This window comes from Oncorhynchus keta, chromosome 36, assembly GCF_023373465.1.
Source record: "Oncorhynchus keta strain PuntledgeMale-10-30-2019 chromosome 36, Oket_V2, whole genome shotgun sequence".
Lineage (NCBI taxonomy): Eukaryota > Metazoa > Chordata > Actinopteri > Salmoniformes > Salmonidae > Oncorhynchus > Oncorhynchus keta.
In genome coordinates this window covers 2,801,363-2,873,451 of record NC_068456.1, presented here as the reverse complement: position 1 = coordinate 2,873,451, position 72,089 = coordinate 2,801,363, and the positions used below count along the sequence as shown (strand labels likewise).

Below are 72,089 nucleotides of genomic sequence, written 5' to 3'. Positions count from 1 at the left end.
AAATGTGATACATCATGAAAATATCGATGTTTTTCAACAACACACATCTAGTATACGTATCAAGAAATATATTGATTGGCTCCACTGCTTTTTCTTACAGATGCTGATAGATGTTTTGAATCTGTATCGAGAGTTATTATTGCATCTATGAAGTATATAATGACTGCCCTGACATCCTATAATTGTGATCTCTGTATGTGTGTGTGTGCACGCATGTGTGTGTATAGGCAATACATGCATGTGGTTTGTATAACTGTGGTGAGGGAGTGAGATGGTCTTAATCTTCTCTTGAAAACCCAACACTGAAGAGGAAAACTTCAGCTATATATAATCAGCGGATAACTCAATTTTACAGTTGAAGTCTGAAGTTTATATACACTTATGTAGGAGTCATTAAAACTTGTTTTCAACCACTCCAATATTTTTGTTAACAAACTATAATTTTGGCAACTTGGTTAGGAAATGTACTTTGTGCATGACACAAGTAATTTTCCCAACATTTGTTAACAGACAGATTATTTCACTTCTAATTCACTGTATCACAGTTCCAGTGGGTCAGATGTTTACAGTACACTAAAGTGGTTGTGGCTTTAAACAGCTTGGAAAATTCCAGAAAATGATATCATCGTTTTAGCAGATTCTGATCATTGACATCATTTGAGTCAATTGGAGGTGTACCTCTGGATGTATTTCAAGGCCTACCTTCAATCTCAGTGCCTCGTTGCTTAACATCATGGGAAATCAAAAGAAATCAGCCAAGACCTCAGAAAAAAGAATTGTAGACCTCCACAAGTCTGATTCATCCTTGGGAGCAATTTCCAAATGCCTGAAGGTACCACATTCATCTGTACAAACAATAGTAGGCAAGTATAAACACCATGGGACCACACAGAGATCATATCGCTCAGGAAGGAGATGTGTTCTGTTTCCTAGAAATGAAGGTACTTTGGTGGGGAAAGTGAAAATCCATCCCAGAACAACAGCAAAGGACCTTGTGAAGATGCTGGAGGAAACAGGTACAAAATTATCTATATGCACAGTAAAAGGAGTCCTATATCGACATAACATGAAAGGCCTTCAGCTAGGAAGAAGCCACTGTTCCAAAACTGCCATAAAAAAAGCCAGACTAAGGTTTGCAACTGCACATGGGGACAAAGATCGTACTTTTTGGAGAAATGTCCTCTGGTCTGATGAAACAAAAATAGACCATTTTGGCCATAATGACCATCATTATGTTTGGAGGAAAAAGGGGGACGCTTGCAAGCTGAAGAACACCATCCCAACTGTGAAGCACTGGGGGTGGCAGCATCATGTTGTGGGGGTGCTTTGCGGCTGGAGGGACGCAAGTATAAACACCATGGGACCATGCAGCCGTCATGTTTCTACTTCACAAAATAGACTGCACCATGAGGGAGGAAAATTCTATGGATATATTGAAGCAACATCTCAAGACATCAGTCAGGAAGTTAAAGCCTGGTCGCAAATGGGTCTTCCAAATGGACAATGCACCCCAAGTGGACCCCAAGCATACTTCCAAATTTGTGGCAAACTGGCTTAAGGACAACAAAGTCAAGGTATTGGATTGGCCATCACAAAGCTCTGACCTCAATCCTGTAGAAATGTGTGGGCAGAACTGAAAAAACTGTGTGTGAGCAAGGAGGCCTACAAACCTGACTCAGTTACACCAGCTCTGTGAGGAGGAATGGGCATGAATTCACCCAACTTATTGTGAGAAGCTTGTTGAAGGCTACCTGAAACGTTTGACCCAAGTGAAACCATTTAAAGGCAATGCTACCAAAGAAATAAAAGCTGAAATAAATCATTCTCTACTATTATTCTGACATTTCACATTCTTAAAATAAAGTGGGGATCCTAACTGACCTAAGACAGGGAATTGTTACTCGGATTAAATGTCTGGAATTGTGAAAACTGAGTTTAACTGTATTTGGCTAAGGTGTATGTCAACTTCCGACTTCAACTGTATGTAAATAAGGTATTTCTGTGTTTTGCTTTTAATACATTTACACAACATAAGTTTGCTTTGTCATTATGGGGTATCGTCTGTAGATTGATGAGGAAAAACATGTATTTAATCAATTTTAGAATAAGGCTGCAATGTAACATGTGGAAAAAGTCAAGGGGAGAACAAAAGTATTGGAACAAATTCCCTAACTAAAGCAGTCAAAAGTTAAGTATTTGGTCCCATATTCATCAAGCTTGTAACTATACACATTTTTTGGATGCATTTGCTGTTATGTTTGGTTGTGTTTCTGATGATTTTGTACCCAATAGAAATTAATGGTAAATAACATGGTTTTAGTTTTGGAGTCACTGTTATTGTAAATAACAATATAATAGGTTTCTAAACACTTGCACATTAATGTGGATGCTAGCCTGATTACGGATAATCCTGAATGAATAATGATGAGTGATAAAAGTTACAGACTCACAAATATCATACACCCCCCAAAATTCTAACCTTCCCCTGTTATTGTGAGAGGTTAGAATGTCTTGGGGGTATGATATTTGTGCTTCTATTAACATTTAAAGTGACTCCGAAATGACGCAATACATTATTTACCATTTATTCTAAAATCTAAAGTGCTGGAGTACAGAGCCAAAACAACAAAAAATGTCCCTATCCCAATCATTTTGGAGCTAATACTTTTGGAGCTCATACTTTTGGAGCTCATACTTTTGGAGCTCATACTTTTGGAGCTCATACTTTTGGCGCCTCAGAAACAAAGTTTCCACACACACACAGTAGTTTAATTTTAAGAACATGTCTACAGTATAGCATCCTTCCTTTCTATAGACTATTGGCATTCTCTCTCTTGGATCTGGTCAGGTGTCTGCTAGCTGGTGCTTCTATGTTGCCCTTACCGATAATTGTAGACTAGAGTAGACCCTCTGGGATAAGGACTGTGTGGGGAGTCTCTCCAATGGGAAACACATGGACATACCTTAATGTCATTCTAATGGGTTACAGTGGCATACAGTGCGTTATCCTTTGATGTTGGACAGGTCATTAACCGAGTGGTGATGTATAGACCTGTGTGTGTGTGTGTGTGTGTGTGTGTGTGTGTGTGTGTGTGTGTGTGTGTGTGTGTGTGTGTGTGTGTGTGTGTGTGTGTGTGTGTGTGTGTGTGTGTGTGTGTGTGTGTGTGTGCGCGCAGGCATGCCTGTGTGTCCTGGTGAGTATGTATCATACCCCATCTGATCGCTGTGGTCCTAATCTAGCTCCCTCACAAAGAACACAAATGAACGCAAGCTGTCAGTGATCACTTCCCCATTTCCCAGAACAGAAATATAAATAGCTTTTCATCCCTCCGATCCTTCCTTCCCTCCTGTTACAGTTCATTCGCCTGAGAGGAGCAATCCCTAACTTCTGTATTTTATCCATTGTGTCTTTTCCTCTTCTGTTTCATGTTTTTTTACAAATCACATCTGTTCATGAATGTGTCTCTTTCATTTATTTGATTCCAACAAGAAAACCCTAAACCCAAAGTTAATATATATGTGTGTATACATATATGTTACTCCAGCATAGAGTCTGCTGAGTGTATATAGCTCAATGGCTGCCAGCTTTTTTTTCCCTTTCAAAAGCTTTCACTTTGACCAAGATTCGCTGACGACTAAACAACACTCGAACCCCACTAACAGCGACTCCAGCAGCACGCAGACACCGGCCTCGGGGATGACCCGGAGGACGGGACGCAGGGCGATCCGGGTGGAGACGGTGAAACTCCTGTAGCGATGAAGGATCTAGGATGTCCTCCACTGGTACCCAGCATCTCTCCTCCGGGCCGTACGGTGAAACTCCTGTGGAGCCAGATGAAGGATCTAGGATGTCCTCCACTGGTACCCAGCATCTCTCCTCCGGGCAGGTGAAGGGGCATGTTTCGGGTCGACCAGACCTTCCGGTGCATACACCGGGGCCTCACTGCGGTGGCGGTTGGCACTCACCTTTTGCCTCCTGACGGCCCGTTGTAGCTGCACATGCGCAGCGTTCCATGTCTCCTCTGAGTGCCGAAACCATTCATCCACCGCAGGAGCCTCGATCTGGCTCTGATGCCATTGTGCCAGGACCGGCTGATAACCCAGCACATACTGAAACGGTGATAGGTTGGTAGAGGAGTGGCGGAGGGAGTTCTGGGCCACTCCCCTGGTCAGTCCTGGCAATAGGACCGCAGAAACCTACCCACATCCTGGTTGACTCTTTCCACCTGTCCGTTACTCTCGGGGTGAAAACCTGAGGTAAGGCTGACCGAGACCCCCAGGCGTTCCATAAATGCCCTCCAGACTCTAGACGTGAATTGGGGACACCGATCAGAAACTATATCCTCAGGCATCCCGTAGTGCCGGAATACGTGAGTGAACAGGGCCTCCGCAGTTTGTAGAGCTGTAGGGAGACCGGGCAAAGGAAGAAGGCGGCAGGACTTAGAAAACCGATCCACAACTACCAGGATCGTGGTGTTACCCCGCGATGGGAAAAGATCCACCACGAAATCCGCAGATGTTAATGCGAGTGTAGCGAAATGCTTGTGCTTCTAGTTCCGACAATGCAGTAATAACCAACAAGTAATCTAGCTAACAATTCCAAAACTACTACCTTATAGACACAAGTGTAAGGGGATAAGAATATGTACATAAAGATATATGAGTGAGTGATGGTACAGAGCGGCATAGGCAAGATACAGTAGATGGTATTGAGTGCAGTATATACATATGAGATGAGTATGTAAACAAAGTGGCATAGTTAAAGTGGCTAGTGATACATGTATTACATAAAGATGGAGTAGATGATATAGAGTACAGTATATACATATACATATGAGATGAATAATGTATGGTATGTAAACATTATATTAGGTAGCATTGTTTAAAGTGGCTAGTGATATATTTTACATCATTTCCCATCAATTCCCATTATTAAAGTGGCTGGAGTTAAGTCAGTGTGTTGGCAGCACACTGACTCAATGTTAAACAGCCACCACTAACAGTCTGATGGACTTGAGATAGAAGCTGTTTTTCAGTCTCTCTCCCAGCTTTGATGTACCTGTACTGACCTCGCCTTCTGGATGATAGTGGGGTGAACAGGCAGTGGCTCGGGTGGTTGTTGTCCTTGATGATCTTTATGGCCTTCCTGTGACATCGGGTGGTGTAGGTGTCCTGGAGGGCAGGTAGTTTGCCCCCGGTGATGCGTTGTGCAGACCTCACTACCCTCTGGAGAGCCTTACGGTTGTGGGCGGAGCGGTTGTCGTACCAGGCGGTGATACAGCCCGACAGGATGCTCTCGATTGTGCATATGTAGAAGTTTGTGAGTGCTTTTGGTGACAAGCCGAATTTCTTCAGCCTCCTGAGGTTGAAGAGGCGCTGCTGCGCCTTCTTCACGATGCTGTCTGTGTGGGTGGACCAATTCAGTTTGTCTGTGATGTGTACGCCGAGGAACTTAAAACTTACTACCCTCTCCACTACTGTCCCATCAATGTGGATAGGGGGGTGTTCCCTCTGCTGTTTCCTGAAGTCCACAATCATCTCCTTAGTTTTGTTGACGTTGAGTGTGAGGTTATTTTCCTGACACCACACTCCGAGGGCCCTCACATCCTCCCTGTAGGCCGTCTCGTCGTTGTTGGTAATCAAGCCTACCACTGTTGTGTCGTCCACCAACTTGATGATTGAGTTGGAGGCGTGTGTGGCCACGCAGTCGTGGGTGAACAGGGAGTACAAGAGAGGGCTCAGAACGCACCCTTGTGGGGCCCCAGTGTTGAGGATCAGCGGGGTGGAAATGTTGTTGCCTACCCTCACCACCTGGGGGCGGCCCGTCAGGAAGTCCAGGACCCAGTTGCACAGGGCGGGGTCGAGACCCAGGGTCTCGAGCTTGATGACGAGCTTGGAGGGCACTATGGTGTTAAATGCCGAGCTGTAGTCGATGAACAGCATTCTCACATAGGTATTCCTCTTGTCCAGATGGGTTAGGGCAGTGTGCAGTGTGGTTGAGATTGCATCGTCTGTGGACCTATTTGGGCGGTAAGCAAATTGGAGTGGGTCTAGGGTGTCAGGTAGGGTGGAGGAGAATATGGTCCTTGACTAGTCTCTCAAAGCACTTCATGATGACGGAAGTGAGTGCTACGGGGCGGTAGTCGGTTAGCTCAATTACCTTTGCTTTCTTGGGAACAGGAACAATGGTGGCCCTCTTGAAGCATGTGGGAACAACAGACTGGGATAGGGATTGATTGAATATGTCCGTAAACACACCAGCCAGCTGGTCTGCGCATGCTCTGAGGGCGAGGCTGGGGATGCCGTCTGGACCTGCAGCCTTGCGAGGGTTGACATGTTTAAATGTTTTCCTCACGTCGGCTGCAGTGAAGGAGAGTCCGCATGTTTTAGTTGCGGGCCGTGTCAGTGGCACTGTATTGTCCTCAAAGCGGGGAAAAAAGTTATGTAGTCTGCCTGGGAGCAAGACATCCTGGGCTGGTTTTCTTTTTGCAATCCGTGATTGACTGTAGACCCTGCCACATACCTCTTGTGTCTGAGCCGTTGAATTGAGATTCTACTCTGTCTCTATACTGACGCTTAGCTTGTTTGATTGCCTTGCGGAGGGAATAGTTACACTGTTTGTATTCGGTCATGTTTCCGGTCACCTTGCCCTGATTAAAAGCAGTGGTTCGGGCTTTCAGTTTCACGCGAATGCTGCCATCAATCCACGGTTTCTGGTTTGGGAATGTTTTAATCGTTGCTATGGGAACGACATCTTCAACGCACGTTCTAATGAACTCGCTCACCGAATCAGCGTATTCGTCAATGTTGTTGTCTGACGCAATACGAAACATATCCCAGTCCACGTGATGGAAGCAGTCTTGGAGTGTGGAATCAGTTTGGTCGGACCAGCGTTGAACAGACCTCAGCGCGGGAGCTTCTTGTTTTAGTTTCTGTCTGTAGGCAGGGATCAACAAAATGGAGTCGTGGTCAGCTTTTCCCGAAAGGAGGGCGGGGCAGGGCCTTATATGCATCGCGGAAGTTGGAATAGCAATGATCCAAGGTTTTTCCCGCCCTGGTTGCGCAATCGATATGCTGATAAAATTTAGGGAGTCTTGTTTTCAGATTAGCCTTGTTAAAATCCCCAGCTACAATGAATGCAGCCTCCGGATAAATGGATTCCAGTTTGCAAAGAGTCAAATGAAGTTCGTTCAGAGCCATCGATGTGTCTGCTTGGGGGGGAATATATACGGCTGTGATTATAATCGAAGAGAATTCCCTTGGAAGATAATGCGGTCGACATTTGATTGTGAGGAATTCTAAATCAGGTGAACAGAAGGACTTGAGTACCTGTATGTTGTTATGATCACACCACGTCACGTTAACCATGAAGCATACGCCCCCGCCCCTCTTCTTACCAGAAAGATGTTTGTTTCTGTCGGCGCGATGCGTGGAGAAACACGCTGGCTGCACCGATTCCGATAGCGTCTCTCCAGTGAGCCATGTTTCCGTGAAGCAAAGAACGTTACAGTCTCTGATGTCCCTCTGGAATGCTACCCTTGCTCGGATTTCATCAACCTTGTTGTCAATAGACTGGACATTGGCGAGAAGAATGCTAGGGAGTGGTGCACGATGTGCCCGTCTCCGGAGTCTGACCAGAAGACCGCTCCGTTTCCCCCTTTTACGAAGTCGTTTTTTTGGGTCGCCGGCTGGGATCCATTCCGTTGTCCTGGGTGAAAGGCAGTACACAGGATCCGCTTCGCGAAAGTCATATTCTTGGTCGTACTGATGGTGAGTTGACGCTGCTCTTATGTTCAGTAGTTCTTCTTGACTGTATGTAATGAAACCTAAGATGACCTGGGGTACTAATGTAAGAAATAACATGTAAAAAAACAAAAAACTAAATAGTTTCCTAGGAACGCGAAGCGAGGCGGCCATCCTTGTCGGCGCCGGAAGTGCATCTGGGGCAATGACCACCACCTGGTCCAGGTTGAGAGTAGTGTCCCTGCAGGCTAGCTCCCTACGAACGTCCTCTCGTAAACTACACCTGTAGTGGTCGATCAGGGCCTGCTCATTCCATCCCGCACCAGCTGCCAGAGTTCTAGGTCTTTCTTTTCTTCACTTGACCATATTACTGGACAGTAATTAAGATGGGACAAGATCAGAGCCTGATCAACTAGTACAGTTGATCTTTGTGTCAAAAATGCAGATTTAAAAATAACAGACATACCTTTCCTGATCTTCACACCAACTTTGTCAATATAACTTGACCATGATAACTGACCATCTAATTTTACTCCTAGGAATTTAGCTCCTTCAACTTGTTCAGTGGTCACACCCTTAATGCACAACTGCAGTTGAGGTTTAGGTCTAAGAGAATGCTTTGAACCAAATACAATGCTTTTGGTTTTAGATGTGTTTATTGTTAATGACCTATTCTGACTGACTGTAACTCCTTGCTAAGAGTCTCAGTGAGCTCACTGCTATAGGTGTTAAGTGTGAAATCATCAGCGTACATAGTCATAGTCATAAAAATAAAGGAGAGTAACGGCCCAAGGCAACCACCCTGAGGGATACCGCACTGTACATACACTACATGACCAAAAGCATGTGGATACCTACTCGTCAAACATCTGATTCCAAAATCATGGGCATTAATATGGAGTTGGTCCCCCTTTTACTGCTGTAACAGCCCCCACTCTTCTGGGAAGGCTTTACACTAGATGTTGGAACATTTCTGCAAGGACTTGCTTCCATTCAGCCACGAGCATTAGTGACGTCGGGCACTGATATTGGGTGATTAAGGCCTGGCTCGCAGTTGGCGTTCCAAAGGTGTTTGATGGGGTTGAGGTCAGGGCTCTGTGCAGGCCAGCCAAGTTCTTTCACCCCAATCTTGACAAACCATTTCTGCATAGACCTAGCTATGCGCATGGGGACATTGTCATGCTGAAACAGGAAAGGGCCCAAACCGGTGCCACAATCGTTTAGAATGTCATTGTATGCTGTGGCGTTAAGGTTCACCTTCACTGGAACTAAGGGGCCTAGTACTAACCATGAATAACAGCCCCAGACCATTATTCATCCTCCACCAAACTTTACCGTTGGCACTAAGCACTGTCATCACTCTAGAGAATGCATTTACACTGCTCCAGAGTCCTATGGCGGCGAGCTTTACACCACTCCAGCCGACACTTGCATTGCGCATGGTGATCTAATGTGTGCTGCTACTCGGCCATGGAAACCCATTTCATGAAGCTCTCGACTAACAGTTATTGTGCTGAAGTTGCTTCCAGAGGCAGTTTGGAACTCGGTAGTGAGTGTTGCAATCGAGGACTAATTATTTTTACATGCTATGCGCTTCAGCCCTCAGCCGTCACGTTCTGTGAGCTTGTCCGACCTACCACTTTGCGACTGAGCGAGTTTCAGACTGATCCATTGAAGAATTACATCACAACACAATATTTTGTATCAAGTCTGCCAGGTGTCCTACACAAGTTTGCCCAAATGTGCCGAATTGGTTAGTTGATAGATTTTCATGCACAACTATAGAGAACATACAAAATGCAATGGTAATAAAAAATGTAAGTTTACTCACTCCCAGAAATGTCATACATGATGGATCATTAGCTTCTCTTTAAGAAAACACACTAAACTTCACATCTAGATGGCCGGGTGGGGTGGGTGTGGAGCCAGAGACAGAGGTGGGGTCAAACTGTAGAACCGAGATCCTACGTTTTAATATAAAAATAGATTTTATCAAGCAAAACTACGCTGCATTTTATCTCTGGGACCCTCAGGATGACAAATCAGAGCAAGTTTACTGAATCTAAGTACATTATTTACCTTCATAGGTGAATGTATCAAACCAGATTAAAATAATTTAAGATTTCTGCCCATTTAAGACATGTCTATGTCTCGGGAAAGTTGGCTGTTGTTTACGTCATTCTAGGCACATTATCGCATATTGAGCAACAACTGTCTCAATTTAGGGACACCGATCCTGTAGAAGTTAACTTTTTAAGGCTAGGGGGCAGTATTCGGAAGTTTGGATGACTGAGGTGCCCAAAGTAAACTGCCTGTTACTCAGGCCCAGAAGCTAGGATATGCATGGTAACATTGGATAGAAAACACTCTATAGTTTCTGAAACTGTTAAAATAATGTCTGTGAGTATAACATAACTGATTTGGCAGGCGAAACCCAGAGGACAATCCATCCAGGATTTTTTATTTTGAGGTCATTGGACTTTTCAATGCTTTTCTATGGGAAAGTCTAATAATTAGGATGCAGATTGTAGTTCCTGTGGCTTCCACTAGATGTCAACAGTCTTTATAAATAGTTTCATGCTTGTTTTTTGAAAAATAAAGAACTATTCGTATTCTTTCGACGTATCCCTCAGAAGGACTCTAGTCCTTTGGCTCACGTGAATGAGTGCGCGCTCTGTAACGGTTTTGACTTGAGGTTATTATTTATAGGGGTGCCAGGTAGGTTGTGCCTACCAGAGAAAACATTGGTTTCTCCTTTTAGTTTGGGTGGGAATGAGTCCCATCTGGTCCGTCAAGTCTACACCAATACAAAGGACTTATGTAAAAGTCAGGATGGAAATAAACTTTTCATAAACCCTTAAAACATTGGAAAGAACTTCAAAAACAACTATATTCTGTTGCGTGGGTTGTATTAGCAACAACAATGATTACACACACACATATAATAATATCACAATGAGTTCTGGTTCCTCCAGAAATGTCCTGTACCTCGGGCCTAAAAAGAGTCCAGCCCGGTAAAGGAGTTCAGTGAACTCAAGTGACTTTTGTCACGCAATGTTTGTCCGTTCATTCAGTGTAGCTAAACCCAGTATTAAACATACAATCAATATAACAATAATTTTACCACAGAACTTTAAAGCGTATCAACTCTTACTAAGTCCTCAACTACAACTAACTACATAAATCATCACAGTATACCTCACATCAAAACAAATGAAATACCGTATACAAAAAGGTTGTAGTCAGTCGGTCAGTCAGACAATCCAATCCGCCAATAGATCTCCAGCGGAGAAAGGCCACGGAGAGGTGTAGTCCACGGACGCAAAGAGTGGATCCGATCCTGGGTAAACTCTCTTAGTCTACAAAACACACGTTTAAAGGCAACAAAACAAACGGAATAGAGAAGCTTCGGGAACTGAGGATTGAACACATCCGCAGTCACGTTTCCATCACAACCCCCCTTTTGCGCAGCTGATGCTGGCTATTTAATTGGGAATTAAAGGGAAAGCGCCCTATTGGAAGGAGCTGCACTGAGATGGTTGAGAAAAATTCAGGGCCGTCACAGCTCCTCATTCTTTTTCTCCGGTATTGAACACAGTTTATTCAATCTTAAATGTTATTGTTTATTTACATATTAGGGTACCTGAGGATTGATGAGGAATGTTGTTTGACTTGTTTGGACGAAGTATATTGGTAATGTTTGGGATTAATTTTGCATGCATTTTGAATGAGGGGAAACCGGTGGATTATTGAATGAAGCGTGCCAAATACACTGACTTTTTGGTGATAAAAAGAAGGACTTTATCGAACAAAATTACCATTCATTGTGTAACTGGGCCCCTTTGGATTGCAACAAGATGAATATCTTCAAATGTACGTGATCTTCAAAGGTAATTGATGTTAATGCAGGAAATGGGTTAGGCGCTGTCCTCAGACGATCAAATGCCATGCTTTCGACGTAAAGCCTATTGTAAATCGGACAAAGCGTATCGATTCCCAAGATTCTAAGCGGTCTGCAATTTTACCGGATGTTGTCGAGGTGGGACGCTAGCGTCCCAATGATCCGAAATAAGTTAATTATCCATGGAGATAGAGGGAGAGTTAAGAATCTCTAGGCAATGGAGGAGGAGGATTCCATTATATTTACCTAAAAACCTCTTAATATTCAAGTGGTTCACACATGCACTCACACACGCACACATACATACGTGCATGCAAACAGACACACACACATACACACAGAATGTACAGTTCTGAATATAACTACTGTTCCCTGAAGGAGGGAACGAGGTATAACATACTATGGGGAGTCAACGACCAATCCTATTGACCTGAAGCAAACTGAAATCACACCCAACAGGCCAATGGATGCCGTGCCCGCCCTCAAAAGCCCCGCCTTCCTGGCTATAATACCTGGGCTCGCAAACATTTCCTCAATTCAGTACCGCTCTTTAGCGAGTCCAAACTCCCCGACAGAACGGGGCCAAAATGTGTAATGCCTCGTTCCCTCCTTCAGGGAACAGTAGTTATATTCATAAATGTACGTTCCCTTCCCTAACATAATATGGGGACATACAATAATGCCCATGGCAGCCCAAGCCCACACAGGTTTCACCGGATCCAAAAAGGGGTTACAGAAGCCAACTTTTTCCCAAGAAGCCTGAACTGTCAGAGCCCAGTATAGGGAACCAGAACCTGCTGCAATTTTGATTTGTGTACTGACCCACTGCAGTTCAAGTCCATAGACTCACATTTACATTTTACATTTAAGTCATTTAGCAGACGCTCTTATCCAGAGCGACTTACAAATTGGTGCATTCACCTTATGACATCCAGTGGAACAGCCACTTTACAATAGTGCATCTAAATATTTTAAGGGGGGGGGGGGTGAGAAGGATTACTTTATCCTATCCTAGGTATTCCTTAAAGAGGTGGGGTTTCAGGTGTCTCCGGAAGGTGGTGATTGACTCCGCTGTCCTGGCGTCGTGAGGGAGTGTGTTCCACCATTGGGGAGCCAGAGCAGCGAACAGTTTTGACTGGGCTGAGCGGGAACTGTACTTCCTCAGTGGTAGGGAGGCGAGCAGGCCAGAGGTGGATGAACGCAGTGCCCTTGTTTGGGTGTAGGGCCTGATCAGAGCCTGGAGGTACTGAGGTGCCGTTCCCCTCACAGCTCCGTAGGCAAGCACCATGGTCTTGTAGCGGATGCGACTCCACGGTTCCAAGAACAATACTTATTTTGTGAGCCTGACATGGCAGAACTCATACAAGGATCCGCAAGTTCAATACAACAGAACACCTGTCGTAACTTGGTGAAGTGCACACTCGCACTGCATAGCATCGCGCAGCCACAGCAGCCCAAGACTCAAACTCACAGTAAACTGTGGTATCAATGATAAATGCACACTCTGCGCCGTGCCACCCATCAAGGCTGTGGTAACCCGGACAGAACGCTGCCTAACATCGCCCACGGCGGCCGAAGTCCATAGATCTTACTGGCTCCAATTAGGCTCACACAGAGACCCAATGAGTCTGCAATTCCAGAATTCACCAGAACAGCAAGTCCAAAACAACAACCTGGATAAATGTGAAATATGCGCGCTTCCGGACACCAAGGCAGCCCAATTCTCAATCCCACAGGGGAACTGTGGTAACCCGGGATAAATGCGCTGGTACATCCAAGCGAGAAAACCTCACAAAGGCCTGTGGGAAATCCCAACACACCGCTACACAAGCCTTCTCCTTTGCTGTCATACTCCAGGGAGATAGCCTCCACAATCCATCGAGAAAGACGCTGCTTAAAAAAGTGGCCTACCCCGAGCTGGATTAGCGAAACAGACAAAAACATGGTCACAAACACAGATATGCTGGGTCCTATCCATATACATGCGTAAAGGGCGCAGCGGTTACAGGCCATGCAACCTCCATTGTTCACTGGAAGCATACAGAGGAGGAGAGAAAGGGAACAGCTCGAAAGCCAGTAAGACATTGGCATAACCGTGGGAGCACAAGTATGAATTAGGACGTAACTTTGGAGTCGTCAGGCGCAAACTCCACACAGGAAGGATGTACTGATAGCGAGTGGAGATCCCCAACACGCTTGGCCGACGCCAAGGCCATGAGCTTGTAGGAAAGGACCTTCAGGTCCAAAGATTCCAAGCATCCAGGACCAAAACTAGTTCCCAGGTCAGTGCCATAGGCTTAGACACTGGTCTGAGCCAGCACACTCCTTTCAGGAATCGCACCACCAGAAGGTAAGACCCCGGGGTAGAGCCATCAATCCCTACATGACACGCCAGGATGGCTGCCATATAAACCTTTCAATATGGAAAAAGAAAGGCCTTACTCAAAAGGCTCTTTCAAGAACATCAAAATATCCACCAAAGAGCTCTCAAACTCACCCCACGTATATGTATACAACCCTCTCGTATAGCCTGTGTAGTCGTAATCACTTTCAAGGGTTCAGTTAATTAGGCTACCCATTGGCTACTGCACATGCAGCAGCTACCTTGCCTGGGGTCCACATAAAACGTACAAATACATGACAAAGTACACAACAGTTATAGACAAGAACAACATAAGATAACACATTTAATGAACAAAATAAGAGTTAGATATAGGAAAGACACCAAGAAACAACAAAAAAAGACTATTTACACACTATTCATAAATACATATTCATATTCTCATGTATAGTAGAGTTCCATTTTATCTTTAGAAAGAGAGGCGCTGTGAAGCTAAACTTCCTTTTTGTTTGAGTAACCTCTGGTGGCAGAGCATTCCACGATGACATGGCTCTAAACATAGCTGACAACGCATTCAATCCCTCTTTGGTTTGGGTGCCGTGAAGACGGAGCGCGTGTGTTTTCCGCATCAGACTATCCGAATGGACACTTACATTACAGCTTCCATTCAGAATGAAAAGATTGGAGAGAGAGAGAGAGACACAGAGAGATGGAAAGAGAGAGACAGAGAGAGAGAGAGAGACTTAGAGAGATGGAAAGAGAAAGACAGAGAGAGAGAGAGACACTGAGAGACAGAGAGAGAGAGACACAGAGAGATGGAAAGAGAGAGACAGAGAGAGAGAGAGAGACACAGAGAGATGGAAAGAGAGAGACAGAGAGAGAGACACAGAGAGATGGAAAGAGAGAGACAGAGAGAGAGAGACACAGAGAGATGGAAAGAGAGAGACAGAGAGACACAGAGAGATGGAAAGAGAGAGACAGAGAGAGAGAGAGACACAGAGAGATGGAAAGAGAGAGACAGAGAGAGAGAGAGACACAGAGAGATGGAAAGAGAGAGACAGAGAGAGAGAGAGACACAGAGAGATGGAAAGAGAGAGACAGAGAGAGAGAGAGACACAGAGAGATGGAAAGAGAGAGACAGACAGAGAGAGAGAGAGACACAGAGAGATGGAAAGAGAGAGACAGAGAGAGAGAGACACAGAGAGATGGAAAGAGAGAGACAGAGAGAGAGAGACACAGAGAGATGGAAAGAGAGAGACAGAGAGACACAGAGAGATGGAAAGAGAGAGACAGAGAGAGAGAGAGACACAGAGAGATGGAAAGAGAGAGACGGAGAGAGAGAGAGACACAGAGAGATGGAAAGAGAGAGACAGAGAGAGAGAGAGAGACAGAGAGATGGAAAGAGAGAGACAGAGAGAGAGAGAGAGAGAGAGAGAGAGAGAGAGAGAGAGAGAGAGAGAGAGAGAGAGAGAGAGAGAGAGAGAGAGAGAGACACAGAGAGAGAGAAAGAGAGAGACAGAGAGAGAGAGACACAGAGAGATGGAAAGAGAGAGACAGAGAGAGAGAGACACAGAGAGATGGAAAGAGAGAGAGAGAGAGAGAGAGAGAGAGACACAGAGAGATGGAAAGAGAGAGACACAGAGAGATGAAAAGAGAGAGACAGAGAGATGGAAAGAGAGAGACAGGAAAGAGAGAGAGAGAGAGAGACACAGAGAGATGGAAAGAGAGAGACGGAGAGAGAGACAGAGAGACACAGAGAGATGGAAAGAGAGAGACAGAGAGAGAGAGAGAGACAGAGAGATGGAAAGAGAGAGACAGAGAGAGACAGAGAGACAAAGAGAGACAGAGAGAGAGAGACACAGAGAGATGGAAAGAGAGAGACAGAGAGAGAGAGACACACAGAGAGATGGAAAGAGAGAGACAGAGAGAGAGAGAGAGAGAGAGAGAGAGAGAAGAGAGAGAGAGAGAGAGAGATGGAAAGAGAGAGACAGAGAGAGAGAGACACAGAGAGATGGAAAGAGAGAGACAGAGAGACACAGAGAGATGGAAAAGAGAGACAGAGACAGAGAGAGAGAGAGAGATGGACAGAGAGATGGAAAGAGAGAGACAGAGAGAGAGAGAGAGAGAGACACAGAGAGATGGAAAGAGAGAGACAGAGAGAGAGAGACACAGAGAGATGGAAAGAGAGAGACAGAGAGAGAGAGACACAGAGAGATGGAAAGAGAGAGACAGAGAGACACAGAGAGATGGAAAGAGAGAGACAGAGAGAGAGAGAGAGACAGAGAGATGGAAAGAGAGAGACAGAGAGAGAGAGAGAGAGAGAGACACAGAGAGATGGAAAGAGAGAGACAGAGAGAGAGAGAGACACAGAGAGATGGAAAGAGAGAGACAGAGAGAGAGAGAGAGAGACACAGAGAGATGGAAAGAGAGAGACAGAGAGAGAGAGACACAGAGAGATGGAAAGAGATAGAGAGACAGAGAGAGAGAGAGACACAGAGAGATGGAAAGAGAGAGACAGAGAGAGAGAGACACAGAGAGATGGAAAGAGAGAGACAGAGAGAGAGAGACACAGAGAAATGGAAAGAGAGAGACAGAGAGAGACACAGAGAGATGGAAAGAGAGAGACAGAGAGAGAGAGACACAGAGAGATGGAAAGAGACACAGAGAGATGGAAAGAGAGAGACAGGAGAGAGAGACACAGAGAGATGGAAAGAGACAGAGAGAGAGACACAGAGAGATGGAAAGAGAGAGACAGAGAGAGAGAGAGAGAGATGGAAAGAGAGAGACAGAGAGAGAGAGACAGAGATGGAAAAGAGAGAGAGAGAGAGAGAGAGAGACAGAGAGATGAAAGAGAGAGAGACACTGAGAGACAGAAAGAGAGAGACACAGAGAGATGGAAAGAGAGAGACAGAGAGAGAGAGAGACACAGAGAGATGGAAAGAGAGAGACAGAGAGAGAGAGAGAGAGAGAGAGAGAGAGAGAGAGAGAGAGAGAGAGAGAAAGAGAGAGACAGAGAGAGAGAGAGAGAGACACAGAGAGACAGAGAGAGAGAGACACAGAGAGATGGAAAGAGAGACAGAGAGAGAGAGAGACACAGAGAGATGGAAAGAGAGAGACAGAGAGAGAGAGAGAGAGAGAGAGAGAGAGAGAGAGAGAGAGAGAGAGAGAGAGAGAGAGAGAGAGAGAGAGAGATGGAAAGAGAGAGACAGAGAGACACAGAGAGATGAAAAGAGAGAGACAGAGAGAGAGAGAGAGAGAGACACTGAGAGGCAGAGAGAGAGAGAGACACAGAGAGATGGAAAGAGAGAGACAGAGAGAGAGAGAGAGACACAGAGAGATGGAAAGAGAGAGACAGAGAGAGAGAGAGAGACACAGAGAGATGGAAAGAGAGAGACAGAGAGATGAAAAGAGAGACAGAGAGAGAGAGAGACACAGAGACAGAGAGAGAGAGACACAGAGAGATGGAAAGAGAGAGACGGACAGAGAGAGAGAGACACAGAGAGATGGAAAGAGAGAGACAGAGAGACACAGAGAGATGGAAAGAGAGATGGAAAGAGAGAGACAGAGAGAGAGAGAGAGACACAGAGAGATGGAAAGAGAGAGACAGAGAGAGAGAGAGACACAGAGAGATGGAAAGAGAGACACAGAGAGATGAAAAGAGAGAGACAGAGAGAGAGAGAGACACAGAGAGACAGAGAGAGAGAGACACAGAGAGATGGAAAGAGAGAGACACAGAGAGAGAGAGACACAGAGAGATGGAAAGAGAGAGACAGAGAGACACAGAGAGATGGAAAGAGAGATGGACAGAGAGAGACAGAGAGAGAGAGACACACAGAGAGATGGAAAGAGAGAGACAGAGAAACACAGAGAGATGGACAGAGAGATGGATAAAGAGAGACAGAGAGACACAGAGAGATGGACAGAGAGAGACAGAGAGAGACAGAGAGATGGAAAGAGAGAGATGGACAGAGAGATGGACAGAGAGATGGAAAGAGAGAGACAGAGAGACACAGAGAGATGGACAGAGAGAGACACAGAGAGATGGACAGAGAGAAAGAGAGAGAGAGAGAGAGAGAGAGAGACAGAGAGAGAGAGAAAGCTGTCCTGGAGGGTAGCCAGGGGAGATGGGAAGTGGGAAGAGGGAACTGAAAATGTGATGGAAGGACATTATGTACAATCGTTTCTTAGAGAGTTATGTCTGCAAAATTAGCACTTTAAACACTCACAAACTCAGCAGCAAATCACTGACGAGCAGAAGGAGAGGAAAATATTAGAATGACAAAGGAGAAACTTAAATACTGAACACGCATCTGTGTCTCATCTCTCTACACACCAGAGAATTGTCAGTGTAATATTTACACTCAGAAAATATTCTGCATCCCGGAAACAGATGCTCCCTGGTAAACCTGATATTACTGCTGCTGGTGACTCGGAGTCAGACAGACGCCTTCCCAACTGGAACCAAAGTGGTACCTCGCACTGAGATGAACAATTGAACTCGTCTAAGGGGGACATTGCTCTCTTAAAAACTGAGAGACGATTATTAGCAAAGGATGGAATTCATTGAAACCCAGATTGTAGAAACCGTAACGACCCGGTTTAATATTGAACATTTTAAAAACAGTCAGAACAACCTGTTTCTCACCTGTTCAAGTAATAATGAACATTAGGCTATTGGAAATACTGTGAAGGTTAAATCACACTGCAAGGATAACGGAGATTAGTCTGTATGGGGTGGCTTTAGGACGTTTAGGAATCAACTGTTCTCCTTTTATTTAGAAAGGACTATTTGGAACTCTGGCCTGTGGCTCAGAAACATCTCGAAGCAGCCATCTCACCTCCACAAACCCAGATGTGGGTCACAAGGGTGGTAGTAACAGTTAATTGTGAAGACACCTGCTGGGCTGTAGCAGGACAACAGTTACACTCTGTAAAGGATATTATACCTTCCGCCTAGCACGTATCACCATGAGATTTAGTTCCTGGATATTGTTCTACGCTGTAGAAAATAAAGTCCAATCTATTTCTTATACTTTTGCCTTTCACAGTGTGTAGGATTTTAAAAGAGACTCCCCTCACGTCCAGGAAGCTACACGCATAGGAACAGAATGAGAATAGCCTACATACAGCACCTCTATTGATGCACATCTTTCACCAACTGGGGAAATCAAATTTTATATTACCTCGGAAATATGTCCTGCTGGACTGAGGAATAGCGTGTAGGATGACTCTCACTACACACCATTATCTAACAAATTATGTGAGGTAATTATACAAACAGTGCTCTATGAAACACCAGACCCCCCCGTCCGTCCGTCCTGGTTGTTGCAATACGTATGGGGTGTCAGTTTTTCACACAACCCCTCTCTGTGTCTGTGTGCTGGCTTGGAGCTGAAAATACTTAGGGCAGTGGTTCCCAAACAAAAATCTCCCTATTCATTTATTTAGTGCTAATCAAATTTTTGTTGTCACATGCGCCGAATACAACAGGTCTAGTAGACCTTACCGTTAAATGCTTACTTACAAGTCCCTAACAAACAATGCAGTTCAAGAAATAGGGTTTAAAATATATTTACTAAATAAACTTAAACACAATAAAATAATAACGAAGCGATATACAGGGGCGATATCAATGTGCAGGAGTACAGGTTAGTAAAGGTAATTTTTAAAATGTAGGTAGGGGTAAAGTGACTATGTATAGATAATTAACAGCAATGTAAATGGGTGGGGGGTCATTTGATTAATTGTTCAGCAGTCCTATTAGAAGGGCACAAGGCGAGACCCAGATGCAGATACAGGAGGCAGATGGTTAAAGTCCAAGATGTTTATTAGCAATCCAAAAGGGGTAGGCAAGAGAATGGTCAAGGACAGGCAAAAGATCAAAACCAGTTCAGAGTTCCAGAGGTACAAAATGGCAGGCTGGCTCGAGGTCAGGGCAAGCAGAATAGTCAGGCAGGCGGGGAATGGAGTCCAGAAAAACAGGCAAAGGTCAAAACTGAGAAGACTAGTAAAAGAGAATAGAAAAGCAGGCGCACGGGGAAAACACGCTGGTTGACTTGAACATACAAGACGAACTGTCACAGAGAGACAGGAAACAACAGGGATAAATACACTGGGTAAAATAAGCGACACCTGGAGGGAGGTGGAGACAATCACAAGGACAGGTGAACCAGATCAGGGCGTGACACCTATGGCTTGGGGGTAGAAGCTGTTAAGGAGACTTGGGTGACTGGAGTCGTTGACCATTTTTTTGGGCCTTCCTCTGACACGCCTAGTATATACAGTTGAAGTCAGAAGTTCACATACACCTTAGCCAACTACATTTACTCTCAGTTTTTCACAATTCCTGACATTTAATCCTAGTAAAAAGTCCCGGTCTTAGGTCAGTTAGGATCTCCACTTGATTTTAAGAATGTGAAATGTCAGAGTAATAGCAGAGAGAATCATTTATTTCAGCTTTTATTTCCTTCAACACATTCCCAGTGGGTCAGAGGTTAACATACACTATTGTTTGTACAGATGAACGTGGTACCTTCAGGCATTTGGAAATTGCTCCCAAGGATGAACCAGACTTGTGGAGGTCTACAATGTTTTGTCTGAGGTCTTGGCTGATTTCTTTTTATTTTCTCATGATGTCAAGCAAAGAGGCACTGAGTTTGAAGGTAGGCCTTGAAAAACATCCACAGGCACACCTCCAATTGACTCAAATGATGTCAATTAGCCTATCAGAAGCTGCTAAAGCCATCACGTCATTTTCTGGAATTGTTCAAGCTGTTTAAAGGCACAGACCTCTTAGTGTATGTAAACTAGTGACACACTGGAATTGTGACACAATGAATTATAAGTGAAATAATCTGCCTGTAAACAATTGTTGGAAAAATGACTTGTGTCATGCACTAAGTAAATATCCTAACCGACTTGCCAAAACTATAGTTTGTTAACAAGACATTTGTGGAGTTGTTGAAAAACAAGTTTTAATGACTCCAACCTAAGTGTGTGTAAACTTCTGACTTCAACTGTAGGTCATGAATGGCAGGAAGCTTGGCCCCAGTGATATTCTGGACCATACGCATTACCATCTGTAGCGCCTTACAGGCTGACTACACCACTCGCATCGCGTGCGTTGCAAAATACATTTTGAAATCTATAATATTCAATTATTTCACCCACACTGCTCGCGTGCGCCAATGAGCGTCTGCGTTGCCAAGTGCTAAAATGGAAGTCAGTTCTATTTCTGATGCAGATCGCGCTGCAAGTCCTGCCTCTCCCATCTCCTCATTGGTTTATAGAAGCGGGTACCCACGTGCCATCTCCTCATTGGTTATACCCACGTGGGTGACTGAAAGACAAAATAGGTCAGTGGCGGTAATGCACCTAATTTATGAAAGTTGCCAATTGCATTATAAAGTCAAGAGAAGAAAAAGCCTGGAAGGAGGAGAGATGACTGGTAACGATTCGGTTGACCATTTTATGTGTGGATTAATTGGTGGAGTAGAGGACCTTGTGCATTTCAGGTAAAATAACAACTCAATGTTTATATCCCAGGACAAATTTGCTAGCTAATTTTTTATTTTACTAGGCAAGTCAGTTAAGAACAAATTCTTATTTTCAATGACGGCCTAGGAACAGTGGGTTATCCTTTCGGTTACTAGTCCAACGCTCTAACCACTAGGCTACCCTGCCCCTCATGATTCTGAAAAAAGCTAAATAAGACAAATTAGCTAGCAAGTGCAAGCTAACTAGCTAAATTGCCATAAATGTTTAATGCTTTTCGACCTGTCCCTAAATTAATATAATTGGTTCAGAGTCTGTTTTGATAATTTAACCTACGTGTCGTGATCTCGTTTGGTGTGGGGGGGACAAAATACATTTATGCACGATGGTGAACGCGCGCAGCCGGTTTGGGTTCTGTGTTACGATCGGATGCAGAGCAGTTGCCATACCAGGCGGTGATGCAATCGGTCAGGACACTCTTGATAGTGCAGCTGTTGAACTTTTTTCAGTATCATGAGGGGGAAAAGGTGTTGTACCCTCTTTACAACTGTCTTGGTGTGTTTCGACCGTGATAGTTTGTTGGTGGAGTGGACACCAAGGAACTTTACACACTCTACCCGCTCCACTATAGCCCCGTCGATGTGAAAGGGGGCGTGACCTGCTCTCTTTTTCCTGTAGTCTACGATCACCTCCTTTGTCTTGCTCACATTGAGGGAGAGGTTGTTGTCCTGGAACCACACGGCCAGGTTTCTGACCGCCTCTGACCGACAGCTATAGGATGTCTCATTGTTGTCGGTGATCAGGCCTGTGTGTCGTCGGCAAACTTAATGATGGTGTTGGAGTCGTGCTTGGCCAGCATTTGGCCTCCCTTGATAAAAAAAATAATAATTTTAATCAGCTAAACTGAGTGAGCTCAGCAGTGAATGGTCCTGGCACAAAAAAAATGTCAAGGGAAGCCAGTTTGGATTTTGCTTCACACCAATCACATCAGAAGCCAAACGTCATTGAAAGAAAAAACTTCAATTGTTGCATATTTCATAAACTTCCCATGGATGGTGATAGAGATTTGGACTTGTGGTTTTACTTAATTCTCCATACTGGCCAATGGTTATAATGGCGATTCTGTTCCAACCATAAATTCATACATTGTGCCCCTACCCTGAGAGAATGGAAGTTCAACATGTAATAGGTTAATGCATGCATGCATGCCGGAGTACCTGCCTGTTGGTCATCAAAGGTTGTGAAATACCTGTGTGTTTTACCTGCGAATGGACCTATAAAGCTGGTTTGTTGAAGATAGAAACGGAGTGAATAGAACAGCATCTGATAGGCCCTAATCTTCTGATAGATCTGCAACTACTTGTTCCGTCAAGAATCTCTCTCATCACAGACTATAGTTCTGCATCAGTTCCCCCACGCAGCAAAGTGCAAAGGTCAAACCTGTTTACTGTAATGAGTTCCTATAATGACCAGTGGTTCAGTTAACGGCTAAATAACTACGACCATTCTCTCCTTTAATCTCTACTGTGTGTGTGTGTGTGTGTGTGTGTGTGTGTGTGTGTGTGTGTGTGTGTGTGTGTGTGTGTGTGTGTGTGTGTGTGTGTGTGTGTGTGTGTGCGTGTGTGTGAGACATCAAACACAGACTGACCCTAAGGCTGTATGCATATTGTTAAAGTATGGGAGCTACAGTATGGGTGAACAATTAACCAAACACACACACACACTGGAAAGCAGCTATGCAATTTGAATCTAACTGTATGGGGACTGGTTTTCCATTGACCCTGTGTGAGACCGTAAGTTCTTCTTTTCATAGTTCTGAGTGGTTCATCTGAGCCATTCTGTGTTCTAATTCATAAGTGCCATGGTTTGTTACTGCAGGGGTCTGTATGTACAGACATTAGTAAACTGTCTGTTAGCAGCTCTGAGACAGACCCTCTCTGTTTCCCCTTTGTAATGCCTGAGGGAGGCATGAGAAAAGAGAGGCCTGCTTGGCGCAGTGTGTATGTATGTGTTCCCTTGTGTGTGTATTTGTGTGTGTGTGCGTGCACATGTGCATGTGTGTGTGTTAATTGTCCCATATTAAAACTGTAGATTTGGCAGGGGTTAGGGCCCATGCACACACTACGCTAGTTTCCTGTAACGGGGTTTGTGGGGTCTGATCTGCAATAGCTATAGCTGTAGATTAACCATGACATAAAGGCAACTTAACCTGAGTAAAAAAAACATATTTTATTTAAAAAGGCAAGTCAGTAAAGAACTCTTATTTACAATGACGGCCTACAGTGGGTTAACTGCCTTGTTCAGGGGCAGAACGACAGAATTGTACTTTTGTCAGCTCAGGGATTCGATCCAGCAACTTTTCGGTTACAGGCCCAACCCTCTAACCAGGGGCTACCTGCCGCCCCTGTGTTGTGTTGATGTGTTGATGTAGTGTTGCCAATAGTTTATGTTATTACTTTTTACAGTATTGAAAAAAGTATGCAAACATAAAAATGAATACTTTTTATTTAAAGATTACATTTTACTCAACAATCTAGTTTAACATTGAAATGACGTTACATCAGAGGAAATGGCTCATGTGAAAAGATCTGGAGACATTATACATTCTAGCATCATATGAACTTGTGTTTGACGTATCAAAACTACAAAAATATAATATTTCTTATAATATTTGTTTTCACTCAAAATGAAAATGTGATGTATCTCATGCTTAAGATTGTTATATGAAAAAGTAAAGTAAAAGTAAGGTATTATACCACTAAAGACAATTAGAAAAACAACAGTTGACTAACTGTAGCAGACCAACAGTGTGGATCATATTCTTGTTCTCATTATAACATTCTAAACTTACGTATTGTTAATGAATGAATATGTTGGATGTAAAGTGCATCGGTATCCAAAATAACATACAGTATATGACATCAATAGGTAGTCAAGCCAATCTATCTACTATTACCATTTCTACTATTACTATTACTGTACTGCTACTAACGCTAGCACACTAAAACTGCTGATAGATTTGCTTTTCATAGTGTCTGGTTTGCTAAATATGAAACTTTATCATTACCATAATGTTTCATGGGACTAGTCAATGTCAGAATTAAAGGGGAACCTGAACTACGACGTTGGCAAGCCGTGGGTTGTTAGTTATCTGACAGAACTTTCCCTTTATGGTAGTCTGGATTAACTGTTCCTTTAATAAAATCTGGACGTACTACCTTTAATGTTTCCATAACCATGACGGACTACTACTTTTTCATTGGTCGCTCAATAAGCAGAGTTCTGACTCTAAATGTTGCTAATTACGAAAGTTGCTCAGAGAATAACATCACAGACTATGCTTCACATTAAGACTCTATCCAGCATGGCTGGATACAAAACAAAAAAATATTGGTTGAGTCGGTACTAGACAGGGATGTCCGTTCACTCCTGTGTGTTCTTAAGCAGACATAATGGAAGTGTGTTCTAGTAGCGCTGCCCTGCACACGTGAACATCCCCATGCCTCTTGGATCTTTTGTTTTGCATTGCTGAACCTTGTACACTCTCCAGGATAGAGTTGGATTGAGAGTTGTGAATTCTGTCATGAATCCTCCCGCATTATCTCTTCCTTTCCTTCCTCACCACATCTCAGCCCCATCAATACCTACCTAAAGAACAGTTCTAATTCCTAAATGACAGAGAAGCCAGGGGCCAAAACAACTCCAAAAATCTTTACCAATCAAATAGGATAGTAAAAAAAACGGTATATACATCATAGATAAAAACATACATGCACAGATATAATTTCACTTGGCGCTAATAGGGGTGGATTCTATAACGGGTACAGGTGGTTATGGTAGCATAGGTAACAGAGGTGGTGGTTTTGGCAAGCCATGGGTTGGAAGGTTCCGTGATAAGTGGTGTTCAGCGTGCGTGCCAGGTGAGTAGATGTTACACGCTATACGCAAAACATTACATACAGCCGCTAGTGAAAGTCTACACACCCCTTCACAATTTGCCTTAAAATTACATCTAAAAAAGGGATTACATTAGATTTGTTTCCTACTGAACCTACTCCACATTTGATATAAACAATTTAAAAAATGACTGAAAAACACAAAATGAGGATGTATTGATTGTGTGTTTTCCCACCCCAAAGTAAATACTTGGTGGAAGCACCTTTGGCAGCGATTACAGATGTAAATATTTTGAATGAGATTCTACCAACCTTTCACAACTCTTAGGGCAACATATATCCATTGTTTTTGTCAAAATTGCTCAAGCTCAATGCATTTGCGTGGGAATCATTGATGGACAGCAATATTCAAACCTGGTCTCATAACTTTAAAGCACATTTAAGTCAGGAGAGAATGGACCATTCAGGAACATTCAACACCTCTTATAAAGCCATCATAGTGTGTGTTTGGCATAACAAATTGTGTAACTGACCCACAGAAAAATAAAACTATCCAAGGATTGGGTTTTCAGAAGACCGATTCAGGTTTTCCTCTAACATTTTACCTGGGCTTTGCTTCTTTCATATTTATTTTGATCCTGACAAACTCCCCAGTCCTTGCCGATGACAAGCATACCCATACCATGATGCTGCCGCCACAATACAAAAAAACAAAGGGATCAACAACAGTGTATTCCCTTCACATTACTGGCCTGTATGACAAAGTGAAAACACATATGAAAGGAGCAAACCCCAGGTAAAAAGTTAAAGGAAAACCTACCTCAGTATTTTTCAGAAAGACAATTACAACAATGTTTTATGTCAAAGACACCAGAATTGCTTTCCAAGAGGTGTTGAGTGTTCCTGAGTGGTCTAGACCTGACTTATGTTTTCTTGAAAATCAGAGACAATGTTTGAATATTTCTGTCCATAAATGATCCCCAACCAAATGTATTGACTTAGAGCTATTTTGACAAAAACAATGGCATACAGTATGTTGTCCTACGAGTTGTGCAAAGTTAGTAGAATAGTATTCACAATTATTCACAGCTGTAATAGCTGACAAAGGCGCTTCCACCAAGTATTATCTCTGTGGTGTGAAGACATCTTCGCTTTTTAAATTTTTTTATATAACTTTCACTTTGAAAATGTAGGTTGTGTAGATCTGTAAAAAAAATGTTTTTAATATGATCCCTTTTTAGATAAAAATTTAAGGTAGTAAAATGTGAAGACTGTGCAAGAGGAGTGTAGACCTTCACTTCGCACTGTTTCTGTTGGGCGGGTCTTCCTGCAGGCTCTCTAGTTGGTCTGCTTGGCTTTCTTCATCCTGAAACAGAGAGACGCCCAGTATGAATATACGACCGTTAATATAGACATATGGATATCGTCCTTGTGTGTTCAGGTCAACCACTTGACTGTTCCGCCAGCAAAAACACTGATTAAACACCATATTGAGATGAATTACTATTTGGTTTAGTCCCGAGTCTCTGCTGCACAGTGTTAGAGACACTGGAATGTACTACCTCACTTTGCCAAACCTCCCCCTGTGATAACTACTGCTACTGGGGTCCACAGCGAAACACTCCTCCTGTGTGTTTGTGTGTGTCTGTCCCCTGCAGTAATACTCTCTGTATTTTCCAGACAGTTGTAGCTGTTAGGAACACATGGGTCAATGAGACTAATGGTGCAAAACACATTCAACACAATGATTATCCATCTTAAGTCTCTCTATCTGGACCAGTGGCGGGTATTCAGGGAGTTCAAGGGAAGCCAGGTGTCCCCAAAAAATGTACCAAGAAAAAAACATATACAATTATTTATCTTTTGCCTGTCTGTGTTTCATAATTTTCCTTCAACTCGCAAGAGGCTGAATGTATCTCACAGAAGAAAGTATCAGAGCGAGCGAAACAGCATCCCTCTGTCTCTGTATGTGAAGCCCATCTATTTCATGCTGTCCTGTCAAAAAAAAGAGTATTTGGCCTCCCTTGATAATAAAAATAAATAAATAGCAAAATAGTGTTAAGCGAAACTGAGTGAGCGAAACTGTGAATGGTCCTGGCGCACCCAAAAAGTGTGAAGGGAAGCCAGTTTGGAATTGGCTTCACACCAATCACATCAAAAGCCAAACGTCATTGACAGAAGAAATTCATTGTTGCATCGCGTTATGTTGTTGTCCTAAGGGGGCTAGCTAGCTAGCTAAAAATGTCCCTTTCATAAATTAGCCATGGATGGAGATAGGGATTTTGACTTGTGGTTTTACTTAATTCTCCATACTGGCCAATGATTATCATGGTGATTCTGATCCAACCATGAATTCATACATTGTGCTCCTTGCCTGAGAGGATGGAAGTTCAATATGTAGCTAGATGTACTAGGCTAGTGTAACATGAAAGAAAGGCGGATGGTTTTGGCGTTTCTCTACAAGTAGGGTGAGTGAACATGTTTTTCTACTTGAACGCGCGTGCACACACAGAAATCAGTACCATGGACTGCTAATTAAAATTTAGCTTATGTTGATTGGACTAAATTGTTTTTGGTATATTTTAGTTGTCACTGTATTAGACTAAGCAAAGATAATATGATGAAATTAAATGTTGAAATGTTAAAGTTGAAACTGGTGCTGGTGCTGGAATAGTGGAGGCAGCTACTGTTTTCTTTGCTACTTGCGGTAACTCTGTTGTAAATCAATAGTTGTTTAGGTGTCCGAAAATGTCGGAAAGATTGACTTACTTGACCATGCTGTAGGTCATGTAACATGTTACATGCAATGTGCTTTCTAGACTTCAACGGACAGATGTTGCTCTCTGGTTTTGTGAGGAAACATAGGTGTGGTTGAATTGTATCTTGTTCTTGGCTATCATGGTGGCAAGGTATATGAACTGACAGGTTACGCACTTATCGCCACATAGGATGTAGTATGGCAATTTATTTCCTGGTTTAGCTTTCCAGGGATTTTATCAACGCACCATTTACTGCTCAGGACCCAGTTAAATATCTCTCTCTGTAGTCAGTTAATTCCATAGAGTGACTAGATACTCTGGATATATACGTTGCTTTGACTGGCGTACCCACTACAAGTAGCTCTTCACAATTGGCCAAGAGCGCACCCATGCACCAGAAGCATGGGAGAAAATAGTCTATCTAACCTTCTTTTTTTCAATACCCACACAACAGAGAAAAACCTGCAGAGTTCATTCGATTTTTAGTGATCCAATTCTTCTCGAACGAAGGCATTCTCAAGGAGTTGAGCAGTCCAGTTCTCCAACACATCCACAACGGTGTGGAAGAGCTGTACACTGTCTGCCTCTCTGTTTGTATAGTACAGTATGCTGATCTGTGTCTGGCAGCTACAGTGCCATCAGAAAGTATTCATACCCCTTGACTTATTTCACATTTTGGTTTTGTTACAGCCTGAATTCAAAATGTATGAAATATTATTTTCTCTCACCCATCTACACACCCCATAATGACAATATAAAAAGCATTTTTTTTTAGAAATGTTTGCACATTTATTGAAAATTAACTACAGAAATATCTCATTTACATAGGTATTCACACCGCTTACTAAATACTTTTACAGAAGCAACTTTGGCAGCGATTACAGCTTTGAGTCTTTCTGGGTAAGTCTCTAAGAGCTTTCCACAGCTGGATTGTGCCACACTTGCCCATTATTATTTTCAAAGTTCATCAAGCTCTGTTAAATTGGTTGTTGATCATCGCTCGACAACTATTTGCAGGTATTGCCATAGATTTTCAAGTAGATTGAAGTAAAACATTTCACTCGGCCACTCAGGAACATTCACTGTCTTCTTGGTAAGCAACTCCAGTGTACATTTGGCCTTGTTTAAGGTTATTGTCCTACTGAAAGGTGAATTCATCTCCCAGTGTCTGGTGGAAAGCAGACTGGTTTTCCTCTAGGATTTTGCCTGTGCTTAGCTCCAATCTCTTTTTTATCCTGAAAAACTCCCTATCCCTTACCGATTACAAGCATACACATAACATGATGCAGCCACCACTATGCTTGACAATATGGAGAGTGGTACTCAGTAATGTGGTGTATTGGATTTGCCCCAAACATAACACTTTATATTCAGGACAAAAAGTTGATTTCTTTGCCACATTTTTATTGCAAACAGGATGCATGCTTTGGAATAGTTGTATTATGTACAGGCTTCCTTCTTTTCACTCTGTTAATTATGATACTATTGTGAAGTAACTACTGTAGTGGTCAAAAATATGTTATATGTATATACATATAGAAACATCCTTGTTTTTTTTTTAAAGAAAAATTTTTTTTTTGTCTATTAAAATAACATCAAAATGATCAGAAATACAGTGTAGACATTGTTAATGTTGTAAATGACAATTGTAGCTGGAAAAAGCAGATTTTTAAAATGGAATATCTACATGGGCGTACAGAGGCCCATCAGCAACCATCACTCCTGTGTTCCAATGGCAGGTTGTGTTAGCTAATCCAAGTTTATCACTTTAAAAGAGTAATTGATCATTAGTAAACCATTTTGCAATTATGTTAGCACAGCTGAAAACTGACGTGCTCATTTAAGAAGCAATAAAACGTACGTAGTTTAGACTAGTTAAGTGTCTGGAGCATCAGTATTTGTGGGTTCGATTACAGGCTCAAAATGGCCAGAAACAAAGACTTTCTTCTGAAACTCGTCAGGCTATTCGTGTTCTGAGAAATGAAGGCTATTCCATGCGAGAAATTGCCAAGAAACTGAAGATCTTGCGGTGGATCTTTCAGAGAAATGCTATAACCGTATGACTGGGGAATGATCTCGACCCCGAGCCCGGCTTAGCCACCGTAGTCTCAGTCGTTTTCTCAGTCATCTTACTCATACCAGTAAATGAAAGAATAACAAATTATTTGTGATTAGAAAACTTATGAGAACAAGTACAACCTTTAGCACACAAAGTCCATATTGTGAGCACGCTCTACCACTACGGGACAGTTTAGTTGGCGCAACGTACGACAGTCTCGTTTTCCAAATGTTTTATTTTAGTAGCGTGAATCGTTCCTGTTCACACCAAAATGAAGAGTGAAATAATTGTAGGTATGACTCCAAGCCTCACGCTTATCACCTGTGGAAAACGGGGCTTCCAGCGAGGCACGGATTTCATTGGCCTTGTCAGGCGTGATTGTCGATCCTTCAACTGAAGTCGCTAGGGTGCGACTCCCCATAGTAATACCAAAGTTGCCTTAAGTGAACTACACTACATGACCAAAAGTATGTGGAAATCAACACCTTTGCAGCCTGAATAGTGAATGTTTTATGTACGAACCAGTCCACATGGGATACCAGTTTTAGCCGGATGCGTGCATTCCCTTTGAAATGAGTCAATATCTCCATGGGCTACATTTTGCATAAATCATGCACTGATATCAGTGCAAGATGTTTGAGGAAGTTTGAATTATGTGATGCGTCTCTAGTCAGGATTCCGGTCTTCTCAATAAAACTTCTGTAGCAAAGGTTACCTGTCGGTTGTTTTGCTCTACGACCCTCACAAGCTTCACGGGACTCGTCTGAAGTCGGTACCACTGATGTGTCAACTTCTGTCTGTAGTGTCCGAACGTTTTGGGCTATAAACTAATCGAAAGCAGATAGTCTCACAAACACGTACATGCTCTACAACACTCACAAGACTCATCTGAAGGTAACCCGGTACCAGTTTTAAAAATGAAGTGTGGAGGTACTTTAGTGCCAACAAAAAAAGCAGATAAATATGGCAAAAAAAAAAAGTATTATATCTCTCAGATTTAAGACAAACACTTCAAAACATACTTCCTTTCTAAATTGTTTTTATTATTATTATTATTATTATTAATATATATATTTTTTACATTTCTGCATTTTTTATGATTATACAGATAACAGACAGAGCAGGTAGATGGCAGAACACACACGGATCCCCTACCAAATCAAACCCACCCCAACCCCACATGCTCAAGTTCTCAAAGAGGGTGTCGAGTAAGGTACCATTACCAGCGGATTCCAAAGTGTATAATTGTGAGTAAATGTTATGAAAGCATGAATTGACCTCTAAATGATCAATACATTTGATACCCAGCTCGTCAGTTATCTCAGGTATGGTTTGATTTGAGGTTCTCTGACGCAGCTGGTGTGCTTGCAATTTCCCTGATTTCTCTCCATGTTCATCATTTTTGTGTCGAGATTTATTAATTCGATTTTCAGCTTTGTCGAGTTGAAAGAAGATCAAGCTCTGAAGTGTCAAATGTTGTTTTTCGTAAATCGACGGATGAATAGTGTGAATATGTCATATCCAAATTCCAAGATTTAATTTGTAGGTTCCCCTAGGCGTTGAACATTGCACTTCCTTAATCCTGCGCTGTACTAAATAATTTGGCCCCTTAGATAAGCCTTCGTTGATTCCCATACTGCCGTAGGAGACATTCTAGGGGTTTGATTAAGCTCGAGAAATAGCTCAACTGACGTGATAGAAAAGCATATAAGGTTTCCACTGATAGCAGTAGTGAGTTAAGCCGTCAAGGGCGATAATTAGAATGTGTATTTGGTAGAAGTAGTTTCATAGTAAGAGGAGAAGGATCCGAAATGACTTGGTAATCACACTCCGTGATAAGTGGCAGAAAAGTATTGTCTAGTATTGTGAGAAGGTCTTATGAACTGGTGAGAAAAAATAATACTCCCTAGCTGTGGGATTGCAGAAACCCCACGCATCAGATATGCCATATGTCTTAAGAAATAGCTGAATTGTGTTTACTGTGTTTGATGAAGATGATACCTTAGAAGAGCTACGATCCAGACTGGGCGACAGTACACAAATCATATCACCACCAAGTATTCGGTGGTGTGTGTCCATATCTGTGAAGTATTCGGTGGTGTGTGTCCATATCTGTGAAGTACTCGGTGGTGTGTGTCCATATCTGTGAAGTACTCGGTGGCGTGTGTCCATATCTGTGAAGTATTCAGTGGTGTGTGTCCATATCTGTGAAGTACTCGGTGGCGTGTGTCCATATCTGTGAAGTACTCGGTGGCGTGTGTCCATATCTGTGAAGTACTCGGTGGCGTGTGTCCATATCTGTGAAGTACTCGGTGGCGTGTGTCCATATCTGTGAAGTACTCGGTGGCGTGTGTCCATATCTGTGAAGTATTCAGTGGTGTGTGTCCATATCTGTGAAGTACTCGGTGGTGTGTGTCCATATCTGTGAAGTATTTGGTGGTGTGTGTCCATATCTGTGAAGTATTCAGTGGTGTGTGTCCATATCTGTGAAGTATTCGGTGGTGTGTGTCCATATCTGTGAAGTATTTGGTGGTGTGTGTCCATATCTGTGAAGTATTCGGTGGTGTGTGTCCATATCTGTGAAGTATTTGGTGGTGTGTGTCCATATCTGTGAAGTATTCGGTGGTGTGTGTCCATATCTGTGAAGTATTCGGTGGTGTGTGTCCATATCTGTGAAGTATTCGGTGGTGTGTGTCCATATCTGTGAAGTATTCAGTGGTGTGTGTCCATATCTGTGAAGTACTCGGTGGTGTGTGTCCATATCTGTGAAGTATTCAGTGGTGTGTGTCCATATCTGTGAAGTATTCGGTGGTGTGTGTCCATATCTGTGAAGTATTCGGTGGTGTGTTTCCAATACATTTGTGAAGAATGAAATGTTATCCCAATTTGGTGCATAAATGTTAGCCAAGATACCAGGTGTATTATACAGTATTCCTACTAGAATAATGACACGGCCTGCTGAGTCTGACTCTACACTTGACATTAGGAACGGTATTTTTTTACTAATTAAAATGGCTGCTCCTCTAATTTTAGAATGAAAATTGGAATCATATGATTGACCGATCCACCCTCCTTTAAAACGGCAGTGGTCGAAAGATATTCACACCTAATGTGTTTGTGGTTGGGAACACTAAACCTATCGGGTAGAGAGCCCCACTGAAATAGTGAAAGATTTAAAACAAGTTTGTGCAAAAATAAATAAATAAATAAGAAATACTTATTTTACAACCCAAAACTAGGCTGTTTAAAAAAAAAAAAAAAAACATTTTATAAATCACATCTTACAGCAATACCACTAAGTTAGCAGCAATGCTAAGTTAGCAGAGATGCTGAAGTTTGTGAAGCCTGCGCCTATTGACGTGGAGACGTCCAAGAAGCAGAAGAAGCAGCAGGATGGTGGGAAGAAGAAGAAACAGGGAGGTGGAGACCAGCTCCAGAACCAAGTGGAGAACATGTCTGTCAACGATTCTTAGACACCATCATCGTTCCTATCCTTAATGCACCTATCCTTTATGCACCATTTACACATTAAAAGTCAAATAAAAGTTGGGCAAAGTAACGCACGTCATTCAAAGGCTGCGATTTCTAGTTCTTTAGCGGGTCAAAGCACAAAGAAACTATTCAATAAATACAATTGGCCTACTCCATGGGTTTGTCACTAGCGCCCCCAAAACATACTTTTGACTTTACAATCTGTTTTACCATGTATGAATATTGAATGTGTTTCTATGGGCTAATGGCAGTAAGGACAAATTCATTGTTTTATCAAATAATCCCCCTGCACAGGAAGAGAACATAAAATACTATTACTAGAGAGGCTGAAAGCTTGAAGCTGATTGGGTTACATTTACTCAGCTCTCCTCTAATTCGAGGGCGGAGGAACACAGGAAACAGGAAATAGCAGGGTGGCTTAGGTCACAAGGATAGCTGAATAAGAGGGTGATGTCTGGAAAGTACCTTGAAAAAAACAATGAAATAAGATGGCAACAACCAGGCATGAACACCAATTATCCATTCATATGTTGTTTGTAGCTGCTAAGTACTGATATAAAGAGTGATGAATTATCCTGGTTGTTATGTAGGAACATAAAGAACTATCAATAATAGAGGGTATACTTATTACGAATGTACATGGAGCTTTCACTTATGCTTTATGTGGACCATCCTAAAAACGTCCCTTTTAGGTCTTTGCTTGTAGCTAGCTGCCTTTTGTCTTGTTTCCGATTACTTTCCGATCATTGTACAGTTATTTCAGCACTGTACTTAAGTACATATTATGTACCTTATTTGTTACTTTAGGCGTAGTTTCACCATATTGTTTCAGTGTACCTATGGGGCCAAGACACTGTATTCTAAAGCAACGCTCTGTTCCCCTGTAAATTACTATTAGATTCCTTACTACTTTCATCAGTTTGTGTGCCTTACTGTTTCTTCCTGGATAGTTTCCCCATAGTATCAGTGTACCTGTGGGGCCTTGACACTGTATTCTAAAGCAATGCCCTGTTCCCGTTACCGTGTCAATTACTATGTCCATTGTTTCAGTGTAGCTTACTTTCTGTACAGTTTCCCCATAGCTTCAGTGTACCTATGGGGTCTTGACACTGTATTCTAAAGCAATGCTCTGTTTCCCTGTTATTGTTTAAATTACTATTACGTTCACCTTAGTTTCTGTTTTCTTCAGATTTTCACAGGTAGATTAACACTACAATAATAAATAATGAAGATACTCATTTCCTAAACGGAACTACATTAATAGGACAGAATACAGTTGTTTATTATTTAAATTACTAGCAAATAGTTGCTACATAGCACAAGAAACACCAATAATCTACCCTGATAGTATAGGGTGCACATATTTATTTTGCTGCGTGTAGCATACAATAAGTCATCAGTCCTCATAACATGAAAATAGCATTACCATAGAACTAAATGTGGCAATTTTCTGAATGAAACCAACAACTGTTTTGTTGGCTGTCTATGGCACTCCAAGACTGCCAGACTGTGGTTGGCGTTTCGGGAAGCATCCAGTTTGTCCTTGCAGTTCTTGTTGATGTGAGGCCTCTGCATTTTTCTCTACTGTGTGGTGGAAGGAAGGCAGAGAAACTTGGTTTGCTAGACAGGTTGAATTTACCACTCTGGGTCCTATGCTGGGCCATAGACTTCACCAGGGCTTCTACGAAGTACCACGAGTACTGCAACAAATAGGGACGACACACTTTACACATGAACTTAAACACACACACTCACATAAGGAACAAAGGCAGCAGTGATTGTAATTGTAATCAAATCATATTGATCAAATCAAAATGTTATTGGTCACATACACATATTTAGCAGATGATATTGCGGGTGTAGCGAAATGCTTGTAATCTGCATAATCAAAAATAATACTAGAAAGAAAGTAAAACAGAGTTCCTTACGCAGTTTGTTGCTGGTGAGGAAGTAAGTGGAGGGGTTGAGGTTGGCTGTCATGGCTTTAGCCAGCTCCTCAATGACACTCTGAGGGTTAGGGATCCCACTGGCTGAGTTCGGCTCTGGCTTGAACACAAACTGGAGAGACACATCAGGGGCAGAGAGAGCCACGGTCACTTAAAAGCTCTCAATGATAAATATGAGATCAGCACGGGTGATGAGGTGGTATATGTCTATAGGTGTACGGCTAGTTTAGTGTAGAGATTGTACTGTACCTTCACATAGGACCTGAGATGATGTTCCAGTCCCTACTCGTGAGCTACAATATGAACCATCACTCTGGAAACAGAGGAACAGCCAGTATTAATCTTAGCTTTCAACCTATTTAAAATATCAAGAAAGTGTACAGTATTATATAGAGCCATTATTGCACGGAACTCTTCCATCTCATATTGCTCAAGTGAACAGCAAATCTGGTTTATAAAAAAAAACATCACTACCTGGTATGGCAACTGCTCGGCCTCCGACCTCAAGGTACTCCAGAGGGTAGAGCGCATGGCCCAGTACATCACCGGGGCCAAGCTTCCTGCCATCCAGGACCTCTATACCAGGCGGTGTCAGAGGAAGGCCCTAAAAATTGTCAAAGACTCCAGCCACCCTAGTCATAGACTGTTCTCCCTGCTACCGCACAGCAATCGGTACTGGAGCACCAAGTCTAAGCATTGAGGAGTACACCACATCAGTCATTGGCTTCATCAATAAGTGCATCGATGACGTTGTCCCCACAGTGACTGTACGTAATACCCCAACCAGAAGCCATGGATTACAGGCAACATCCGCACTGAGCTAAAGGCTAGAGCTGCCTCATTCAAGGAGCAGGACTCAGACGAACCATCAAAAAGGAAAAGCATCAATACAGGACTAAGATCGAATCGTACTACAACGGCTCTGACGCTCGTTGAATGTGGCAGGGCTTGCAAACCAGTAACACGAGCCTACCAGACAAGCTAAACTACGTCTATGCTCGCTTCGAGGCAAATAACACTGAAACATGCATGAGAGCACCAGCTGTTCCGGAAGAGCATGTGAGGAACGCTCTCAGCAGCCAATGTGAGGAAGACCTTTAGACAGGTCAACATCCACAAGGCTGCCAGACGGATTACCAGGATGTGTACTGCAAGCATGCGCTGACCAACTGGCAAGTGTCTTCAATGACATTTTCAACCTCTCCCTGTCTGAGTCTGGAATACCAACATGTTTTAAGCAGACCACCACAGTCCCGGTGCCCAAGAACACTAAGGTAAGCTGCCTAAATGACTATCGACCCGTAGCACTCACATTGGTTGGTCATGGCTCACATCAACACCATTATCCCATAAACCCTAGACCCACTCAATTTGCATACCGCCCTAACAGATCCACAGATGATGCAATCTCTATTGTACTCCATACTTCCTTTTCCCACCTGAACAAAAGGAACACCTTTGTGAGAATGCTATTCATTGACATCAGCTCAGTGTTCAACACCATAGTGCCTTCATAGCTCATCACTAAGCTAAGGACCCTGGGACTAAACACCTCCCTCTGCAACTGGATCCTGGACTTCCTGACAGGCCGCCCCCAGGTGGTAAGGGTAGGTAACAACACATCCGCCACGCTGATCCTCAACACAGGGGCCCCTCAGGGGTGCGTGCTCAGTCCCCTCCTGTACTCCCTGTTCACTCATAACTGCACGGCCAGGCACGACTCCAACACCATCAATAAGTTTGCCAATGACACAACAGTGGTAGGCCTGATCACCGACAACGACGAGACAGCCTATAGGGAGGTCAGAGACCTGGCCGTGTTGTGTCAGGAAAACAACCTCTCTGTGGACTACAGGAAAAAGAGGACCAAGCACGCCCCCATTCTCATGGACAGGGCTGTAGTGGCGCAGGTTGAGAGCTTGAAGTTCCTTGGTGTCCACATCACCAACAAACTAACATGGTCCAAGCACACCAAGACAGTCGTGAAAACTCCAGCCACCCTAGTCATAGGCTGGTCACTCTGCTACCGCACGGGAAGCGGTACCGGAACGCCAAGTCTAGGTCCAAGAGGCTTCTAAACAGCTTCTACCGTCAAGCCATAAGACTCCAGAACACCTAATCAAATTGCTACCCAGACTATTTGCATTGCCCCTCCCTCTTTTACACAGCTGCTACTCTCTGTTGTTATCATCTATGCATAGCCACTTTAATAACTCTACCCACATGTACATATTACCTCAGCTAACCGGTGCCCCTGCACATTGACTCTGTACAGGTACCCCGCTGTATATAGTCTCACTATTGTTATTTTACTGCTGCTCTTTAATTACTTTTTACTTGTATTTCTTCTTCTTCTTATTATTATTATTATTACTTATTTTTTTACTGCATTGTTGGTTAGGGGCTTGTAAAGTAAACATTTCACCTGTTGTATTCGGCGCACGTGACAAATACAATTAGATTTGTCACAGACACACCCTTACTGATTTGGTGAGTAGTACAGACCTGTGTGTAGACACTCAGTAGGGACCAGGTGAGTTGACACCTAATAATGGCTTCCCTACATCAACCCATTTAATCACTGGACCAGAATGCTGAATAAAAAACATAGTATCTAAGGAACCCGGAAAACAGCTACATCTTTATTGAGGCTGAGTAGAGACCATTACTGGTCGGAGGCAGTGGTTTACATGGATGACGTTTAAATGTGAATCACTCAGAATTCTATTATATTCCCTTCCCCGTCCCTTCTCTGTCCTACCTTCCCCTCTCCTACCCTTACCTTGATGATGCCCTCGTGGATGCTGAGATATCCTGGCGGCAGGTTGGAAGCACAATCTTAATCTGAGGGGGGGGTAATACACTGTTATAATATAAGATGATAATATATGTTTTAATAATACTCACTATGATTCTATTCGTGTGCAACACATTCTTCATACAGTAATGATACAGTAAAGACCCAATCATTGAATACCAAGTGTTTTGTCCGTACATAAAGTACCTCATCAGAGACCTTTGCTGGTGATGTAAGACTGCAGCGAAGGCCTGCCTGGTGAAGAGGTCCACCTGGTCACCTGTAGATAGACTGGAACCATGACATAGAGACGACAGGGTTAATATAGATACACTGGAACAGAGACAGAGTGGGGTCGTGTTCATGTACATATAGAAAAGGGGACAGTGTTCGCAGAGAGCAGCCAAACCCTTGTCAGGCTACCTGACCTGTCTCAGCTGGGGCTTGTTACCCTGACTTGTTAACCCCTAATTTCATACTTCAAAACATATTCTTCATAACAATGCCTTTACTTTAGGTAGCCTATATAGCTTAACCTGGTTTACCATTTATTCTTTAGATTATTTTGAACCATGGTCATAACATAGCCTGTGCGTCAATTGATCATTTGTACAGATCAAAGTCTTAACAGTATGATTACAATTAGCCTTTTATTTAACTTGTAACATTGCCTTTAACCCCAATGGTGGAACACGAGACAGAGGGAGGAAACTGACAAGAGGAAGTAAACAGAGACGGCATGCATGATCATTGACTAGAAAACAGCACATAAATCAAACAACGCACAACAAATGATTTGGCTAGCTAGCAAGTAAGCGGGAGCACAGCTAAAAGCATTTCTTGCTTATTTTTATCAGATAATGTTCCAATTTCTTACCCTCACACCAGTCGGGAAAGAGTGTTTTGTCCTGCCAATACATTGTCCTCTTTCGTCCCTGAATTAAAAAAGTTTGAAAAATATGATTTGTCATGAGCTGCCTAGCAAGATCACCAATTCAGGATTTTAAAACTGTGCATTCCTATATCATTGACACATTCCTGAATATACAATTAATTGTTCATAGCGTAAAAATGACAAGATCACCTGGTAGCTAGCTTGGCTAGAGACCTGACTCTGCGTTATGTCCTAATGATTGAATTTAACCATCATATGAAAGATTAACATTTTAATGTAATTTGTTGACTAAATAAACATAATACTCACATTTCATAATGTTTATTCTTCTCAAAACATGTCTTCTTCTTCTATGGTATATGGTGATCGCGCAATTTAATGTGCATCCCACCAACTACCGTGCGGGATGGAAACAGGATTCCTGAAAATGGAACAAACTAGCAAACTCCAAAAATAAATAAATAAACTAAACTAAACGGCGGGCACCAACCACACTAGGAATTCTCTTCAGGTATTGAACCTGAACATCCGTCGTCACCTCGGACATGACTCCTTTGATGGGTGATCTACTCCGAAGTTTAAAACACAAAACTTCTATTGTCCGGATGTTATATATATATTTTACTTTTTACCCCCTTTTTCTCCCCAATTTCGTGATATCCAATTGCTAGTGACAGTCCTGTCCCATCGCTGAAACTCGGGAGAGGCGAAGGTTCGAGATCCATGCGTCCTCCGAAACATAGCCCTGCCAAGCCACACTGCTTCTTGACACACTGCTCGCTTAACCCGGAAGCCAGTCGCACCAATGTGTCGAAGGAAACACCGTACAACTGGCGACTGAAGTCAGCGTGCATGCGTCCGGCCCGCCACAGAAGTCTCTAAAGCAGTGGGACAAGGACAACCCGGCCGGCCAAACCCTCCCCTAACCCGGACGACGCTGGACCAATTGCACGTCGCCTCATGGGCCTCCCGGTCGCAGCTGGCTGTGGCACAGAACCAGGGTCTGTAATGACGCCTCTAGCACTGCGATGCAGTGCTTTAGACCGCTGCGCCACTCAGGAGGCCCTGTCCAGATTATTTTAAGGCTCACTGCAATCTCTGTTCTTCATAAATACAATTAATCCAAATTAAACAATTCCAGGTCACTCTGACAAACTCCACTTTTCCCAGTGCATACTTCACCATTTTCGACACCTCAAACGGGTCTCCCACATATGCACCCTTACTCAACAAAAGCATCCCAAATAGAAGCGATTCCTTATCATTCACACACGTATCCTCCGCTCCAATTTTAGAGTCCATTCAGAACATTCGTCTTCACCAACTTTATATGATTAAATATGAAACTATTTGTGAAAAGATTAAATGTGATTTTGTGGCAACATGAAGAAACCGCCCTCCAAGGCGAGTGCTTAAAAGGACTTGCTGAATAATTAACATACAGACCAGAAAGCATGGAGCGCGGGCTAAAAACGTTGAAATGGATGCAATTTAAATATAGACCAGCGTGACCAACAGCGTGAGCTGAACGTTACGAAATGTTTAGAAATAAAGACTACATCGGAACATTCAGTCTGCAGCTGTTTAAGTACTGTTAGTCTAGTAAACTCAACCCAAAGACCACCGCGTGTGTATATCTGAAGGATCCAGTCTAACTAACACTCAGAGACAAAGAAAGCCTACTACAACTACAAAAGACATCGTTACCTCTGGTGGACAAACCAGAGACTTCTGTCGAACGACTCCCCATAGACGGGCCGGGCGATGTCAACAGAGAGCAACGACAAAACCATACAAGCATGAATATATACATTGCAATTATTTTCGAATGAGCAGTCATTCATGTGAAATGTATTCACATTCCCATGAGCATATTTTTCCAACTCTCTGTCTCTCCCACTCTTTCTGTCCCCACCCCTTTCACGGTGTAACAAGCCATCATATCGAGTTAGTCCACTAGGGACCTTTCATTGCATTATGTTAGAAATCAATTCAACCTATACTGTTTGTGTATGTCTGTGTGATCATTTAGTTAGTAAATAAATAATTAAACCGATTTGTGCATCTCTGAATCCTTATTTAGACTTGGGTTCCTGCAGATATCCAAGAATTTTGCAATGTTAGAATGAGACTGATATGAGGAAATAATTATTAATGGATGACTGGTATGACATATTCTAATATATTCTTCAGTTAATTCGGGAAACAGTAACTCATAAAACAAACTTTTCCCATGGTGCCCCAACTTACTAATGAGTTCATTGTTAATAATGTATTAATTCAACACAGTTAATTGATTTGATAAAATAGCCATCAACACATTAATGATAGTCATGTCACGACACTATCATGGTACATACACACCAAGACAGTCGTGAAGAGGGCACGACAATGCCAATTCCCCCTCAGGAGACTGAAAATGATTTGGCATGGGTCCTCAGATCCTCAAAACATTCACCAGCTGCACCATCGGGAGCATCCTGACCGGTTGCATGGTATGGCAACTGCTCGGCAGCAGACCACAAGGAGTTACAGAGGGTACATCACCGGGACCAAGCTTCCTGCCATCCGGGACTTCTATACCAGGAGGTGTCAAAAGAAGGCCCTAAAATTGTCAAAGACTCCAGACACCCTAGTTATAGACTGTTCTCTCTGCTGCCTCATGGTAAGCACGACCAGAGCGCCAAGTCTAGCTCCAAAAGGTTCCTTAACAGCTTCTACCCCCAAACCATAAGACTGCTGAAAAGTTAAACAAATGGTTTCCTGGACTATTAGCATTGACCTAGACTTTTTATATTCTGCTGCTACCCACTGTTTATTATCTATGCATTGTACATTTTCCCCTACCTACAGTGCATTTGGAAAGTATTCATGTATTCAATGTGGACTTTTTCTACATTTTGTTACATTTCAGTCTGATTCTAAAATAGCTATTTTTATTTTATTTCCCCCTCATCAATCTACACACAATACCCCATAATTAGAAAGTGAAAACAGTTTTTTTTTTATGTTGGAACAGAAATGCCTTATTTACAAAGTATTCAGACCCTTTGCTATGAGACTCGAAATTGAGCCCAGGTGCATCCTGTTTCCACTGATCATCCTTGAGATGTTTCTACAACTTGAGTCCACCTGTGGTACACTCAATTGATTGGGCATGATTTGGAAAGTCACACACCTGTCTATTTAAGGTCCCACAGTTGACAGTGAATGTCAGAGCAAAAACCAAGCCATGAGGTTGAAGGACTTGTCAGTAGAGCGTCGAGATAAGATTGTGTCGAGGCACAGATCTGGGGAAGGGTACCAAAAAATGTCTGCAGCATTGAAGGTACCCAAGAACACAGAGGCCTCCATCAATCTTAAATGTAAGAAGTTTGGAACCACCAAGACTCTTCCTAGAGCTGGCCTGACTGAGCAATCGGGCGAGAAGGGCCTTGGTCAGGGAGTTGACCAAGAACCATTGGGTCACTCTGACAGAGCTCCAGAGTTCCTATGTGGAGATGGGAGAACCTTCCAGAAGGACAACCATCTCTGCAGTACTCTGCCAATCTGGCTTCTATGGTAGAGTGGCCAGACGGAAGCCACTCCTCAGTAAAAGGAACATGACAGCCCGCTTGGAGTTTGCCAAAAGGCACCTCAAGGACACAGACCATGAGAAACAAGACTCTCTGGTCTGATGAAACCAATATTGAACTTTTTGGCCTGAATGGCAAGCATCACATCTGAAGGAAACCTGGCGCCATCCCTATGGTAAAGCATGGTGGTGGCAGCATCATGCTGTGGGGATGTTTTTCAGCGGCAGGGACTGGGAGACTAATCAGGATCGAGGGAAAGATGAAAGGAGCAAAGAACAGAGAGATCCTTGATGAAATCCTGCTCCAGATCTCTCAGGACCTCAGACTGGGGTGAAGGTTCACCTTCCAACAGGACAATGACCCTAAGCACACAGCCAATACTACGCAGGAGTGGCTTCGGGACAAGTCTCTGAATGTCCTTGAGTGGCCCAGCCAGAGCCCGGACATGAACCCGACAGAACATCTCTGGAGAGACCTGAAAATACCTGTACAGCGACGCTCCCCATCCAACCTGACAGAGCTTGAGAGACTCTGCAGAGAAGAACGGGAGAAACTGGCCAAATACAGGTTTGCCAAGCTTGTAGCGTCATAGCCAAGAAAACTCGAGGCTAGAATTGCAGCCAAAGGTGCTTCAACAAATAACTGAGTAAAGGGTCTGAATACTTATGTAAATAAGTTATTTACAGTGTTTTTTATACATTTCTAAAAATCTGTCTAAAAATCTGTTTTGCGTTGTCATTATGGGCTATTGTGTGTAGACTCATGAGGGGGGAAAAATGTTTAATACATTTTAGAATAAGGCTTTAACATAACAAAATGTGGAAAAAGACAAGGGGTCTGAATACTTTCCGAATGCACTGTACATGTACATGTTGCCTCAATTACCTTGACTAGCCTGTACCCCCGCACATTGACTCGGTACCGGTACCCCCTGGATATATCCTCGTTCTTGTTAATTTTTTCACTTTAGTTTATTTAGTTAATATTTTCTTAACTCTTATTTCTCTTAACTGGACGACATGTAAGTTAACGACTTGTAAGTTAGCATTTCACAGTAAGGTCTACACTTGTTGTATTGTGCGCATGTGACAAATACAAATGGATTCATCACTCTTTATATCAATATTTAGCAGCAACAAACTAACTTTTAATGAGTAACTACCACGTTCTCACCTGGTTGTTTCTGACTTACGTCACTGTTGTTTCCTGGTACTTTCCGGACGTTAAACTCTTATTTCAGCACTGTATACTAAAGTGCTACCCATAAATGTTATGTTGCATCTGTGTTCAGGCTATCCTGAATATGCCCAGTCCATCTGATTTAGTTAAACAAAAATGTATCACTTTTTTTGTAGCGCTATCCAGGCTTATCCTTATCATTTAATTTCTGCACGCATTACCTTGACTTTCCCCTAAATCATGTAGCCTATGAATGTCACTGGCAGACGTTCATGAAAAGTTATGCACACATGCAGATCAAGTTCAGATTTGGCCCTGAGCGTGTACTACTTTACTACTGTACTGTATGTCCTGATGAAGTGGAGAATAGAGAAAATGTTATTTTCTGAGGAGAATGATACCGTGTTTCTGTGTAGACATGAATGTGTTTTAGGTTGTAGATTCTCTTAAAGGGTCCCTTACTTGTTGAGGGCATTCTTCAGGTACTGCTGCAGCCACTTGGTCTCGGGGTTGATACACACCTCCTTGTGGTTCTTCAGCTTGGCACTGCAAAGAGAGAAAATAGAGGGATAAGATTAATTGAGAAAGAAGAAAGAATGAGATTGATAGCTTCTGGTGCCCTGTTCCATTCCAGCACACTGGAATACCTAATTAATCATGCACACACACACACACACACACACACACACACACACACACACACACACACACACACACACACACACACACACACACACACACACACACACACACACACACACACACACACACACACACACACACACACACACACACACACACACACACACACACACACACACACACCTCATAATGTTGAGCAGTATCAGACCCTATCAGTTAGGAGTAAGAGGAAAGACAGGCCAATTATTTAGAGCTGCTATTAATGTTTTCCTGTTGAAAACAAAACTGCATCCAATTCCCAACCCCCCACACACACAATTTTTCACGATACGCTTCCTATGGATGTGTCTAATTATGTGTGCATGGCTTACAGAATAGACAATGAGAAGGCTATCAGAAGTGTGTGTGTGTGTGTGTGTGTGTGTGTGTGTGTGTGTGTGTGTGTGTGTGTGTGTGTGTGTGTGTGTGTGTGTGTGTGTGTGTGTGTGTGTGTGTGTGTGTGTGTGTGCGCCCCTCAGGGGCTCCGTTCACTGGCCGTCAGCTCCATGGGATTGATGGTGTGGAATGTCCAAAAAAGAAGGAGAGACCTGTCACCACTTTTAAAGGTCCTGTGTGTGTGTGGAAGAGAGAGAGTGTGTGTGAGAGAAGAGAGAGCGAGAGTGTGTGTGTGTATTTGTGTGTGTGTGTGCGCCTCAGGAGCTCCTTTCACTGGCTGTCAGCTCCATGAGATTGATGGTGTGAAATGTCCGACCAGAAGGAGAGACCTGTCACCCCTTTTAGTGCATGATCTTGCCTATAACCGGTGCATGTTTGTGTTGGCGAGGTACTCACATCACTTGGAAGGGGCAGTTGGGTGTGTGTAGGAACTTCAGTTCTCGGATGTTACGCTGGGGGACGGTGTTAACTGTAGAACGACACCAGCACCTCTCCATCATACTGATGGGCTTAGCTGAAGAGGGGGTAGAAAAGAGAACATGAATATAATATACAGTATCATTAAGAGACAAGTGGTGAACATGAAAACCCCACCTCATTTTGTGAAGTGAAAAATACTGCCAGAGAGGAGCAAGGCCCCCACTGTCAAGTAGAACAGGAACAACATTGATATTATCCTACACTGTAAGACTTTTCGGTAATTTCACCAGTAAAACACTGTAGAATGCACTGTAAAATACCTTGAATGTGTTTAACAGAATTGATGCTATATATTGCACTACATTTTACAGCGTTATACAATAAAACTAAAAGCCAATTGAATACAGTACTCTACAGTATTTATGGAGCTCCTAAAACCTTTTAACCACTACTGGCGGTAATTGTTGTTTCATTAACATATTTTGAGATGTGCCTTGTAAGAGGCTCAATTTGTTGCACCCGTGAGTGAGAGTGCTGTACCAATTTAACTGATAAGTGGTAGTGTCCCCACAATTACATGTGTACATGGGACAGATTGGAGTGGCAGCAAGTCTCAAACCTTTAATGGTTGAGTATTTGCCATGTCTTTGGTCTGTTTTGGCTTGTGCTCACTGCAAGTTTGGAAGCCTTTAAACTCAGCTACTGCTCCGGTTAATCGTTGGGCATCATTTGAGTTTGGGCATCATAATCGTTGGGCATCATTTGAGACAGTTCATTATCGTCACATTATCATTTTTTTTTTATTTTCAATTTGACTTTGTTTTCACCAATCTAATTGCATAATAACAATGGTAAGCGTTTATTAGAAAATTACATCTCTATGTAGCCTAGGCCTATTCACAATACAGGTGATTGTATAATAAATAGGAGTGTGTGCATGCATTAACTTATTGAGCTTATTTTGGTTGATTTCATGGGGCTACAGATGACAAACAATGTGTTTCCTTTCCATTTGGAACTTATTTTATTGTAATGATAAACATAGAAGTAGAATATTTTATAAAAGTCACCCCGTAAATGTGTTTTTTTCCACGTTCTTTTTTTTTTGGGGGGATTTCTACAAACCTGTTTTTATTTTGTCATTATGGGCTATTGTGTGTATATTGATGCGGGGTGGAAAAACAATTTCATCCATTTTAGAATAAGGCTGTAATGTAACAAAATGTGGAGAAAGTCAAGGGGTCTGAATAGTTTCCGAATGCACCTTATATATATGGTCAGAGCCAAATGTACTGTGTGCAGGGATACTGGAGTAGTTGAGTTAGATATGTACAGCCTCAATTAGTCGGGGCGTTAATTCTACAAGGTTTCGAAAGTGTTGAACAGGGATGCTGGCCCATGTTGACTCCAATGCATCCCACAGTTGTGTCAAGTTGGCTGGATGTCCTTTGGGTGGTGGACCATTCTTGATACACACAGGAAACTGTTGAGCGTGAAAAACCCAGCAGCGTTGCAGTTCTTGGCACATTCAAACTGGTACACCTGGCACCTACTACCATACCCCGTTCAAAGGCATGCCCATTTACATTCTGAATGGCACACATACACAATCCATGTCTCAATTGTCTCAAGGCTTAAACATCCTTCTTTAACCTGTCTCTACGCTGATTGAAGTGGATTTAACAGGTGACATCAATAAGGGATCATAGCTTTCACCTGGATTCACTTGGTAAGGTCTATGTCTTGGAAAGAGAACGTGTTCCTAATGTTTAGTACATTCAGTGTATATATATATATATATATATATATATTCTGGACTCTGGCATTACTCGTTCTAAAATGTCTATATTTTTTTCATTCTTTTCTTTTTGGATTTGTGTGTATTGTTAGGTATTGCTGCACTGATGGACTGAGGAATTTGCAGACGTTTACCGTCTCCACTCCTGTAGGCCGTCTCGCCATTGTTGGTAATCAGGCCTACCACTGTTGTGTCGTCTGCAAACTTAATGATTGAGTTGGAGACTCAAGCAGTCATGGGTGAACAAGGGTGTACAGGAGGGGCCTGAGCACGTGTTGCGGATCAGCGTAGAGAAGGTGTTGTTGCATACCTTCACCACCTGGGGTTGGCCCGTCAGGAAGTTCAGGACCCAGTTGCAAAGGGCGGGCTCAGACCCAGGGCCCCGAGCTTAGTGATGAGCTTGAAAGGCACTATGGAGAAGGTTAAGCTGTAGTTAATGAACAGCATTCTACATAGGTATTCCTCTTGTCCAGATGGTATAGGGAAGTGTGCAATGTGATGGTGATTGCGTCATCCGTGGATCTGTTGAGGCGGTATGCAGATTGTAGTGGGTCTAGGGTATTGTGTAAGGTGGAGGTGATATGAGCCTTAACTAGCCTCTCAAAGCACCTCTTGATGACATGATTTTAGTTAAATTACCTTCGCTATCTTGGGTACAGGAACAATGGTGGACACCTTGAAGCAAGTTGGGACAGCAGACTGGGATAGGGAGAGATAGAACATGACCGCAAACACTCCAGCCAGCTGGTCTGCACATGATCTGAGGACGTGGCCAGGGATGTCGTTTGGGCCGGCAGCCTTGCGAGGGTTAACACGCTTAAATATCTTACTCAGGTTGGCCATGGAGAACGAGAGCTCGCAGGCCTCGTGCTCGCAGGCGGTGGCCTGCTTCGGCGGCACTGTGTTTTCCTCAAAATGGGCGAAGAAGGTGTTTAGCTTGTCTGGGAGCAAGGCGTCAGTGTCCGCAACGTTTATAATCTGTTATTGTCTGGAATCCCTGCCACATACTTCTCGTGTATGAGCTTAAGAATTGTGACTCCACTGTCTCTCTACTGACGTTTTGCCTCTTTGATTGCCTTACCGAGGGCATAGCTGGACTGTTTGTACTCATCCATGTTCCCAGTCAACTTGCTGTAGTTCGCTCATTCCTTTTTGTGAGAATGTTGCCATCTATCCATGGTTTTCTGTTAGGATTAAGTTACAATCATCACAGTGGGAACAACATCCTCTATGCACTTTCTAAATGAACTCTGTCACCGACTCAGTGTATACGTACATTTTATTCTCAGATATGCGGTTTCCAGGTTGCACAAAGGTCAGTGTAGTTCCTTGAGAGATGTCGTGGTGTCAGCATGAAACATACACCTCCACATTTTAAGGCAATCTCATTTCTGGTCGAAATGCTGGTGACTGATTGACTGATCTAATATCCCAAAGTTATTTTCGGCTGTAGGTAATAATGCAATAAATGTGCTGAGCAAATGTTTAAAAAAATAACAAAACATTGGAATAATATTCGCTAGGGATATGAAATCCAACGTGAATCCAGGCACAACTGTCTTCACCGGCATTAACGAATGAGACGCCAAAATATCCAAACACCTTTTTGTCCAGCACTTGGACTGTAATGCATCGCATGCGATATCACAACAGCTGTTGGTCACTTGACTGACATTCAGCCTTCCTGGATCAGATAATGATGTGTGAAAATATCACGGCGTAACGCATCCAACAAGTATTACACTAATTATTGAAGAACCACGTTAAGAACAGTATTTATTTAGGTTTTAAGCATCAAGGTAAAGTGACTCTTTTGGTTTTAAGCATTCCATTTTGAAATCGCATTTATTAGGGTTGTTTTCCCACCCATAACATAAGGAGACATGAAATGTTACTTAGTTACACTGCATTTCTGAGAGCACTGTACAAAAAAAACCTCCGACAGCTAGATCTATAACCATTAATGCTTAATATATATATATGCCATTTAGCAGACGCCATTTAGCAGACGCTTTTATCCAAAGCGACTTACAGTCATGTGTGCATACATTCTACGTATGGGTGGTCCCGGGAATCGAACCCACTACCCTGGCGTTACAAGCGCCATGCTCTACCAACTGAGCTACAGAAGGACCGCTTAATATGTGATATATCGACAACTGACACTTTTTATGCAACACGATTGTAAACAAATCCGTCAAGACACCAACCATAATAAAGGGTTAAACACAGGTTTTTAAATCAACGTGTTAATTTTTATGACTATAGCTTATATCTTAATGTAATTACATGGAAAAAAATGGGCAGATTATTGGTGGTCCAGTGTAGGAAATCCTCAATGGAAACCATGTTTATAAATAGACCCACATGCACGCACTGGCTGGAGTCGTCGTGCCCTGGTGGTGTTGCTTTACGCACAACGAGTAGACTATAAATGCTTAGGCTACTTGTTATTGCTGCAAATGGGGAATATGACACTAAAGATAAATTCAAAAGGGCCATTCATTTGAACAGTTTATTTGAAAATAAAATGATTTTCATATGCTATTTGAAAGTGAATGTGGAACTAGCCAATGAATCATCCAAATAAAGCATGTTAAAACGGAAGCACTCTTTCAATGATTTTAAACTAGATGTAATAAATAACATAAAATAGTTGGCATTCTATTATTAATTGCACCATGTGATCAGGAATAAAATAATTGTGCTAGGGCCACTACAAATCAAATACATGGTAGGGTGTCTAGTAAAAATGCATATTTTGACCAATTGGTAAATCATGTTAATTTTGTAGATATTATTTGACTTTTTGCAATTGCATTTATTATTGGCGCACGAGCGTGTTTGTCTGTGTGCGCCATCGCGCGCATGTTCATTTTGTCCACTCACATCAGACAGATCAGGACACGCAGGTTAAAATATCAAAACAAACTCTAAACCAACTATATTAATTCGGGGACAGGGCGAAAAGCATAAAACATATATGGCAATTTAGCTAGCTAACTTGTTGTTGCTAGCTAATTTCTCCTGGGATATAAACATTGGGTTGTTATTTTACCTGAAATGCACAAGGTCCTCTACTCCGACAATTAATCCACAGATAAATGGGTAAACCGAGTTTGTTTCTAGTAATCTCTCCTCCTTCAGACTTCTTCTTCTCCTTTGGACTTTATATGGCGGTTGGCAACCAACTTTAAAAGGTGCATTACCACAACCGACTGGAGTGTGGACCTCAGTTCATCTTTTATTTACCTATGTGGGTATATGCTCCTAAAAAAACAATGAGGAGATGGCACATGGGTATATGTTCCTAAAAACCAATGAGGAGATTTTTTAATTTTACCTTTATTTAACCAGGCAAGTCAGTTAAGAACAAATTCTTATTTTCAATGACAGTCTGTTCAGGGGCAGAACAACAGATTTGTACCTTGTCAGCTGGGGGGTTTAAACTCACAACCTTCCGGTTACTAGTCCAACGCTCTAACCACTAGGCTACCCTGCCGCCCCAATGGCACATGGGTATATGCTCCTAAAAACCAATGAGGAGATGGCACATGGGTATATGCTCCTAAAAACCAATGAGGAGATGGGAGAGGCAGGACTTGAGGCACATCGAGCATCACAAATAGTTATATTTTAGCGCATGGCCACGCTGACGTGCAGGAGCAGTGTGGGTGCAATGACTGAATAACATGTATGTACATTTATTTTTGCAATGCTCACGCTGGTCAGCATGTAATATGTGGTAACAACAAGAGGCAACATGAGGCAAATGTATTCAATCATTTGAAGTAGAATAACTATCCCCTACATTAAGAAGATTGCATGATGTAAAAAAAAAACGCCAGGCAGCAGCAAAGTCCCTCTGCCACGACCAACCACCTGCCTTAAACAAGCATTGATTGCAAATGCGTTTTCAAGTGTAAGGTAGGGAGAAACATCCGATAGACATTTAGAAATCACAGAGGTTAATACCTATCACATAGCCAAAGACATGGTCCTTGTTACACAGTCTGCAAAGAGGGCGTCAAAAGAATGATAAACAAGCTGGACAGGAGATACAAGATTCCATCTTGCACATGTTTCTCCCAAGTAGCTATCCCAACAATGTACAATAAAATGAAGGGTGAAGTTGAAACATGTCCCGTTAAATAACTGGACCAGATTCCAATGTTTTGGACAGAGGCTGCATCTTGAAATTGGTAGGCTCCGTGTTAAATGTTTTTTAAGGCACTTTGACTTAAAATGTCAATTATAATGATTGAAATTACATAATTACACAATCATAAGCTTCTTATTGCATCTGCAGCCTATGGCTGCCTGAATAAATAATTCACTTAGGTTATTTAAGATCGCATAATGGTAAAATAGGAAATGGGAACTCATAATGTTATTCATTCATTAACGAACAACTGCTGCGTTTATAGCACTCTATATTTTGATGATCAAGTTAAAAATGTATGTTTGTTCGGATGTAAGTGTAATAATTGTATATATTATCATATGTAGCCTATAACAATGTTAGAAATGATTTGTTTAATTTGGTTGTGTATTCAGTTAGCACATCATGTATTCATTCATATGATCTAATTTTAGAAGTGATGTTCTCTACCCTGACACTTGTCTGAAGGAATTACAACATTTTCACCCAAGTTTTTGAAAATCCAAATTCATAATCGCAATTGCAATATCTGGCCAAAAGAAAATCGCAATTACATATTTTGTCCAAATCGTGGAGCCCAAGCTGGAGGCTGTGCGAGAATAAAGGCTACTTGGTAGGCTTTACTTTCCTGTTAAATTTGTCCTTTTTTTCTAGAATCTGCAGGACATAAAACAATATAGAGGCAAGATAGATATCGATTTTGAGACATGACATGTAGTATTTTCATATTTTAGTATATGCATTTCATATTAATGCGAAATTCCTGTTCTTTTTTGAAGATCTCCCACAAAAACAAGCATATCTCTGTGAAATGTCAACGGAGCATTGAGCGTACAGCAAGCTTTTTATTTTCAAAGACGTTTAGTTCAGCTCATGTCATGCTAATTTCGTTTTTTTTTTGCGACACGTGAAACTCTGAAGACAACCACCACAACACGTAAGAAGTTGCTGTAATAAAGTTGCACGGTTGTAATAGCTTACGAAATATACACTGTTAATGCAATGTTAGAGAAAGACCACACTGAACTATTCAGAACATGAATAACAATATTTGTATATGTAAAATTAATTTTATAACATAAGGAACATTTCATCACCAAAGCGCGTTTGTGAACACCCCCATAACATGCATTATCGAATTCGATGTAGCTCAAGCATGGTGTAAACTAGGCAGACCGATTGAACAACGTTATTATTACGAGTGACAAATTTAGCAGAAATCAGCAGCTGCACCGTCTCACTAAAACAGCCGCAGAACATGGACACACACACAGAACCGCCCCGCGGGGCTATAGAAAACCTCCACACAATGCTTTATTTGAATAACGAATAACATATATCATAGCTAAACTCATCCAAAGTAGCCTACCTTGTGCGAAAGGAACGTATGTCGCCACAGCAAGCACAGACATAACCGCCAAGAGTTTCAAATCCATGATGAACGATAACGATACCGGTAATCCGTTCAGTGTAGAGTCCAGAGCACACTGTGACAGTGGGCGAGTGTGTCGGATTGTTGAATTTATGTATGGTGCAATGGGGACAACGGGAAAGTGGGAGTGTCTGACGATGAACAAATTAAGTGGAAATGAATGTGGATTTGATATATGACCTCCTGAAACCCGAGTTTCCTCTAGATCTCTGGATCTAAATCAAAGTGGTACGGGAAATCTGGGCAAACGTCCTCTGCCTTAAGGCTGGTGGCATGATGGCAAATTCTGGATCTTTGACTTTGGGAACTGGAATTGATAGTGTTTAGTGGGACAGTGCATTTGTTAAGCCTAGTGGGATACAGAGAATAAAAAAAAGTGACTCATAAATTAGCTATGCATTCTGCTCTGACTTTTATATGGTCGCTGCGTTCAGAGCAATGGCAGGATTCATTCGTACACGTTTATATTTGGTCACGGTGAGTTAACTTCTCCCAGAGGCCTGCATCACCCCAATTTAACTAACAGACAAAACATGGAGATGGAAAACACACCAAGCCCCAGACTTATATTACAACACGTGTGCCAGTGAATAGACAGAGAAGATATAGTAACCACAGAAAGAACACATGGTCATGTTAGAAAGGAAATATCTGGGCTATTCTCAGTTTAAGTGAATCCCTAAACAATCCCTAAACAACCTCAGCCTGGAACTACTTCCAGTTAGGGTTGAGGTGAGAATGTGTGTGTGTGTGTTTCTTGTGTTGTGTTTGGAGGTGTTTTATTAGTGAGTTTTAACAGGATGCAGATGTGAAGTCCACTTTCAGACATTTGGCTTTAGCCCACCAGAGCAAGTGTGTGTGTGTGTGTGTGTGTGTGTGTGTGTGTGTGTGTGTGTGTGTGTGTGTGTGTGTGTGTGTGTGTGTGTGTGTGTGTGTGTGTGTGTGTGTGTGTGTGTGTGTGTGTGCGTGCGTGCGTGCACATTTATTTGTGTGTTTGAGTTCCCTTGACCCCAGAACTCTCAGTGGTACCATGGAGACAACAGTATGTACAGTATGTGTGTGTGATCTGTGTGAGAGAGTGTGTGTGCGTGTGGAGGGTCAGAAAGCAAACACTATGTATTAGTTTAACCATTTATTAGAAAAATATTACAATACTTGCAATACATTAGTCTTGGCATTAGGCTCTACTCTTTTGTGCATCATAACTACAGGCAGTGAGCAAGGTACGCTGTACAAATCCCCCTGACCAAAACTAAAGCAGAGACATAACAGGTGAAGGCTGGGGTGGGTGGTGGGAAGCAGAAAACAGACATGCATGATGAGTAGCGCATGTCACAGCAATATCATGTCACCAGGAACACCAGCGCATAGCTTGCGCACGGTAGCCATTAGGGAATGTGTGTGCAGAACCTGATTGACTAAATAGTCTGCAATAGTGATGAATGATGATGGTGATGAAGAGTGATGACGAGTGGTAGAGTGATTCATCTAATTGCTCCAAAATCAGCTTATGCCAATACTCGGGTTTCCTGTCTGAATCGGCACTAGATTTTTTTGGGCTGTGAAATTGAACCAGGGAGGCCATGGAGTGCTGTGTACACTGAGATCTGAATACAGAGAGAGCAATATCACGCATTCTGATGTTGACTTATCTCACACAGATGGACACTGAGCGAGAGAGAGAATGGGAGAGAGGGGGGGAGAGAGTATGTCTATTTAATGTGCGTTTGTCTGTGAGTTTTGAGTGGAGACGGAAAGGCGAGAGCTGAGCAAGAGGGACTGTGGTATGTGTGAAAGCCAGTGGGTGCAGTGTGTGTGCTGTGTAAAGTGTGAAGATGCTGTGTGTGCAGTTAGTGTGATGTGTGTGTGATGTCTTTGTGGTTTGACCACTTTTTAGTTTTTATGTCTGACCACTGATGAAGCAGTCATTGGAGGAGCAATTGATGGCTTCTAACTAGACCTGAACACTTCTGTGATGTCAGATAGGGGCTTGCCATTATCTGTCCTGAGTCCATGGGCTGTTGTTGTGTCTCTTTGGAGTGACTGTGTTTATCATATAATGACCAGTGTCTGTTAGTGACCTAACGTCTCTCTCTGAATACATTAACGTGTATTGTCATTCTATGCAAATACGTACATTTACGCACACACACTGGAGGTCGACCGATTAATCGGAATGGCTGATTAATTAGGGCCATTTAAAGTTTTCATAACAATCAGAAATCTGTATTTTTGGCTGCCGATTTGTCGATAAATTATTATTTTTTAAATTTAAACATTTTAAAAATGATACCTTTATTTAACCAGGTATGCTAGTTGAGAACAAGTTCTCATTTGCAACTGCGACCAGGCCAAGATAAAGCATAGCAGTGTGAACAGACAACACAGAGTTACACATGGAGTAAACAATTAACAAGTCAATAACACAGTAGAAAAAAAGGGAGAGTCTATATACATTGTGTGCAAAAGGCATGAGGAGGTAGGCGAATAATTACAATTTTTCAGATTAACACTGGAGTGATAAATGATCAGATGATCATGTACAGGTGGAGATACTGGTGTGCAAAAGAGCAGAAAAGTAAATAAATAAAAACAGTATGGGGATGAGGTAGGTAAAAATGGGTGGGCTATTTACAGCGATCGGTTAGCTGCTCAGATAGCAGATGTTTGAAGTTGGTGAGGGAGATAAAAGTCTCCAACTTCAGCGATTTTGCAATTCGTTCCAGTCACAGGCAGCAGAGAACTGGCTTTAGGGATGATCAGTGGTTCTTCTGTAGCACAGTTGGTAGAGCATGGCGGCGCAAATGAGGTGTTGGCTTTAGGGATGATCAGTGAGATACACCTGCTGGAGCGCGTGCTATGGATGGGTGTTGCCATCATATATTATTATTATTATTATATTATTATCAGTGACCAGTGAACTGAGACAAGGCTGAGCTTTACCTAGCATGGACTTGTAGATGACCTGGAGCCAGTGGGTCTGGTGACGAATATGTAGCGAGGGCCAGCCGACTAGAGCATACAAGTCGCAGTGGTGGGTGGTATAAGGTGCTTTAGTGACAAAACGGATGGCACTGTGATAAACTGCATCCAGTTTGCTGAGTAGAGTGTTGGAAGCAATTTTGTAGATGACATCGCCGAAGTCGAGGATCGGAAGGATAGTCAGTTTTACTAGGGTAAGTTTGGCGGAGTGAGTGAAGGAGGCTTTGTTGCGGAATAGAAAGCCGACTCTTGATTTGATTTTCGATTGGAGATGTTTGATATGAGTCTGGAAGGAGAGTTTACAGTCTAGCCAGACACCTAGGTACTTATAGATGTCCACATATTCAAGGTCGGAACCATCCAGGGTGGTGATGCTGGTGAGGCGTGCGGGTGCAGGAGCGAACGGTTGAAAAGCATGCATTTGGTTTTACTAGCGTTTAAGAGCAGTTGGAGGCCACGGAAGGAGTGTTGTATGGCATTGAAGCTCGTTTGGAGCTTAGATAGCACAGTGTCCAAGGACGGGCCGGAAGTATATAGAATGGTGTCGTCTGCGTAGAGGTGGATCAGGGAATCTCCCGCAGCAAGAGCAACATCATTGATATATACAGAGAAAAGAGTCGGCCCGAGAATTGAACCCTGTGGCACCCCCATAGAGACTGCCAGAGGACCGGACAGCATGCCCTCCGATTTGACACACTGAACTCTGTCTGCAAAGTAATTGGTGAACCAGGCAAGGCAGTCATCAGAAAAACCGAGGCTACTGAGTCTGCCGATAAGAATATGGTGATTGACAGAGTCGAAAGCCTTGGCAAGTTCGATGAAGACTGCTGCACAGTACTGTCTTTTATCGATGGCGGTTATGATATCGTTTAGTACCTTGAGCGTGGCTGAGGTGCACCCGTGACCGGCTCGGAAACCAGATTGCACAGAGGAGAAGGTACGGTGGGATTCGAGATGGTCAGTGACCTGTTTGTTGACTTGGCTTTCGAAGACCTTAGCGAGGCAGGGCAGGATGGATATAGGTCTGTAACAGTTTGTGTCCAGGGTGTCTCCCCCTTTGAAGAGGGGGATGACTGCAGCAGCTTTCCAATCCTTGGGGATCTCAGACGATATGAAAGAGAGGTTGCACAGGCTGGTAATAGAGGTTGCGACAATGGCGGCGGATAGTTTCAGAAATAGAGGGTCCAGATTGTCAAGCCCAGCTGATTTGTACGGGTCCAGGTTTTGCAGCTCTTTCAGAACCTCTGCTATCTGGATTTGGGTAAAGAAGAACCTGGAGAGGCTTAGGCGAGTAGCTGCGGGGGGGGCGGAGCTGTTGGCCGAGGTTGGAGTAGCCAGGGGGAAGGCATGGCCAGCCGTTGAGAAATGCTTGTTGAAGTTTTCGATAATCATGGATTTATCGGTGGTGACCGTGTTACCTAGCCTCAGTGCAGTGGGCAGCTGGGAGCTCTTGGGACTTCACAGTGTCCCAGAACTTTTTGGAGTTGCTCTTGGATGCAAACTTCTCCTGAAGAAGCTGGCCTTAGCTTTCCTGACTGAGTAGTTCCTGACTTCCCTGAACAGTTGCATATCGCGGGGACTATTCAATGCTATTGCAGTCCGCCACAGGATGTTTTTGTGCTGGTCGAGGGCAGTCAGGTCTGGAGTGAACCAAGGGCTATATCTGTTTTTAGTTCTGCATTTTTTGAACGGAGCATGCTTATCTAAAATGTTGAGGAAGCTACTTTTAAAGAATGACCAGGCATCCTCAACTGACGGGATGAGGTCAATGTCCTTCCAGGATACCCGGGCCAGGTCGATTAGAAAGGCCCGCTCACAGAAGTGTTTTAGGGAGCGTTTGACAGTGATGAGGGGTGGTCGTTTGACTGCAGCTCCGTAGCGGATACAGGCAATGAGGCAGTGATCGCTGAGATCCTGGTTGAAGACAGCGGAGGTGTATTTGGAGGGCCAGTTGGTCAGGATGACGTCTATGAGGGTGCCCTTGTTTACAGCGTTAGGGTTGTACCTGGTGGGTTCCTTGATGATTTGTGTGAGATTGAGGGCATCTAGCTTAGATTGTAGGACTGCCGGGGTGTTAAGCATATCCCAGTTTAGGTCACCTAACAGAACAAACTCTGAAGCTAGATGGGGGGCGATCAATTCACAAATGGTGTCCAGGGCACAGCTGGGAGCTGAGGGGGGTCGGTAGCAGGCGGCAACAGTGAGAGACTTATTTCTGGAGAGAGTAATTTTCAAAATTAGTAGTTCGAACTGTTTGGGTATGGACCTGGAAAGTATGACATTACTTTGCAGGCTATCTCTGCAGTAGACTGCAACTCCTTCCCCTTTGGCAGTTCTATCTTGACGGAAGATGTTATAGTTGTGTATGGAAATCTCAGAATTTTTGTTGGCCTTCCTGAGCCAGGATTCAGACACGGCAAGGACATCACCGTTAGCAGAGTGCGCTAAAGCAGTGAGTAAAACAAACTTAGGGAGGAGGCTTCTGATGTTTTTTCGATCACAGAAGTCAACAAGTGAGGGTGCCTGGGGACATGCAGGGCCTGGGTTTACCTCCACATCACCCGCGGAACAGAGGAGGAGAAGTATGAGGGTGCGGCTAAAGGCTATCAAAACTGGTTGCATAGAGCGTTGGGGACAGAGAATAAGAGGAGCAGGTTTCTGGGCATGGTAGAATATATTCAGGGCATAATGCGCAGACAGGGGTATGGTGGGGTGCGGGTACAGCGGAGGTAAGCCCAGGCACTGGGTGATGATGAGAGAGGTTGTATCTCTGGACATGCTGGTTGTAATGGGTGACGTCACCGCATGTGTGGGAGGTGGGACAAAGGAGGTATCAGGGGTATGAAGAGTGGAACTAAGGGCTCCATTGTAAACTAAAACAATGATAACTAACCTGAACAACAGTATACAAGGCATATTGACATTTGAGAGAGACATACAGCGAGGCATACAGTAATCACAGGTGTTGAATTGGGAGAGCTAGCTAAAACAGTAGGTGAGACAACAACAGCTAATCAGCTAGCACAACAACAGCAGGTAAAATGGCGTTGACTAGGCAGGGAGGGTCGGATTAACTACACACAGAGCCTGAGTGCGGCTGAGGCCGACAGATAAAACATAAACAAGCAGAATGGAGTACCGTGATTAATGGACAGTCCAGCATGCATCAGCTATGTAGCCAAGTGATCAGTGTCCAGGGGGCAGCGGTGGATGGGGCAGGGAAGCTGGACTGGCGAGTGTTATCCAGGTTAAAAAAACTAACAATGACTAAATAGCTTGTAGCTAGTTAGCTGGTTAGCTTCTGGAGGTTCTTGAGTGTGTTTTAAAAATAATAGCAATTCCGTATCACATTGGGTGAGGCAGGTTACCGGAAGGTATAAACAAATAAAAAATTGAAAAGAGATATATGGGTCCAGTGAGTGTTTGGGACGTGGCGATTCAGACGGTTAGCAGGCCTGTGCTAACAAGCTAACAGTTAGTAGGCCGGGGCGAAACAAGGTAGCAGTTAGCGGACCGGGGCTAAACAAGCTAGCAGTTAGCAGGCCGAATTAGCAAGGAGATAGCAAGGGCTAGAGAGTTCACCTTTGGGGGACGTCGCGATGGGGTGAGTCTGTTTATTCCTCTTCATGCGGTGACATCGATAGACCGGTCGTGGGTCCGGATATTATAGCCTAGGAGTATGCTACGGTGGTAGCACAGGAGCTCTGGCCGGGCTAGCTTCAAGCTAAGTGGGTGGAAACGCTAGCCTGCCTCTCTCTCGTTGCACTCCACATGGAGACTGCCTGTTACGCGAATGCAGTAAGCCAAGGTAAGTTGCTAGCTAGCATTGAACTTATCTTTTAAAAAACAATCAATCATAATCACTAGTTTCCTACACATGGTTGATGATATTACTAGATATTATCTAGCGTGTCCTGCGTTGCATATAATCTGACTAAGCATACAAGCATATAAGTATCTAAATATCTGACTGAGCGGTGGTAGGCAGAAGCAGGCGTGTAAACATTCATTCAAACAGCACTTTCGTGCGTTTTGCCAGCAGCTCTTTGTTGTGCGTCAAGCATTGCACTGTTTATGACTTCAAGCCTATCAACTCCCGAGATGAGGCTGGTGTAACCGAGATGAAATGGCTAGCTAGTTAGAGCACGCTAATAGCGTTTCAAACGTCACTCGCTCTGAGCCTTCTAGTAGTTGTTCCCCTTGCTCTGCATGGGTAACGCTGCTTCGTTGGTGGCTGTTGTCGTTGTGTTGCTGGTTCGAGTCCAGGGAGGAGCGAGGAGAGGGACGGAAGCTATACTGTTACACTGTCAATACTAAAGTGCCTATAAGAACATCCAATAGTCAAAGGTATATGAAATACAAATGGTATAATAGAGAGAAATAGTCCTATAATTCCTATAATAACTACAACCTAAAACTTCTTACCTGGGAATGTTGAAGACTCATGTTAAAAGGAACCACCAGCTTTCATATGTTCTCATGTTCTGAGCAAGGAACTGAAACGTTAGCTTTCTTACATAGCACAAATTGCACTTTTACTTTCTTCTCCAACACTTTGTTTTTGCGTTATTTAAACCAAATTGAACATGTTTCATTATTTACTTGAGGCTAAATTGATTTTATTGATGCATTATATTAAGTTAAAATAAGTGTTCATTCAGTATTGTTGTAATTACAAATAAATAAATAATAAAATCGTCCGATTAATCGGTATCGGCTTTTTTGGTCCTCCAATAATTGTTATCGGTATCGGCGTTGAAAAATCATAATCTGTCGACCTCTAACACACACACACTAAACTAAGCTAAGCTAACACATTCCACTCAACCCAATGCAGCTGGTTCTGAACTCTAAAACCTTGACATGTTCATTAAATTATGAAGAGGAAATATGAAAACATTTCCCAATGGCACATCTAAATGTTTCAACATCTTCCAAGCAATTAGAATTTAGTGTAATCCTAAAGGTGAATGGACTTCTGTTTAAATATATTTGGTATAGGTTACGTTATCAACTTTGTCTCCTAACTCAATTGTTACAGAGCATTCTTTCTGTGCTGTAACTAGAGGTATAATACTTCCCAAAACAAAACATTCAGTAGGGTGTCTGATACAAAATGCATATTTTGACCAGTGGGTGTTGATACTCCTCTACGAAAACAAATGGTCCAAACCTCATGTCTCTATCATAATCTGTTCAAAGGTTATTGGAGTTGTTACACTTGTAGTGTGGCCAACATTAGGATGACTAAAAGAGAGAAAGGGACAGATTTTTTTCTTCTTCAAAAATCAGGAAAATAGCATTACGTCAGCTAGGCTGGATTCTGTGAGAGAATAAAGGCTTACTGACATGCTCACCGTTGAACTCATCTTTCACCATGTCTGGTGGAATTACCAAGTTTTGAAAATCACAATTCCTAATCGCAATTGCAATATCCGGACAAACATTCGCAATTAGATATTTTGTCCAAATATCTGGAGGACGTAAGACAATATTGAGGTAAGATAGATATCGATTTTGAGATGTAGTATTTCCATATTTTCGTATACGCTATTCATAGTCATGCGAAAGTCCTGTCCTTTTTCGAAGACTTTTCCACAAATACAAGTGTATCTGTGTGAAATGTCAACGGAGCACTGTGCATACCGCAATATTTTTATTTTCAAAGTATTTTAAATTTAACTCAGCTCAGCTCATGTCATTTTAGTTTTGGTTTTTGCGACCTGCGGAAACAACTTTGCAGAAGGCCGCTACCACATGTAAAATCCTCAAAAGTCGTGCGAGAAAGCGGCACCGCTCTGTTCACTAAACTCTGTCATTATTATTGGCTGTATAAGATGACGAAATTCCAAATTTTTTGATATAATGTTTATGATATGTTATCGATTCAGAACTTGAAGAATCATATTTTGTCTTGGTAAAATGTATTTTATAGCATGAGAAAGTGAAATGGCATCGCCTCTCTGGGCAGAGTGGGTGGATACCCGACCCGATGCCAGGAAATCACGCTGGCATTGTCTAATGTGACACAAGTGTCACACACACACACACACCCTGATGTGAGACTAGTGCCCTAAGGTTCTGTGAGAATGTTGATAGAGGTCTACAAAGGATGTGTTCACACAGGTTGGCACAACATGTGTACATCAGTCAGTGCTGTGTCTCTGGTAGTTAGCCAGGTTCACCAGAAGCTTACATAAAACAAGCTTTTCGGAACAGTAGAGAGAGAGATGAACAGATGACTGGAGAAGAGGAAAAGGAGAGAGTGATGAAAGATGGAACAAGAGCTCATCATTAAACTTGTAAACTCATGGACAGGATATATTTGTACGTATTTGTATTACTAGCGAGGACAGATGTTTCAATGAGGTGTGTGTGTGTGGTGTGTGTGCGTGTGTTTGTGTGGGTATGCGTGTGCGTATCTGCACGTGTTTGCCACACTGTGCTTAACTCTGAGCAGATGAGTAACGCTACAGGTCTGTGTTTTATCTGCACCATGTGTCACTGTCTAGAGATCAGGGTGTGTGTTTGATGGGGTGTCAGTGTGTCTTGCGGTCGGTCGGTATGTGTGTTCTGTGGTATTTCTCACTCCAGGGGTCCAACTCTTCCTCTTAGTGTGAGTCGTTATTTACGGTGCTTTCAAATTACATGACAGACACATCTCCTTTGAGTGTGTGTGTGTGGATTGTTTAACTATACTTGTGGGGACCAGAACAAAATTTTGACCAACTGGGGACATTTTGTTAGTTTCCATGTAACAGTTTTGCTTCCATCCCTCTCCTCGCCCCTACCTGGGCTCGAACCAGGGACCCTCTACACACATCGACAACAGCTACCCTCGAAGCACCGTTACCCATCACTCCACAAAAGCCACAGCTCTTGCAGAGCAAGGGGAACAACTACTTCAAGGTCTCGGAGCGAGTGACGTCACCGATTGAAGCGCTATTAGCGCTTACCCCGCTACACCCACAATTTCAAATGCTATTTCTAGGGGGTTTAGGGTTAAGATCAGAATTAGGGTTAGGGTTAGGAGCTAGGGTAAGGTTTAGGGTTATGGTTAAAGTTAAAGTTAGGTTTTGGGGTTAGGGTTAAGGTTAGGGAAAATAGGATTTTGAATGGGACTGAATTGTGTGTCCCCACAAGGTTAGGTATAGGTATAGGTATAGGTGTGTGTGTGTGTGTGTGTGTGTGTGTGTGTGTGTGTGTGTGTGTGTGTGTGTGTGTGTGTGTGTGTGTGTGTGTGTGTGTGTGTGTGTGTGTGTGTGTGTGTGTGTGTGTGTGTGTGTGTGTGTGTGTGTGTGTGCATCAGATGGAAGTAAATCTCTGCATGTTTGACAGCGGGGCAGAGGTACAGCGTCTGTCATGTCTTTGAAGAAAACTGTAACAAATGACTTAGCAGACACACACACACACAGATTTACTGCCCTCTTGTAGCTTAAACACTGCCGACCAATCGTTAATCGACAGACAAATGACACACACACACACACACACACACCCCTACACACACACACATCAAACAGACATGTGGATTCCTTGTATTTCATCTCAGAAATGACTACTTCGCCTAAATATTTGAAACATTCATTGAGGTCAATCTTACCACATGCACTTCATATCACATCAAAACGTTCTGTATTTCCTGACAAATAAAGAGAGAATGTCTCATGCTTAACCATTTCAAACCATTCCTTATCATACCTGTCTGTATTTTCTTAATTAAAGTGCCCATGTGATTCAGATGACTGATTTATGGATGACTGCACATATTGTAGCAGGGAGGCCAGTTTCCATAGAGCAGCCCTGTGTTAGGGAGCACTCAGGCAACTGGCCCAGTGGGGGGGCTCTTACAGGGCTCCATAGTGGCTCTGCTGTGTCTTTGTCTCTCTTCCTCTCTGCATCCTCTGGAAAGTAATGCGACCTAACCTTACAGAACAATACACAAACACACGCACCACCATATGGACCACCACTACAGTGGTCAAAGGCATTGTTTAGGCTCAGTAAGTGTTGCAGCGGTATGACAGGACCCTCGTGTTCTGGTGTTTACTGGGGCACGGGAACACAACACTGTATTTATCAGCTGTTGCTCTGATGTGACTGTAGAAGACACCGAAAGTTAATCTTTCATGACGCGTTAGTTAAACTGGTATACCGTGTTCATATCAAAGAAAGTTCATATCTAAACAATGATGCAAATGTTGAAATGTGTGTCCTTTCATTTTCCGATGTTTCACAGCTACTCTGCCTTTTGGCTAATTGTTACTCAGTCTGTGTGGGTTGTTTGCCTGTCGCTTGTTGTTTTGTTGAAATCTATCTGGTAAAGAATGATTTATATGTGCAGTAAAGGAGTCTGGCAGAGAGCGACAGTAGTGTTCTTCTCAGGAGGACCATCGTGTGTGAGAGTTTTCTTTTTCATGATTATTTTTCATCTGGAAGAATGGAGAGTTTTTTGGTTGAACTTCCAATATATTTGTAATAACAGAAGTAGGGACATTACAAACACACACACAGTTGCATGCATCCACACACACACACACACACACACACACACACACACACACACACACACACACATACATTCTCCCACTCAAGCATGAATAAACAACAAACTGCTAAGACAGAAGTTTATTTTGTCACTGAAACCTAAAACCTCGACACAAACAATAACAAACAATCGCTCTCTCGCTCTCTCAATCTTTCTCAGATTAGCCCTAGCAGACAGAAAGTGAGTGGAGGTAGATTCCCTCCTCATGACTCCTAGCTGGTCTGAGATCTGCAGTAACCAACTCCCTCCTCCGGCTTATTGGGCGGTTTAATCTGATTGACATGTTCATGATTTGGGATTTGATCAGAGACCTCAGAAAGACAAACTAGCTGTGCGGACTATATTGCCGAGTCTGACACATTATTTTTAAGAATCTATTCATAAGATGGCGTGTAATAGTGTATAATAAGGCCAGCCGACGACTGGTGTATTGTGTAACCAAATCTGTTGTATATTATTCCCAACTTCCACATGATTTGTAATATTCAGATATGCCAGATATTCTTGGTTTTTCTCCACAATGTAGAAATGGGGGAGTAACCTACTGTAACCAAACTCTCCACTGTATTATCCTCTATTTGGTATATTGCGTTGCGTTGCCTATGAGTCTACTATATTATATTGGACAGTTATTGAGGTTTACATCCCTGTTGCCCATCTTTGTCCCCTATCTGACGCTCAGTTCTTCCCTACAGACACAACAACATCACAGCTGCCTTTGCTTTACTGCGTGAACAGGGTTCAAGTCACCATTAAACACTTAAAGAGCCTTTAAACTGAACCACATAAACCCAGAGTGACGGGCGCTTCATACTCAGGACAGCAGCTGTCACTCTTTCCCACAGCTGTTAGGACTGGGGTTGAGGATGCATGTTGTCATTTGTAGTGTGATTGACTGTGTATCAAACCTGAATCGTTGGCACGATTTGAAACGATGTTAAGCCATTGAGCTAAAACCTTGGCATGGAAGCTAACACAAGTCTTGAGGTCTCAGGCAAGGTTACTTCATCACATGGATTTTTTTTTTTTTTACACTGATCGTCCCTTTTTATTTACATAATGTCTCCGCCATCATTTCCTATGACGGAAAACAGCTTCTGGACATCAGAACCGCCTTTGCCCTCTGTTCTATTGATGAACGTGCAATCACTGGATAACCAACTGGATTGAGCTCTGTTCGAGACTCTCCTATCGTCTAGGAGCAACAACGGCTCAGCCACGAAGTGTTAGGCCACACAAGCTCACAGAAAGGGGCCGCAGAGCGCTGAAGCATGTCGCGCGTAAACATCGCCTGTCCTTGGTTCCAACGATCACTGCCGAGTTCCAAACTGCCTCTGGAAGCAATGTCAAGAAGTGTTCGTCGGGAGCTTCTTGAAATGGGTTTCTGTGGCCGAGCAGCCACACACAAGCCTAAGATCACCATGTGCAATACCAAGCGTCGGCTGGAGTGGTCTTAAACTCACCGTCATTGGAGCAGTGGAAACGCATTCTCAGGAGTGATGAATCACGCTTCCCCATCTGGCAGTCCAAAGAGCGAATCTGGGTTCAGGAGAACTCTACCTGCCCCAATGCATAGTGCCAACTATGTTTGGTGGAGGAGGAATAATGGTCTGGGTCTGTTTTTCATGGTTCGGCTAGGCCCCTTTGTTACAGTGAAGGTCTGAAATCTTAATGCTACACCATACAATGACATTCTAGATGATTCTGTGCTTCCAACTTTGTGGTAACAGTTTGGAGAAGGCCCTTTCCTGTTTTAGAATGACAATGCCCCCGTGCACAAAGCGGAAATGGTTTTTCGCGATCGGTGTGGAAGAACTTGACTGGCCTGCACAGAGCCCTGAACTCAACCCCATTGAACACTTTATAGATGAATTGGAATGCTGACTGTGAGCCAGGCCTAATTGCCCAAAATCAGTGCCAGACTTCACTAATGCTCTTATGACTGAATGGAAGGAAGTAAGTCCATGCAGCAATGTTCCAAAATCTAGTGGAAATCCTCCCCAGAAGAGTGGAGGCTGTTATAACAGCAAATGGTAAACCAGCTTCCATATTAATGCCCATGATTTTGGAATGAGATGTTCGACGAGAAGGTGTCCACATACTCCTGGTCATGTAGTGTTTTTCTCATCTTTCCAGCGTTGCACTTTATTTCTCAGCATTTTTTTCCTTATAGAATCATAGCTCCGCGAAGGGTTCTGGAGGTGCTGCTGCACTTCTGATGAATTGAAATACATTTGTCAAAGTTATAGAATTACTACTGTCTGTTCATAAATAAATGAATTAATTCTGAATACTACACCAGGAGTAGGCCTATAATTTAGCCACAGATGATCAATAGTTTATTTTTAAAATAATTGCCTTCCTGTGGATTGTGTGTGGTCCAACAACGAGGCATGCCTACAGTCGGGAACACGCAGCAAATCTGTCAGTGAGCATTATGCAGCCAAAATAGGCCGGTGAGTGAGCTGAGCATCATCGGGTGAGTCAATGAAACTGGAAAGCTTTTTTAGGAATATAAATTCCTCCAAACTTTGTACAATATGTGTGTCTCCACACACCTAGATCTAGGCTATTGACGGATTGAAGACAAGGTTGTGTTATTGATCTCAGATTCTGTTTGTCAATGTCAAAGTAGCCTGTCATTTCGATCATTTGTGAGGTATTAAAAAATATTCTGCTAAAGTGTCCAGTCATCTAAAATGATGTAGAAATGCATGAAATGTGTTTATAACAGCCACATTTGTCCCGAACCCTAGGCTATAAAAAATGTTCCCCTTGTTTGGAGGTGCCGGATCTAAAATGTAGCCCTAGAGGAAAGTGACCTGGGGTGCTCTGGGGTACCAGAACGCATGACAACAAATCTCTTTTATAAGAAAACATTTCATATTTTGCATATCATTTTTTCTTCTGGCACCTCCAAATGTACTAATTAAACACTGATCAATACATCTAGTCACGACAAAGATACAGGCGTCCTTGCTAACTCAGTTGTCGGAGAGGTCAATGTTGACTTTAAAACAGTTACAGTGTTTAATAGCTGTGATAGGAGGAAACTGAGGCTGGATCAACAACATTGTAGTTACTCCACAATACTAATCTAATTGACAGAGTGAAAAGCCTGTACAAAATAAAAATACAAAATAAATACAAAACATGCATTCTGTTTGCAACAAGCAACAAAAGTAACACTGCAGAAATTGTGGCAAGGCAATTCCCTTTTTGTCCTGAATACAAAGTTTTACAGTATGTTTGGGGCAAAATCCAATACAACACGTTACTTAGTACCACTCTGGGGAGTTTTTCATGATAAAACATTAACGTAACGGAGGTAAGTAGAGGCAAAATCATAGAGGAAAATCTGGTTCAGTCTGCGTTCCACCAGACACTGAGATGACTTCGCATTTAGCAGGACAATAACATAAAACACAAGGCCAAATCTACACTGGAGTTGCTTACCAAGAAGATAGTGAATGTTCCTGAGTGTCTGAATTACAGTTTTTCCTTAAATCTGCTTGAAAATCTATGGCAAGTCTTGAAAATGGTTGTCTAGCATTGATTGATCAACAAACAATTTGACAGCTTGAAGAATTAAAAAAAAAAAAAATAGGCAAATGTGGCTCAATCCAGGTGTGGAAAGCTCTTAGAGACTTACCCAGAAAGATTCTAACATGTATTGACTCAGGGGGGTTTAATTCTTATCTTATTAAGAAATATTACTGTCTTATTTATCATATTTTTGTGCAAATCTCAGAATTTTTCTTCCACTTTGACACAAAATAATATTTTGTGAATTAACCAACAAAAATATGATTCAATCCATTTTAATCCCACGTTGTAATGTGACAAAATGTGAAAAAAAAGTCAAGGGGTGTGAATGTAGGCCTTGTAGCTACCTCAATTACCTCGTACCCCTGCACATCGACTCGGTACTGGTACTCCCTGTATATAGCCATGTTTGTTTTTAACTTGTTGTTGTTATTCGTTATTCACTTTGGATTTATTCCTCATGTCACTATTTCAATAGATTTTTTATTGTTTATCTTTAACTCTGCATTGTTGGAAAAGGACCCATAAGTAAGTATTTCACTGTTAGTCTAGACCTCTTGTTGACGAAGCATGCAACAAATGAATGTTGTAAAATTGGAGTTACATTTTGACTTGAGCTTGTAGTTCATCTTGACTCTATCTAGCCTATAAGGAACGTATGATGGTAATCAAACTGCACTTTAAAAATTAGAGGTTTAACAAGAGTTCTTCAACGATCCTTAAAGTTCTTTGAAGAACCGTATGGTTCTTGGCACTGAAAATGGCCCACGAAAGGTTTTTCCAAGAACCCCATAGGAGGTGTGGTTCATCGAAGAACCTCCTTAGTTGGTGGGGGTTCTTGCAAGAACTTAACTGCCCAAATGAAACACATGGATTTGAAAAATGTAAAGATCTCCTCAAATTAAGGTAAGGTTTGTACCTTGTATGATCCAAATTGATATTGTTTTATGATGATACCATCTATCTTTTCATATTTGTGCAAATCTTTCTAAAACAGAAAATGGACACAATTCAATGGATATCAATCAACGAAGAGGTAATAATATGTAGGATATAAGAATATGTGACTCCCCACCTGGATTCAGTCTTATGTAGCAAAACTATATATGTTTTTTACATTGGTAAAAAGTAGAAACTCAGAACTATAAAATGGTATATCATACACTGCATTTTTTTAGGAACAATGGGAAAGTAATTCTGCTTTGAACATTTTTACGTTTTTATTTCTTTATTTGTGGTTTATTGAATATTCAAAACATACAATATACTTGCAGTGAAGCCGCTCAACAACTACATCGTACCAGTCATCCAACAGATCCCCGTTCAGAGTGACACACAGAAGCATCCAGAGTCAATGCCCTGCTCAAGGGCACGTTGAAACATCTACCACCAGGCGAAAAAACATGAACCCGAACCTTCCAAGATCACCCCACAGTTCCCCAATAGCTGTCCCTCAACCATTTGAGACCCCTCCCACAGTCCCCCCAGGAAGACAAATAAAAAATACAATTAATTCCATTCCCCTCCCCCAAGAACCCCCCAATGCACCAACAACCCCCTAATGCACCAACAACCCCCTAATGCACCAACAACCAAGAGAATGAACTAAAGAGAAAAAAGGAAAAGACAGAAGAAAATGTAATAATACATTTAAAACAAAGGACATCAAGGACAACTAAAATCATAACAGCAATGCCAACTGTATATGTTTGTGTGCATGTCTGGCACTATTACATGTATGTGTGTGTTCTTGTATGTGTTTATTTGAATGAGAGTGTGTGTATATGCATGTGTACAAACACCTGCACGGCATCAGCCTCAGGCAAACCGGCATTAGTTGTCAAAACACTGACGTTTAGATTCATTCAAATGTACTTTTTATTTTGTTTTATTTTGACTTTAATTTATTTTTATTTTTTTTACTTTTATCTTTGACCATCATTCTATCTCTCACACAACAACTCCGCTCCCACTTGTCTCCAATTCCACATCCCAACCCTCAGATTCCCTCAGTCCATCGCATCTATCTCTGCTGGCCACCCACTTCGGGTTTCTACCCAACACATATCTTTCAACTATGCTGCGATGTTTAACGTACAATTTCAATCTATCTAATCGAATAGAATCCACAGATTGCAAGTTGAAGATAAATACTTTTACTAAGAGTATTAGTATATTAGTAATTGACTGACCCGGTCTCTCAGTACTATTTCTTGGGTCAATTTTAGATCAATGCTATGCAATTTCAGCCATTCCTGAACCTGAACCTGAGACCAGAAACAGGCTACCTGAGGGCAATACCAAAATAAATGGTCTATTGATTCTGTATCCTCACAACAAAATCTGCAGAGCTTCGATGACTTTATGCCCTAAATATTCAACATTCTGTTGGTGGCAAGAATTCTATATAATAATTTTAGCTGAAAAGCACGAAGTCTTTATTCTTGCGTTGTTTTATATATCAACTCATACAACCTGTACCATGGAATCGGTACATCAAAAATCTTGGTACATTAAACATTTTGCAATCTGTATGGCACGGTTGTCAACATCCTGGTCCTCAAATGAAACTGGTATACTTTCCTATTTATGCAATTTTTATTCCTCCGCCAATTTTGATCCTTTATATTGGGCAGACAGACCAGTTCCCTACCTCCTCCCGCTGCCACCTGCCTCCTCCATTTTTGGGGTAATGCTGTAATCAATTGGTTGTACTGTTGGATTGAGCAGACCTTCCCGTACAATTCTTATAACTCCATGAAGGACATAATTCTACCATTCCAATTTACAAAATCATTTAAGAACAAAATACCCTTTTCAAACATCTTTCCCATAAATACAGGTACCTTATCAACCAGCCATAATATTATTAATGGCTGGTTGATAAAATGTTATTAATATTTAGCCATAATATTTGTTCTATATTTTCAGGGGATTAAATTGAAATTGTAGCCAGCTCTCCAATGCTTGTTTGAAAAAGAGAGATACTTTGAAAAAAGTATAATTTTCAATTAATCGAAAATGAGACATGGCAATGGCAAAAAGGCCATTTTTAAACAATGGATGAGCTTTTCTTAGTAATCTACTTGAGAACCATTTAGGTTTCAAATAAAACTTTTGAATGGTTGCAGGTGATTGTCTATTTTTACAAGTGTTCTATTGAAATTCATTGCGGAGAGCTTATTTATATATTTTGTGATATGAATACCGAGTATGTCTACCTCACCATCAGCCCATTTTATAGGTAAACTGCAGGGTAATGTAAAAGTTGTATTTTTTAAGGATCCAATATGTAATATTGTACACTTATCATAATTAGGTTTTAGTCCAGAGAGTACAGAAAAGTTATCTAGCTCTTCAATGAGACATTATAGGGATCTAGCTTGTGGACTTAATATAATACTTGAGTCATCGGCATACCTCTGTTTTTAAGCCTTGGATTTCTATTCCAATGCTGTTATTGGATCTGATTTTATTAGCTTGCATTTCGATTGCCATAATGAATAGATATGGTGACAGCGGACACCCTTGTTTAACTCCTCTTGACAATTCAAATCTCTGAGAAGTAGCCGTTATTTACTATTTTACACCTGGGGTTGCTATAAATTATTTTTAGCCATTTTATATGAGAATGACCTAAATTGAAAAAATTCAGGCATTTATAAATCAAATCCAGTCTTACTTTATCAAATGCCTTTTCAAAATCTGCTATAAATACCATTCCTGGCTTCTTATAGGTTTCATGTTGTTCTATTATTTCTAGTAGTTGTCATATATTATCTCCAATGTATCGTCCATGTAAAAAACCTGTCTGATCAGGAAGAACAATACCTGCTAAAACCCTTTTAATTATGAGTGCTATGCATTTTGCTCGTATTTTTGCATCACAACATTGAAGTGTAAGGGGCCTCTAGTTTTTTAGATGGACTGGGTCTATATATTTGCCATCTAGGTCTTGTTTTAAAAATAGAGAAATCAGACCTTCCTGCTGAGTACCTAAAGGAGGAGACGGAAAAGAGAACATCTGCCTAAAATAATTAGCTTCCT

The 72,089-nt window shown here is 42.4% G+C and overlaps 1 protein-coding gene and 1 long non-coding RNA gene across 5 annotated transcripts; both read right to left on the bottom strand.

The window, feature by feature from the left end:
* Positions 1 to 23,966: 23,966 nt before the first annotated feature.
* On the bottom strand, positions 23,967 to 53,072 carry LOC118369460 (stromal cell-derived factor 1). Its single transcript, XM_035753849.2, has 4 exons — positions 52,904 to 53,072; positions 45,551 to 45,668; positions 44,540 to 44,623; positions 23,967 to 26,741 (listed from the first exon to the last, which is right to left on the bottom strand). The coding sequence occupies exons 1-4, from the start codon at positions 52,968 to 52,970 to the stop codon at positions 26,714 to 26,716; spliced, it is 297 nt and encodes a 98-aa protein (XP_035609742.1). The 5' UTR covers positions 52,971 to 53,072; the 3' UTR covers positions 23,967 to 26,713.
* Positions 33,906 to 44,529, bottom strand: LOC118369461 (uncharacterized). 4 transcript variants are annotated; one of them, XR_008095019.1, is made up of 7 exons: positions 39,633 to 44,529; positions 39,306 to 39,363; positions 38,636 to 38,719; positions 36,106 to 38,475; positions 35,881 to 35,944; positions 35,614 to 35,743; positions 33,906 to 35,385 (listed from the first exon to the last, which is right to left on the bottom strand). It is a non-coding gene; the product is annotated as an uncharacterized LOC118369461 (long non-coding RNA). The 4 variants fall into 4 exon arrangements; XR_004822608.2 differs by having other exon boundaries at positions 38,414 to 38,475; XR_008095018.1 differs by having other exon boundaries at positions 35,881 to 38,475; positions 38,627 to 38,719.
* Positions 53,073 to 72,089: the final 19,017 nt, after the last annotated feature.

Coding starts and splice junctions, on each gene's coding strand:
- LOC118369460 (XM_035753849.2), bottom strand. CDS start 52,970: ATGGATTTGAAACTCTTGGCGGTTATGTCTGTGCTTGCTGTGGCGACA. Junction 45,669..52,903: donor ATACGTTCCTTTCGCACAAG/GTAGGCTACTTT, acceptor CCCCCTCTTCAG/CTAAGCCCATCAGTATGATG. Junction 44,624..45,550: donor AACTGCCCCTTCCAAGTGAT/GTGAGTACCTCG, acceptor CTCTCTTTGCAG/TGCCAAGCTGAAGAACCACA.